This window comes from Aplidium turbinatum, chromosome 12, assembly GCF_918807975.1.
Source record: "Aplidium turbinatum chromosome 12, kaAplTurb1.1, whole genome shotgun sequence".
Lineage (NCBI taxonomy): Eukaryota > Metazoa > Chordata > Ascidiacea > Aplousobranchia > Polyclinidae > Aplidium > Aplidium turbinatum.
Window position 1 is genome coordinate 2,413,662 of NC_137483.1, and position 72,089 is coordinate 2,485,750.

A 72,089-nucleotide genomic window follows, 5' to 3' on the forward strand; every position below is an offset into this window, starting at 1 on the left:
AATCTCAACGAGTATCAACCAGTGCTCCATATCTAAATGTACAATTGTCAACAAGCAAATAAGTCGTCTACCTGGCGCACCAGCTCTTGCTAGATCCACACACTTTACGCAAAAACACAACTAACCCATACAGCAAATCAGCGGTGTTTTACATTGATTCAACGTCTGTAAAAGTTAATTCAACGTAAAGCACGACTGATTTACTGTTTGGGAAGTTCGGTGGCCGCTATGACTAAAGTAACCAGTGTAGGCAAATACCCAGAACCTGGGTTGGTAGAGCGAGCACAACCCAGGTTCGCCTTGTTTCAACGTGACTTTGAAAATGTGCATATGCGCGTCATGCATGTAGCAGGGATTGTGCATATGCGCGTCATGCATGTAGCAGGGAAATAAACAACGTTAAATGGCTTTTCAATCACATTTTCTGCTACTTAGTCATGGTTGGGACCTGATAGTGAGGTTACAATTTTCAAGGACCTGCACACTATTACAATCAACACTCCACAGGTACAGACAAAGTCAGCACAGGCGAGTGACTGGCAGAGACACAAGAACCCCAACCAATCACGCTGAAAAACAAAATTTGGCTATTTTTGTTTATCATGTTACGTCAAACTTGTAGCACCAAACCGATTATTGCCAGTGGACCTCTTCAGGTCATCAAACTCTAGTGACTCTACAGTGTTTCCTCACGAAAGGTATGATTTTCATTTCAAAGTAGGCGACATTTGTACTTGATTTGTTTTATAGCACATACATAAAACCGAAGACATCATTGTTACGTATAGTGACGCAGCGCGCGATGATGGTATTTTCTATGAGCCTTTACAATTGCAAAAATTATTTTCAAAATACACCGACAAGAGCTGCGTCGAATTGAGCTTTCATTAGTCAATGCATTTACGGCATGTGTAGCTGCTAGCAATTTTAACACCAACTACCTAATTTAAAAAAAAACTGAAAAATCAGGTTAAAAAAGGTAGAAGATGGATACATGCGTAGCTTGTAAGGTTTAATACAAACGACACGTGATATGTGCTCGTAAAAGTGAGTTTTTAAAAGTACGCGAATGTACTTGAACCAACAATCAGTTTGCTAGATTTTGATTTTCCATTCATGGGTCCAAGACACATCCCAATTTAGAATGGTGTTCGTGCTTTTGCGTTGCACTGTTTTGAAAGGTATCAGCACTTCATTTCTTTCTTCTCTTCAGAGTGGCTAGAGCAGTCTTCCTCAAGCTCCTTTCATCATCAGAAGAAGAGGACGAAGAACTGCTCTCAGAGGATGTTGATGCTCGGCGCCTTCTGCTCTTTTTAGTATCCTTCCGCTTCGGGGAAGGAGAGCTAGAGCTGGAACTGCTCTCTGCCTTTCTCCTTACTTCCCTTTTCCGTTTTTCTTTTTCCGGTTTTCGCTGCTCCGGAGAAGAGCGAGTGTGTGAACTGCTCTTGGACTTGTTCTTGAAACTGTCTCTCCTCTTCCTCTTGTTAGCGGGAGAATCTCTTGCTCTTCGTCTAGGAGGAGGTGGAGATTCATCACTCGATTCTGAACTATCTTCACTTTCTTTAGGTCGCGTTTTGCGCTTGGGCGGTGGCGGAGCTTCGTCACTGGAGCTAGAGCTGCTTTCACGCTGTCGCGGTTTTTGTTTCATGACGCGAGATTTCGGAGGCGATTGACCCGAAGAGTCACTATCGCTCCTTTCTTTTTTACGTTTTCTAACCATTTTCGGAGCAGGAGATGACTCTCCAGAGCTGGATGAACTCTCTGACTCTTGCTTTCGTACATTTTTTTTTGCCATAACAGCAGGAGCCAAGTGTTCACTCGAGCTAGAGCTGCTTCGTTTAGCCTTCTGCTTTTGTCGTTGCTTCGGGACTGGACGTGGCGGTGAGGGTTCGCTGGAACTGGAATCTGAATCATCATTTTGCATTTGTTTGTCTGGACGCTTTTTAGGTGAAGAAAAGCGCTCGCTAGAAGAACTGGATCTTTTATTGTGGATTTGCTTCTTATTTCTTGGAGATGGTGGTGGACTGGCAGAGCTGGAATCACTTTCAGAAGCAGAATACTGTCGATTGCGTGGACTACGAATCGTTGCGGCTCGTGATCGCCCACTTTCTCGGGCACTTGCAGCAGGAACTCTTGCTGAGCTTTTTTTATCAGCTTTTTGGGGAATTGGTTCTTCCTCATCTTCAACATCACTTTCTGATGAGCTCTGGTACCGTTTTTGATTTCGAGGCTCTGGTGACAGAGAACGCTTACGACGCTTAGCTTCCTTGGCAGATCGTTTAGCTTTCTTCATTTTTTTCTTCTTTTTGCTCTCTTTCTTGCGTTTCTTCTCTTCTTTTTTCTTAGAATGCTTCTTCTTTTTCTTTTCTTTGACGTAATCTTCCGAATCTTGATCTTTTTCCTCAATTTCACGGCGACGTCGTTCTTCATCTTTTCGACGACGATCTTCATCTCGACGACGTCTTTCTTCTTCTCGTTCTTGTCGCCGTTCTTCTTCTCTACGACGGCGCTCGTCTTCTCTTCGTCTTTCATCTTCCCTTCTTTTCAATCTTGCTTCTTCTCTTCTTTTTCTTTCTTCTCTTTCTCGCCTTTCATCTTGCTTGCGACGTTCGTCACGTCGACGTCTCTCTTCTTCACGTCTTCTATCTTCTTCATTTCGTTTTTCCTTGTCTCGTCTTTGACGTGAATGTCTTTCACTTGAGGAAACTTGGCGACGAGGTGAGCGAGTCTCAGGACTAGAGGATGCTCTTCTTGGTCCTCTAGCCCAAGGATCAGGAGGAAGACGGCTGGATTCTTTGGCATTTACAGAAGAATCCGAATCACTGGAGCTCCTATCACTACGCCGGCGCCTCTGCCTATTTCTTTCATGGGAAGATACACTTTCGCTTCTTCTACGTCCTCGAGATGAATAACTCTTTTTTGCCTCAGGTGAAGAACGTCGACGTCTTTCCTCTCGCCCTCTACTTGAAGGTGGTTCAGGTGATGAGGACTTGGATGACGATCGTTTTCGAGAGCGATAGTTTGATCGATTGCGAGTGGAAGAGTTGCTTGTGGCATTAATTGGAGAGTTTTCCTTTTCTTTAGAAGGTTCTTTTAGTTTCACTTCGTTCTTTTCTTCGGTGGCAGTTACGGTTGTATCATCCTTCTCCTTGTTGTTGTTTGAATTGAGAGTTTCATCTGGTGATTCCTCTTTATTCTGCTGAACATCCAATGTTGTGCCATTTTCTTTGACTGGTTCTTGGAAAGGTTGCTCTTGCTCAGGTACCTTTTCTGTTTGTACGTCAGATTTTGGAGCAGTTTTTGTAGTATTTTTAGCAAAAGCCTCTTTTAACAATTCTTTTGGGTCATACTTTTCAGAAGCTTGGTCTTTTGTTGTAGAAACTTTAGCAGTAACATGATCAGAAGACTTGGAAGAATCTTTTCGTTTTTCAGGTGTCCTGTCCCACCGGCCACGACGTCTTGGAGAGCGTGACCGGGAACGCCTGCTTCTGTGATGATGTCTGTCGCGAGAACGGCTTCGCGAACGACGACGATCTTTCTTGCGTCGTTCTTCTCTGTCTTTTGCCTGCCGAGCTTCATCGACAGACTGTTTGAGTGCTGCAAGTTTTTCAACATCCAACTTCCGCTGAAGCATTTCTTCTTGCTTCTGTTCTACAAAAATAGCAGGAATTCCAGCTGGATTCTCCTGTGCAGAAACGAGAAGTGGCCAAAGTTCACCAAGAAATTGCCGAGAGTTTTTTCCATTTAAAAAACCTGTCAAGTTTATTTGCAAAACTTTAGGATCAGGAAACTGCTCCTCAAGATTGTTGAAAATGAACTCTATCACAACATCATCTTCAAATCCCAATAACTCGGTGACACGTTTCGAAATCCAAGGCTTAATGGTGTCCATATTAACCTTTTTCATGTCTATTTTTGCATCCAAACCATCAGCAAATTTCATTGACTTCAGCAATTTCTTTTGCTTGTTAACAAACCGGTTGTCCTGATCCGCACTTGTACCTCTGAAAAAACCAGCATCCATTTTTGCTGTTGGCTCAAATCAGAGATAAAACATCAAATGATCACTAATTTAAACAACAGCTGTAAACGAAATAAGTTTCATTAGATAAACTAATATTTAACATCATTTAATTTTCACCAGTAATGCATCCAAACTTTTGCTGAAGTGTTCATCATAAAAAAACGCAATAAACTGGTTTCAAAAGACAATTTTTTTGTGTCTGCTGGTGCCAAAACTCTTTGTACAGCTATCCTAGCCCTTGTTCATTCTACTGCTGTGTACTGCGCACCAGTCTGGTGTTGTAGTTCTCACACCCACCACATTGATACCGCCATCAACGAAGCACTGCATACTGTGACTGGATGCCTGCGTTCCATTCCGACGGACTACCTACCCCTCCTAACAGGCATCCAACCCACTGAGCTACACTGTGAAGTGTGAAGGAGCCACGTTTTCTCTCGCTCGCCTCGCTCTGGACCCCGGAATGGCCCGTTTCGGCGAATCCAATTCGGAGAAATCTCATTTCGGAGGCAGCTTTGTTTGGAGAAACCCGATTTGGAAAATTTGTAGGGATTATTTAGGTAGGCGGTTTTTATGTTTACCTTTCCATACCAATGCAAAAGCTTAGTTAATTAACTTAACCTATAACACTGGTCAACAAAAACATTTTACAAGACAAACTAACACCCATTTTCAAGTAATTCTGGTGCCAAAGCAGGCCTCGAAATTCGTTTTTGTTGACAGCGGACAAACGTGTCCGGTGTGAGCAGCTATCTCGGCGGACAAATTAAGTCTCACGGCGGACACACCAGTTTTAGCGTCAATCGTCATGCTTAATCACTTTATCTTGATAATTCTTCGCCATTTGAAAGCTATAGCTACGGTTTAGAAGGCTTTTTAAAATTTTAGCGAAGTCACTGACTCTGAAAAGCTTTCATCAGAACAACGACGTGCTCTTGAAGAGTCAAAGCGCTGCGTAACTGCTGAATACGCCGCATAACTGATTAACTTCCACCGAAAGAGGTCGTGTGGCTTCTTGCGTCACAATGCTCTGGGCACGAGTCGGAGAACTTCTACACTAACGCTACTATTATCTTCCGTGAAAAGTTTCAATAGGCTTTTTTCTTTAGGTTAATAGGTTTATTTTTGCGTGTCATGTGAGCGAAAGTGAATTTTCCCTGGGCTCTTACTGAAATACCAAAACTAAACAAATTTTGCGGCATCTTGCTGTAATAGCCTACTCGTATAATCTAATTTTGAAACAAACCTTGCCTTATCAATATTACTCGGAGATCAAAGCCAGACATTGTGACGTGAGACTTGAACTAAGTTGCGCGTGATTAGTGTAAAAGTAGCGTACTCCCGTCCATTCTTAGCGAAGAATTCACCTTTCTTACGCTGATTCAATGTCACCAATGGTCGAAGCAACGTAAAAATCGAAAGTTTTCTTGCTTGAACGGAAGCTAAGAGATATATACAGTATTCACATTTTCTAAATGCGCGCTAGAATGCGCGGAAATTATATATTTGCAACGATTGTTTGTGCTATGTAATGACGATTTGTATCGCTATTTCTCGGCGGACAAATATGACCGATCTAGATGGTACTTCCCGCGGACATTACATGCTGTGACGACGGACATGACCGCCGTGTCCGCCGTGAATTTCGAGGCCTGCAAAATAAGTAATTCAATACTAATACGCAGCCAGTGCTATGCTTGGTCAAAATTAGTATTGTTTTTGGAAGCTTAAACTGTATGAGGTAGCTTTCAAGTTGCTTTATTGTTGTTATTGGCACAGCTGGCAAGAGCAACTGCAACAAGTACTCGACCAAGTAGCTCAAAACAAGTTGATTGAACAATGAACAGTCACCGAAACAATTTTTTTGATTCATATGCAGAGAGTAGGTACACATTGACCTTCTGATTCTATAAAGCTGTCCACCAGCCACAAGCTTGCCTGGGCTAATAAAGTTAATTTATTACGTTTTAAGGGAGCGATAGCCAGATTCACTACTGATGTGTTGACCGGGGTAATAACAGCTATGACTGGGCAATTTGAAAATGGAGATTTGCATGTCTTAAACCGCAACAACTTTACCACCTTCTCCTTTTGTAGGTTATGCTACTGTATTTTATTTCTACAACATCGTTTCTTCTGCATTCCAACAAAATATATGCACAGTGTACAACCGCAAAAAATGTATGGTTTAATGGGAATAATAAAATCTATGTATAATCTGTTGTCGCAAGCAAAACATTTACTTTATTTTGTGTTTGCTTCATTTCCTATGGCAAGACGATGTGATCCCCTGTCGATGTCGTAACCCCCGATGTTGTCCCCTCATATATCGGGACACAAAATCATTTACGCCTTGAAATAACTTGATTTTACAATAACATCTACATTGAAAATAACTGATTTACACAATGAATTGAAAAACGAAGCGCACAAGAATGAAACTGCAAAGCAGAGGAGAAAGGCACATCACATGGTGGTTAATTACGCGAGGCAAGAAACCGCATCACACAACAAAATGAAAAAACGTTTAGGAGATAGGAAGCACCTGCGGAAAACAACTGCGTATTGAGACGAGGATTGAATGATTTTATGAGCAAAGCATCGTATATTTTCGTATCAAACTCGGTGCATGGTGGATTTTGGTATCAAGTTATTTCAGTTTGGTACAACTTGTGGAATAGTTGATGAATAAACAAACAAAAAACAATCAATTTGGTAGGCTACCCAGGCTTCGAAACTGAAGGCGGCCATTGCCGCGATTAACCTACAAAAATCAACATTTTGTCCACCGGGTTTCGTCCTTCCGTCGGCCGCATTTGTCGCCATGAAGTTCCAAGAAAACTTTTACGCAAGCGGCCTTGTGAATAGAGTACTTTGCCACTTTCCACTTATAATCACAATGGATTAGAAAGCAGTCAAAGCACCCGATAAATCACAATACACATTGTCTATGCTTGAATTGTTAACTTTATTGATTGACCAAGCGGCTATGTCTGATGATAAGCACGATGCAAGTGACAATACACTTTATTGATGCGATAAATCATTATTGATGCATGTCGAAGTTCTGATGACCACCATGTGCTTGTGATTGGCCGCCGAACAGCTTGCTTCAGTCGGACATGTTTGGCCGCCGGAAAAAATTGTTTCAAGGCCTGCTACCATTTTTAAAAGTCTCTGATTTTATTCGATTACATTTTAAAAATAAAAATTAATTTCTAGGCTAGTTGTTTTTTTTTCAGATATTCGCTAAAAAAAGGAAAAGGTGGCAAAAATATCATTGTAACTTGAAAAATCTTGTTTCAAACAACCCTAATTTTTACCTACATTTAAATAGACCAAAAAATGAACATCTGGCAACACTACTTTCAAGGGGCGAAATCGACGTGGGATGACATCGGCATGGGACAACATCGCGGGGACGACATGTTCAGGGGACGACATCGGTGGCATCACTCACTACATATGGTAACATGTGCTTAACCTATTCTGTACCCTGAACACTTTGTCCCCTGAAAAGATCGAGAAAAAAATACATCAGAGCCGAAGTCGCTGATCAGAGTTGCCGCAAACATTTGGAAATTTCTCGATCTTTTCAGGAGACGCAATAGGTCGAAATAGGTCACGAGATAAGTCCAATTCTGCGACACGCGAAGCGATCTTTTTCGCTCTGTCTGTGCTTGCTGCTCACTCTCAAAAAAAGTTTCCCGCGCTTTCGAAATTAGGCAGCAAATTGTTTGCTCTCTAGGCCCACATTTTAAAAAGTAGTCCACACAAGCTTAGGGCCTGGATACACGTCAAGTTTGACAAGATGCCGTCTTTTTGACACCAAAATTGTAAAATTGGTTTAAGAATGTGTGAAGTTGCGACCATACGAAGATTACAAATCAGACTAGCCTAAAGCCAGCTGCAGTTTCGTTTTGTGGGTTAATAAGGTTGCATCCTAAGTAGGGATGCCCAAAGTAGAATTTTGAATTCTTAAGATTCGAATCCATCCAGAATCGAATCTAAAAACCGCTTTTTTATCGGGTAATTGGATTCGGAAATAATACGGAGAAAGGAAAAAAATTATAAAAAAAAGAAAAAAAATGTTTTGAAAAAATGATCTGCCATCCGCAAAACACCTGCAAGTCACGTGCGTCGTGCATGCCAATCCGTTTCTGCATGTGATTAACAGAGGCTCCTTACATGTGTGTGCACGCATGTGTTGTTTTGAGAGAACAAAGGCAGAAGAAGAAAACGATTGAACTTGAGAATGACAACTTGTTAAAATGATGGCTTTGTAAAGCTTCTTTTTCATGCTGTTGTAAGCATAAAGCTGAGCCGGTTTCCCGCACTGAAAGTTTTACCATCCTGGAAAGTCAGCCATTTTGTTTCTATGACATCATATTGCGTGAATAAATGACGGTCTGTTAATATTTTGTATTGCGGTTTATGCGGCTTGGGCGTGAAACAAATTTGGTATGCATAGAACGTAGCTTGAACTGACACACGTTAAGTAGTAGACTAAGTCTTAGTCTATAGTTAGTCGTCCGTCTTCTTGCAGTTGCAAATCTTAAAGGGGGCTGTCATGCCGACTAGACGACCCCCCTAGTTGCGCCCCTGGGTTTGAGTTAAGGTTAGGGCTAGAAATATTTTTATTTCTAACTGAATACTTCATCCCACGATTTTGGGGACAAAATAGGGGGCATCCTATAGGGGTGCAACCTAGTTTGTACCCTGAACAGTTCGTACCCTGAAAAGGTCAAGAGAAAAAATTCAAAAAAGACGAAGTCGCTGTTTGGAGTTTCCGCAAACAAACAAACTGAAAAGATCGATAGAAAAAATAGAACAAAGCCGAAGTCGCTGATTGCAGTTTCCGTTTTTCCAGTTTCCGCAAACATTTTAAAATTTCCGTAATGATCCTAAGAGTTTGCCAAAGCCACTAATCGCAGTTTCCGCAAACTTTTTAAAAGGGTTAGGAAAAGATCAAGAGAAAAAATTAAAAAAGCCGAAGTCGCTGATCGGAGTTTCCGCAAACAAACAAACCGTAAAGATCGAGAGAAAAAAATAGAACAAAGCCTAAGTCGCTGATCGCAGTTTCCATTTTTCTGCAGTTTCCGCAAACATTTTAAACTTTCCGGTAATGATCCTAAGAGTTTGACGAAGTCGCTGATTGCAGTTTCTGCAAACATTTTAAAAGGGTTAGGGGTTAAGGTAGAGATCGGAGTTTCTGGAAACATTTTAAAATTTCCGATAATGATCCTGAGAGTTTTTGTTTGTTTGCGGAAACTGCGATCAGCGACTTCGGCTTTGCGCTATTTTTTTCTCTCGATCTTTTCAGAGGGAAAATTTTTAAATGTTTGCAGAAACTGCAAGCAGCATCCAGCAACTTCGGTAAATTTAATTTTTTCTCTCGATCTTTTCAGGGTACGAACTGTTTAGGGTACGAACTAGGTTGCATCCATCCTATGGTAGCTATAGTATAGCTAGGCTACCGTATGTGTTCTTGTTCATTTGGCAATCAATTGCTTTACATTTCATTGATCTCTGATGTATGCTACTGTACGGTATCTTTTAAGTGAGGTTTTTTTTCAAAAACTATCATTTTGTGCCCTTTTTGAGTCATGTTTACTATTGTTTAGTGGTAAATATACAGTAGGTACGGTACCTACTATATCGGTAGTTAGGCCAGCCTAGGCAATATGCTGGTTACTGCTGCAAAAACAATAGCAGTTATAATTATACTTGCCAAAAATTTAGAGAGTTTCAGCTGGATTGTGAGTCTGAACATTTTGTAATGTTTGAGTTTTGTAAAAAGTTTTAAACTGTTCAGCTCTTGTGGCACTTATTTTTTGGCTGTGGCTATATTTACACAATATAGTGCAATAAAAGCCTCAATAGTGTTGTTACATAAGAAATTCTGCCTAAATTTGAGAAAAGTTTAAAGGTGTTGAAAACAAAAACTTGTACGGTATTTTGGAAATTTTTTTTTAGTCCTGGGCAAAGATCAAAACCCCAATTTTATTCCTAACTCTAACCTTTACTTTAACTCTTCCTAATTTTAATCCTAACTCTGGCAACACCTGATTGTAACCATGGCATTAAGTGTGGAAAAATAGCCACTTCCTTATTTTTTTTTGGCAGTGGCTATTTGACCGGCGCCGGTCTTTGAATCTGAAACACTATTTGACCGGTCATGACGTCACTCTATAGGCACTTCTTTCTTTTTCTCTTTCAAAGCAAAAGACGAGAAGAGTGCGTATATAACTTGTAAATTCGACAATCATCTTCAACTGATTGGATGGCGCGTGGGTTACGTCTCTGGTTGGTGTTCCAGAGGGAATGAGTTCGATACTTCGCGGAAGCGTTTTTTTTTTTAAATTTTTAACTAAATTTTGATCGAAAGTGACTCAATCGTTAGGCTGCTGCATTTTTGTAGTCAATTTTTATTTTCGGAAGCCTACAGCCCAATTTTTTATGTCTTTTCAACTATGAGTAATAAAGTCAGAGTTTTTTAATTTTCTTGAATTTGAGAATTTCTCTGAATAATTTTCCGTTCGTCATAAGAGGATGTGACCGTGTTTTCCGAACGACGCATTACATTTTTGCGATGTGACCGTGTTTGCCGAACGACGCATTACATTTTTGCGTCGTTCGGCAAACACGGTCACATCCTCTTATGACGAACGGAAAATTATCCAGAGAAATTCTCAAATTCAAGAAAATTAAAAAACTCTGACTTTATTACTCATAGTTGAAAAGACATAAAAATTGGGCTGTAGGCTTCCGAAAATAAAAATTGACTACAAAAATGCAGCAGCCTAACGATTGAGTCACTTCGGGTCAAAATTTAGTTAAAAATTTTAAAAAAAAAGCGCTTTCGCGAAGTATCGAACTCATTCCCTCTGGAACACCAACCAGAGGCGTAACCCACGCGCCATCCAATCAGTTGAAGATGATTGTCGAATTTACAAGTTATATACGCACTCTTCTCGTCTTTTGCTTTGAAAGAGAAAAAGAAAGAAGTGCCTATAGAGTGACGTCATGACCGGTCAAATAGTGTTTCAAATTCAAACACCGGCGCCGGTCAAATAGCCACTGCCTTTTTTTTTTGTCTCTCTCACAAACCTAAGTGGCTTTATATCTACACCAAGCCTTAAAGCAGCCGGCGGCCATGGCCGCTAAGTAGTGCTTGAATGACCACCTGTGCTACCTCCTCCGTCGGCCAAGTTTGGCCGCCGGTTTCTACTAGTCAATTATTTAATTTCGCAATAGAACAATCGTGGATTAAATGTCGAAAATGTGTAGTATCAAAGAGTGACGCAGAATTAGGTCAGCGCATCATAGTCACTACTGTTGTATTGAATATATCACGCTGCGATCACCAGCGCTGTAAGTCTTGTTCATTCATTTATATCACGCTGCGATCACCAGCGCTGTAAGTCTTGTTTGCAATTCCTGATGTTTATTTCAACGAAGTGTTAATCCGAAGTGGTTTACATCGGCTGGCAATATTGTCGTTTTTATATCGATTCAATGTTGTCGGACATTGAATCGTTGTTAAAAAAGAGAACTAGGTTAATTGACATCCGTGGGTAACACATGTGTCTTCATAGTTGAGAACGCTGTGGGTTAGTGACTTCACACCCTCAATGGTGACATCATAACGGAATAAATGGTCAGGTTTTATGAAAGGCGGTATGCAGTTGAAACAATTTACTGAGCTGCGAGCAGTTAAAACAATTTAGGGTCGTTAGATGGTCCCGCAGTACCGGATTACAATCCCGATAAAGCATTTAAAGCGTGGTACAACGAGTCGCCCAGACTTCAACAACGCTAAGTGATCATTTTAACATTGTTGCAAGTTTAATGCTATTTACTTGTGCTATCGTTATTGTATTTTGGCCTCCAAGCACGCAGATTTGGCCGCCGAGAAGGAGCTCTCGGTAGGCCACGAAGGCTGCCGGAAAAAACACGAGTTTTAAGGCCTGTACACACCTGCTTGCTTTTAAAAACATTGACAATGTAAGGGATGGTGCAAAAAACGTTACTTGGGATGATGGTAAGTTATATCAAAAAGCTTATAGCCTACCGATTTTTTCATTTAACTCAAAACGCCAGAAGCTTTAGTTTTAAGATATGGTACCATATGAAAATGCAAGCTCTGCCTCAACATAATGGAAACAGCAACGCTTTTACCTTTGTTACACCGTAAGCTTAACTATTTTTAGTTGTGACATACTTCTTTGATTATAATCTCTCGCCTTAATGAAAAAACAACCGAAACCGAACTGATTGAGCAGTTAAACACTGAAAAATAGTAACGTACACCTTTCACAATCCCAAACACCCTAAAGTCGCAAACTGCGGAAACCAGGGTTGCCAACCTGTCTTCACCAAAAAAAGCCAGACCTAGTCACAAAAAAAGCCTAAAAAAAGCCAGAAGAAAATAGCTGAAAAAGCCAGTATAAAATAGCTGAAACAACCAAGAAAAAGCCAATTAGTATTCATTAAACATACACATATAAAAAGTGCACAACCAAATAGTGTCCCACCGAACTTTGATTTCAGCGACAACGCAGAAACATAGTTAATGAAAAGACAAGCAACTAGAAAATTTTCTAGTTTCGGCTTCAAAACGGCATTCGGTCGGACACTGCAACCAAATATAAGTTAGAAATCACTGCTCCGATTGACGCGGACTGAATTTTTTTCTAAAAAAAACGGGAAAGGTAAAATTAAGCCAAGAAAAAGCCAAAATTATGTTGGCTTTTTATTAAGTTGACAAAAAATCGATGAAACATGAAAAAAAGCCAGAAAAAGCCTAATTTTTCTGGCTTTTTTTATTTAAAAAAAATAAGCCAAGGGAGTTGAAAAACAGCCAGATTCTCAAAATCTGGCTTCAAAAAAGCCAAATTGGCCACCCTGGCGGAAACTGAAAAACCTATACGCACCAGAAAATAACGGAAAACTCATGGACGAGTTGTGCGGATCAAAGTTATAATTTTCCGGGAAACAAGATGAACCAACTCATCATTGTTTTCATACAATTTTCGCACTTCTGATTAGTGTGATTTGTTTTTGAAATCGCAACAAAAACAATGTACACCAAACCTAACAAAAGTATGCAAAAAGATAAAAACGAAAAACTAAAAGCTCTAAAGTATATTTACAACATAACCTTGTACGGATACAAAATCATGAAGTAACTCCATCCGCCGCGATAGCGCAGTTTGTTCACGTCTGACACAACGAAGAAACAACACCATCAAACAGCGCTGGTTTGTCTCTTGAAATGCGCTCTTGCAGTGTTGAGCAAAGTGTGATTTTTGAAACTCCAACCCAAGGAAATCACACTAGATATCTCTGCTCCGATTCAACTTTATGAAACCAGACTCCACTCCAATTAGACTCCGAAAAATTTCATTATTTTAGACTCTGAATCCACTGAAGTCCAAACTAAAATTATGAGTCAGCATGATACTAACCTATGCGTATAACAAGCAATATAGCAAGGGCTTGCATATTAGCAATGGTTTTTTAATTGTCAACTTCAGTAGCACGAAAATATTTTCATTGGCACACCCATAGGCCAAACCTATAGCCTAGGGCCTAGGCTATATAGCTTAATCTATAGCCTATCGTTGGGTCAAAGAGCATGAGGACATTTTTTTTATTTTTTTTTTCTTATTCACACAGAAGTAGCCTGAGTTGGTTTCTCAGTTGTTTACCGTGTGACTTCATGAACGAAGAAGTTTCAAGATCAAGCGGCGCTGGTTCGACTCTTGGGGTGTAGGCCTACGCTTGAGCAACATAGTACGTTAAGGACTGCTCTCCATTGAGCGGCATCTAATGAATAGAATAATTCCCTGGCAACAACATTTTAGCAATCGGAAACTTTATTCTGCCAATTTCTGTAACCGGCTCTGAGTCAAGAGCCTCTACAAGAATGCGAAACTACCCGGAATAACCAATCAAGGCTTTATTTGTCAGTCCGAGGATGAAAATTCAAAACCAACCAAACCAACCACTAGCCTACTAAGAAGGCAATATGAAAAACTGCAAGGATTAAGTTCTCAAAAAAGATTTTAATTAATTAATTAACGAGTGCGGGACTTAACTTATTTATTAGCCTATTATGTCGTAGGCCTATCCAGGTTACGCCCTATGTGCAGTCTCTCTCATCACTCGGCTATGTCGCCGACTAAACTTAGGCCTATTTGATTTAACTAAAATGCAAAGGCACTGTCACTTGACACTCTGTCACTTGGTGACAAGGCGTGCGTCAGTGGCTCAAAGCCTTTACAAGTACCGTAGTACAAGTAGGCTAGCTCAAAGCCTCTATGTGATTCTGCCAGGATTGAGCTATCAATAAGTTTTCTGAGTCCGAGTATAAAAACCCCCACAATCACGACTCTGTTGAGAGAAAGGTGAAGCTTAATCTGACCAGTTTTTTTACATTTCTCTAAAATCTTCTAAATTGCATCCAGATTGCGGAAAAGGAAAAAAAGGAAGGTTCTTAACATCCGAAAGCTCACCCGGAATTAAGACAATTGAAAAAAAATTGACACCATTGTAAATGCCACTGCTCTCAAAGCTTTTACAAGGTAGGCTATACACATGGTAGGCCTATTTGTCCATTCCTTTTATGTTCCTCAATACGCATCTTCAAAACTTCAACGCAGTTTCAAGTATAGGCTAGGCTACAGGCAGTGTTGGGCGCGATAACTCATTTTTCAGTTAAGCGGTAACGATAATCGATAAACGAAAAATGCCTAAAGCGATAACGATAAACGATAAATCAAAAAAAAGTTAAGCGATAACGATAAACGATAAATTATCGCCGATAATGTCCGATAACGATAATTTTTTTTTCTTGATTAGCGCTGCCCCATCCCATGCAGCACGAACTGTTTTCATCAACATGACGAAAAATCGAACATAATATACTGTAAAGGGACAAAACTTTTTGTAAGTTATGCATGAATAGAATCGCAACAGCGGCAGTAGGTATCGAATCTTCAACCTCTTGATCCAGAATCAAACCACTGAGGTAACCGCCGTGCTTATAATCAAACCTTCAGATACCAGCTGGATGCTTTTATCAATTGAGTTACACTGCCGCTTACGAGCAGTAGGCAAAATAATTAAATCAAATGAAAATACCATAAAAAATTCCAAACTTTGTATTTTGCTTTCTGCAGGGCTGTTTACAGCAAAGTCAGCAATAATTGAAAAAATTCCAAAAAACGCCAAATGCTTGAAAATTTATCAGTAATCTTAAGCGTTATTGGTGGTAAAAATGTGCATACACTGTGAAATCCATCAAGCTTGTGAAATTTGATAACGGATTTGCCTAGCGTCTTATATATAGGACGGCTTTTTTCTCAAAAAGTACAAACACAATTAGGAAAAAAATAATTGTGATATGTTTTTTAGGTCATAATTATGCAATATTTAAATTTTCCGAAATTTTTTTTAAGTAGCCTAATACTTTCACTTTCGGCACAAATGGGTTAACTTTTTAAGTTAAATGGCACTTACGCATGTGGTTATTGTTTTTGGATTAAAGTTATATCGCCAAGCTAGAAAAAAATCGATCTTACAGTCTATAACCGATCTTGTGTTGTTATTGTGTGTGAATTTTGTCTTTTAAACTGAGTTTGTGACGTAACCGCACGTCTCAAGGCAAGTTCTTGCAATTTTAGTTAATCTACTCATCTAAAGATTTAATGCACTTAAAACAGTAAGTGTCATGTTTTGACGAGAGAGATTTTATTTTTTTACGACAATTACTAAAAACTAACACTTCCAACGAAAAAAAAAACACAAAAATAAAATAGTTGATCGTGAGGTGGCGCGAAAGACCATGTTTCCGATGTAAAAGCGGCCTCGTATTGCGACACTTTCACAAACCACTTGCCAATTTCTGTCGCTTCGCTTCAAAGGAATCGCCTGTGCGCTTACATTTTAATTGTAAAATTCACTCGCGATTGCCGATTGCAGCAAAACAACAAAAGACTTGTTGCATGCATTTCATTGCATTGCAATTTGCAACTCTAAAAATTATTGTGTTGTCAGGGCCGTCGCTGCAGGGGGTGTGCCCCCTCCCCTGACAACAACCTGTGCATACACACTTCAGGCACTGAAGAAGAACTGGTTTTAATTTTAGTTTCATTAACTAGGTGGCTAGTAAAAATATTACTTTTCATGGTCTTTCCACTTGTGCGTTGATCCGAAATAAAATTTATCGGCGATTAATTATCGGCGATAATCAAATATTGCCTTTGGCGATAACGATAAACGATAACTGAAAAAATGATTGAGCGATAACGATAAGCGATAAAAATTTATCGCCGATAATTATCGCCGATAAATTATCGCCGATAATGCCCATCACTGGCTACAGGTGTGGAAATTAGGAATTCAATCCCATTGAAAATGAGAAAAAACTCACCTAACTCATTTAAAATTTTTTATAAAAATTAACTAGGGAGCCTACTATCGTAGGCTATTATTAATGTTGATGGCTTCAGGCCTATATAGATCTCTTATTAGATGATGCATTTTGTTTTCATTCAAGCAACTATAGGCCTACCGTAAACTTACTGTATGTTTTAAATTATTTTGCCTCGTTTCTTTGACTGCTTCTTTTATGTTTAATTTGTTACCTTTTCTTTTGTTGAGGGTGGCTGCTCGACTAGAAGACCTTCCAGGTCACTGCGCAGCCATCCGTTGCAGTAGGCTATCCATACATTCTACGTTATCGTTTATTTTATCTGACTTTGTTGAACATGTGTAGCCTATTTACACTCGCAACAAAATACATGTCAATCAATCAATCCTTTAGCCCTGGGGATAAAGTAGAGCTATGGCTTGAAAATTTTATCAGCAACAGCATATAACTTTTATGTAAAGGGCTCTATCCCTTGTTGAGCACAACCCAAAAGTAAGTTAGCCTACTGCAACAATTGGCTGAAGATAGCCAATAGCCTACAGACTTTTTTGACACCATTTTGCACCTGAAGGGTGTAAAATAGATTTTTGTTATTAGCCTACAATATTATTATTAGGCCTAGGCTACTTGAACTGAAGTAACCTCTTCTAAAACTTAGGCTAATCTTTCCATATTTCCATATTTTATTGTAGGCTTGATATTCAAAGTATAGGGCTAGCACTAGACTTTTGTTGCTAATAAAATTGCATCACGTTGCTTTCTAGTAAAGTATTTCTTTCACCAATAAATTTACACTTGAATTGAAAAACGTCAATCAAGTGCAAATTATACTCCAGGAGTTGAAACACGAATGGCATCCAGGGGCGCCGAAAGCGGGGTGGCAGGGGGGCGGATGCCCCTCTGCCCTCAATTTTTCTGTAGATGGAGGGGCAGGCCGCAGGGGGCAACGGTTCCCTTTTAAGGTCATGTAAGCTACTACACATTTTGTAACATAACAATTTCTGCTATTCGCTTTTAGCTTAATTAAGCTATAGGCTGGGCCAAATCTTTCATTTTGACTTGAAAATAATATTCACGCATAAAATTCTGCAACATAGTAGGTTGCATCATTATAATATAGCATGATGCCCTTCTTTGTATACCGGACACTTGTATCGATCATTACTCGATAGTGAGCTGATAGATTTGCATTATCGTTATATCTTATCTTAAAACTTAAAAAAATTGTCCTTTCAGCAACAAAAGTGCCCTTTTTTCATAATCCTGCTCCCCCCCAGTCAAAAACCGTTCCGGCGCCCCTGATGGCGCCTAAAAAAAATTGGGACTCACGAATGTCCACGTAAGATGTGACATCTCTCCATACCCATAAGGGTGGCATATTGTGTTGCATTGTGGGTATCTTGGGGCAGAACCCTTTCTGGGCTTATAAAAGTTGACCAGTCGCCTATTTCCGGATATTTGCTTGCTTCTACAGGATTTGTAATCTTGTTGATAGATTTGACAGCAGGCTATGTTCTCAATTAGGCCTACTAGGACGTGCGGGAAAATCTCATTGCCAGCTATTCAGTCCAGCTCTCTGAGTCTAACTCCAATGATGACACTGAAACTCCAATGTTTATGTTGACTATGACTACATTAACGTGCCTACTCACTACAAACCATCTGAGGATGTTTGTGTGAAGCCTAGGCCTATATAGCGTTGGAAGATAAACCCAAAACATGGACAATTGTCTCTGGTTAAAAAGAATCACCGCTCTACCAAAATTGTAAACCTAAAACAATGTCGCAATCAGAAAATATTCATTTTTATTGTAAGCTACAACAATGCGCTTCACATGGATAAACACGAGATTATTCCGTTTCAATTAAATCGTCGATTATGACGTTTCAATTCTTTGTGTTGCCGTCATCATCGAGGCCGTCTTCTATTCTAGAATCAACATCTTTATTCACCTTCTCTGCGATGATGGTTTTATCGATGCTTGGGTCCATGAACCACTTTCCCGACACGTCGCCGAATTCGTCACACTTTATTAATTCTTCATCTTCAATCTGATTAGAATTGGTAAAACTTTGTAAGGAAGTAATAGATGTAGTCTATGCTATAGCCTAGGCTACCTAGTTTTACGTAGGGTAGGCTACTTGTAGAGGCTTTGAGCGACCGAGGCAAGCCGGTCATCGGGATTGAAAGAGTGAAGTTTATGTTCGTTGAAAATTTGTTTGTGGATTATTCCATCTACTATAGATGCTTATCATGAAAATGGGTGATCCGAGCTTATTGTTCCGAACAATCTATAAGCTTATACAACGTCAGACTAATAAAATAATGGCGTAACTCATTTTTTCTTGTTTTGAGATAATCGAAAAAAACTGTCTACACGGTTGTTTTTATCATATTTATTGTACAGTTAAACGAAAATAGCATGTCGACACAATACAATGAGCATGTATACTTTGATTTGTTTCATTTTGCATCCCATAATGTGCTGGGATGACTTAGGCCATTTTCCGAATGCACAGACATGACTTAGGCCATTTGATATTTTGAGTTTATCAATATGAATTTTTTAACGGTGACACAATAACAGTGATAATATGACTAGAATTAAGAGGAAAATCCCTAGTAGCAACTCCAATCTAACGATAAGAGTTATATTTCATGCTAGACTACATATTTCGCCCAAAAACAGTTCAGAGTTGGCAAGACAAGCTGAATAGGCTACATTATTATCAGTGATGAGGCAAATTATCAAAAAAGGAGTGGCACCCTGTTGGATAACATGTTTCATAGATTAGAGATCATTATATTTCCTCAATTTGATTGGAAGATGGTTTGAAAAAATAGAAATCGATGTAGTGTCACCTAAGTGTGGTTGTGACCGCTGTGGCAGATTCCCCCACTATGCAGCCTCACATAATGGGACCTTGTACAATACCTTTCCACTGTTTTCATGATTCAGGCCTCTAAGATCATGAACCGTGGGAGCTCCAAATTTCTTTCCAGGCCTGATACTCAACAAGCATTATCCATCGATTTTTATAAAATCACTGTGTTGCATCCTCTGTACATTGTTGGGATGCGGTCTGATCCTGGCATTCTGGATAATCTCTCATCGTAAAAATGTCGTTTACCAATTTTCGCTCGATAGTACTGTGCATGCTATCGCACTCCATTTGAGTGTGACCAGCCACGAGGTACTTCTGAGTAATAGCGATGCCATGCTTCCATTCAAGGGCACAGTAGGCACTAGAGACATTAAAGTTTCTATTTTAATATCCACATCCATCACTTCAAATAACTATCTCCTCCAGACCGGGGCTTCCAGAAATTACCCGTTCGAAATGACTAAACTGCAAGAAAGCGAATACTGCACTGCGTAAATCACCTTCTGTTTCATTTCAAATAGAGCAATAAGCATCTTTTGATTCAAGATTGAATAGTGTAAAATTGTATACCTGCAGCTTGGTTTTATAGTAGCCTACATACTTCTTGCCTTAGTTTTGGGACACAGAAGTACAGCCTGTAAATCCATTGTCCATACGGATTTTGCTGTGCTAGCGGATTCTTTGTCTTTCATCTTCTCATCTCTAGCTTCATTCTTTAAACTTGATCTGGTTATCGTATTGTTCCTTGGTAATATTCCCGTGTTTAAATGAAACACACACGTCGCACTGATCCCTACGTGGTATGAACAGAGCACCCGGCAGCCAGTTGCAACCAGTTCCCCTGAAGCTGCACGTTTTGATCTTATTGGACCGCAGTGGACATGGAGCTGGCCAAGAGTGTGTGCGTAGCCCTCGCGTAGTTACGACCACCTTAAACAACCATACAAGCGAATGGCCTTTGTCTCAATGTGGACTTGGACCAAACAAAGCCCAATGGCTATGATATCACTGGTAATGGGGGCAGGCTTGGTAGAGTTGGAAGCCTCCAGCCTGGTTTCACACATTGGCGGTAGATCTATGATGATCGTCTCCCAGTGCCTTTTGCCTACGTCTTTTTCCATCATAGACTTGGCCTCCAAAGCCACATACGACATAACCATCCAAAGCCAAATTCAATTTGAAGACAAACCAATACTCGGACACGATGGAGCCGACGATGAAGACGGATAAGTTCTCATTATGAAATACTTCACTAAAATAGGCTGTGCTCAATGATCATATTCCTAATGATTCAGCAAGCTCTTTGTATTGTCGATGAAATTGGATTATGGTAATTCCACGATACAAGAATTTCTTCTTTCTATACGTTGTGATTTTTCTGCAGTCATGGGCATGTACAGTAATGGACACTACATGTAGGCCTAATGGGAATCTACAGTAAGCAAGTCAATGGGAAATTTCGACAAAAAGTGATTTTCCTCTTTTTTATTTTAGCACATTTACCTACACTTAAAAGTCAAATCAAACGTATTTAAATCTATGTTTTCCTATATTCTCCTCCCATGTCAGTGAAACTCAAGAATGGTGGCGATGAACCAGCAACGAGCTTATAAAGTTGCTAAGTGTGATATTAATCTGAGAATTAATTAAGTATCCAACAATGGCTTTCTTCAAAAACCTGCCTTGGGTGCAAGAAGACTCTGAGAAACGGTGCATTGAGAAGATCTGACCTGTATCACAGTGTGAGGTGATAAGTCGCACTACCAGAGTGCTAGGAAAAGGAAGCTTCTCAAAGGAATAGAAAGAAAACAGATTGATTTAAGTATAGGGTAGTTACTTGGAAATGGCCAAGATTACGATACATGGAATAGAAAAAAACATAATTATTTTGTGCTAAATTAATCGTCTAGACTTGTGATGAAGTGGAAGCTCAATTTCTATACAATTTATATCGTCGTCTGCTGAATATCTGCTCTGTTGGTGGAAAGCTTTACTTTCAGCCAACGATTAAAGAGATTTGTAAAATGGCCTAAGTCATGCGTTTGAGTTAGGCCATTTGACATTTTTACAAAAATACCACTTTCTCGTTAACGTAGGCCTTAGAAAATTATGTGATAGATGCGCTATATTTTAGGGACCTAAAAAACACTAATATCTCAATTTCGTCAAAAAGTGAGTTACGCCATTATTTTATTAGTCTGACGACAAGCAATATCACTTTCTGAGCAGTTTTTTTCAAATAAGTTAGAATGTTACATAGATGAGATATAACTACAAATATGTTGCTCAAACGATTGGCAAGATCTGATTTCCCTTTTCTTTCCAAACAAACCAAATTTAGACATCGAGTCACCTGCTATTCGGGATGAATGACGTAAATATTTTATACTAACAATTAAAAAGATGTGAAACTTCAGTCCAAACTACGTATTATTCAATTACGCTTAGCCTACCCAGGGCGGTTGAGAAAATTATTTGGGCTTTTGCAGTGATGGATTTCCAGAAGATTAGCTTCCAGAACGTTAGTTTTTTACTTTCCAAATGCGCTAGGTGCCGTAGAAGAGATTCAAGAAATATGCCCTTATGAGACTTTGAAACAACACACTTGATGTAGCCTACGTAAAACGTTGCTAAAGCAAGTAGGCTATTATGGTCCATAGATGATAAGCGTTGTTCAATGCAAATATTCGTATTTTAGTGAAACAATACCACAAAAAAATACAAGTTACAGCCTACAATTTTTTAAGACATTTATCGAATTCAAAACCATAAAACCTCTGTCGACTTCGGGTCACAATTGCCGGGTTACCGGGTCCCTGGCGTAACCAGGATCCAACATACTTCCCTTGTGAAAACTTTCTCAGTGGAGGACCGACCATTCGTATAAAGAGTAAACTTGAAACAGTTACATAGTGTGTAGAGAAGCACGGTCAGATGTCAGTATGAGGTTCATTTGTGAAAATCCGCACTCACATTCGCTCGATGAAATTAGAAGGGATTTTAGTGACGTTATCAAATTTTGAAGACTCTGGGATCTTCTTTTTGTAGTTATATAGGCCTATTCACGAAGTCCTCTCACAGCTTCGCGTTCATCTAAGTGCACTCTCTTTACCACTTCAACGATTTCGTTTTCTCCTAGTGTCATTACTGTCTCCTCTGACCAAGTAGCCTAGTTGAATCAAGTATTTTGCAGCTGTTAATAAATGACAAGTCTGTTGAATTCAACAAACGATCTTGGATGGAATTTTCTAAGTGATGATAGAAGATGCAGGAACTGATTGGCGGGCTATTTCTGCGATTATTTACATGCAATTCCACACTTTTGAACTCTAAGTTTTCTTCAGCATCCTTTGGCAATGCAATGATGTCGTCCGGGTTAGTGTTTTAAATAATTTTGCAAGATTATTAATTTTGTTAGGCTATCTGCATCTCAAATAGTACATGCTGTGTTTTGCAGTTCGAGGCTTAGGCTACCGGTACTTCGGATAATTCTTGCGAGGATTCGTACATATCAAAGCCAAGTCCAACAAAAAATCCGTGGATGTTATCTTCGACAAGAGTCCTTGATATTTCGCACGTTCCCGAGAATCTCTTGTGTCGCTACTGGCTCCCTTTTTGGAATGTTCGACAAGTGCTGGAAAATCATTCCAGACGGCATTAACTGTGCGGAAACTCGAGACTACCCAACATGTGTCCAGTACCCTTCCGATTTTCAACAACTGCACTTTAACAGCCGCTGCACATTCACCCAATTCCCTGCTATTGTTAGGAGAAGCGTGGTAAAGGCTATAGCGCTTGTCCATAAAGATCGAAATCGATACGTATTACTGACTGATTTTACAACATCACGAACCGATAGTTCCAATCTATGGTTTGCACAATACCACACCACAATGTCTGGAAATTCATCACGAAGCAATTTTGCCACACCATTTTTGCGACCTAACATCACAGCCGCGCCATCACAAACAACACCAAGCAAACAAGAAGATAAAAATGTTGTCAACATGCCATATTATTTTAGGCAGCTTTTCAGGGAATCAAAGATGCCATTCGCCGTAAGACTAGCGAGCTCAACAAGATCTAAAAATACATTCACAGGTTCGCTTCCGTCAAGACTGGTACAAAGATATATTATCAGAGTGAATACCCGATTTAACGTGGTCGACTCATCAAGAATTATGGATATACTTTTACTGAACAGGGCAAAGCATAATAAGAGTATAAAATATTTGAGCTTCCGGAACGCCATTCCGGACAAGTCAACTTTTTGATCGAGCTTCCGGAGCGGCGCTCCGGACCGTTCCGGCTGAAATTCAGCCCTGGGTTTTTGTCCCTTACGAATAAGAGTCCAGGGCCTGAGGGCCTCAAACAAGAAATCAAGAAATAAATGGGACTTTCAAATATTACGCAATTCGTTTGCGTTATCACTTATCAGGCCATGCTAATTACACCTACTATCGGCACAGACCTATCTGTGGTTCGCAGAATGAAGTTTACCATTCATAGCCTGCAAGTAGGCTATTTCACTTGCCAAGTACATCATGTGGTGATATTACGTCACAAATCTGGAAAATATCACCAATGTGTGATGACATAAAGATAGATCCTCAGCCCTAGGGGATAAAGCGAAGACAAATAATCACTTAATCAACTCTTTGCACTCCTTTAGCTATCGTTTATTTTCTAAGCATATTATTCGATGTAGGCTATTGTTGCACAACCTACCTTGTGTAGCTTTGTAGCTCTGGCATGATGGTGATCTTGATATGGATTATTGTCCATCCTATTGTAGCAAGGAATAATAACCCATCTTTGTCTGTCAGAGTGGTTTTGAGCACTACAAAGATACCATGACTTTATTGGAGGCTGTGATGTCAAGAAAAAATGTCTATTCAGCTGACTAGGCTATAGGCTACTTGGAAATAACAGCCAGTGCTGTGTAGGCTAAATGTTTTTCATCACAAAAGAATTCATTTTTTTGATTCCTATTGTAGGCTATAGCCTAATTATATCGCACGTGGTCGATCTAACCATACCCGCCTACAGGAAGAAATAGTTAGAAGCCTATCTATGGACCTATGGTAGGCTAATACAGTAGCGAGCCAAGGCTACTTTTTTCAGTTCATTTGCCTGATCCAGGCCTACCGTAATGGCAACGCGCAAGTATTTGTCTATCTGCTTCGGTCCATTAGACGTCATAGAAGATTAGATGTTGTAATATGTTCACTACAAATTAGTCTAGTTGTTACGTTTTCATTTATTGCAAATGTCTTCGCCTTTGGTTTCGATAAAACTAGATTCGGATCCAGGTCGGGCGACAGTAGCCTACAGACAATAAAACTAGTAGCCTACCGACTGTGTTCCAATTGCAAAGCAATGGTTGATCGATTTGATCTTTATCCTCGGACTGGGAAAGCTTTTTTGAGAGTTAAGCCTTGTAGTTTCGCATTGTAGAGGCTTTGAACCACTGATGCAGGCCAGGTCTGAGTGGACTCGGTTGACAGTGGACTTTGCGATACCGTAGTTGTTGAGGTACCCGGACATTTTGCCGAAAGGACATTTTGCCGAAAGACATTTTGCCGAATGGACATTTTGCCGAAACTCCTTTTTGTGTTATATGTATCGATATTCTCCACAGTGTGTTTTAGTCTATCGTTCACAACCTTAGTCCTTTCGGCAATTTGTCCATCGGCAAAATGTCTTTCGGCAAAATGTCCTTTCGGCAAAATGTCTTTTCGGCAAAATGTCCGTGCACGGTTGTTGAAGTATTGTTGTTGCGGGGGGATTATTCAATCCGCTGGGTGTCACTGAAAGGAAAGCAGTCCTCAGAATGCATTGCTCAAGCGCACACCCCGAAAGTCGAACCAACGCCGCTTGATCTTGATTCGGTCTGTAACCACTGAACGCAATGCTCAGTGGCATGATAATGTGCCGTGATGCAAATGTCGTTTCAAGACTGTTACCTGGAATGCAAAACGTTACAGTGAAAGAATATTCCATCTCCTGGATTTAACTCGACCGTCACCTCTTCCAATATCTTTTGCGCCTGGAAGTAATAAACAAACCTATGACAGAATGAATTGTAGCCTACTTTTTGATTAGATCTTTTTTACATGTGCAATGGGCATACAGCCTTGTTTTGCTGTAGTACGTTTTGTTGCCTGTGTTTTGGTACACAGCCAAGTTGATGACTGTAGAGTTATTGCATAAGGGGTAGAGGACCCCTGGCTCGCGAGTCATGTATGGCTCTTTGTGATGGTATCTGGTTCATAGAAAGTTTTATGTCAACTTTTCATTACAATTTAAAGTTTCAAATACGCTCAGAATGCAACAAATTGCATGCATTTTTTCAAAATTTTTTTGAGAAGGTCCCCAGATCCCCTGCTGTTTTTGTTATTTTCAGTAAAAACATGGCCCAACTTTTACAACTCACACCCGCCACTACATGTTAGCTGTATTAAATGTTAAAGCATGATTATGTTTCTTACAAAAATACATTACCAAAAATGTAGCTTTCGTGGCTTTCTGACCTAAAACGGATCCCGACCCCTGTATCAGACTATGCACCACCCCAGAGATTGTGAATAATGTTGCGTTTTTGAAAGTATATTGGAAAAAATAAAATTTGAGCAATTTTTGTTCGCGCCCCCAAAATTTTTTATTCTACATCGATGCAACACAACAGACAACTGAAAGTAGCGAAGGGACGTTTGCAGGCTGGACTTCGCCAATCCAACATGACTGTAGCCAATGGGGGTCGATAAAACTCTAAGCTTAAATAACAACTATTTACTTAACATTAACAACTATAGCAACTATTATAAATACTTTAGATCCATATTATCAGTTTTTAAAACCCAATAACGAAAAATAATTACTTCCGCAAGTCGTTCAGGGTCAGCTCCGTTTTGTCCTCCAATCCTAACATGATCAATCCGACCCAGTTTGTGGGAACCTCGAAGAACCTGAACGACAAAGGCTTACCAGCTAACATTATCCGTCTTTTTTACATTGTTTCCACGTTTGAAAATGTTAAATCAATGCAAAATAGGTAGATTTGACTGGTTGGGCATTGACTTCATTTTCTACTAAACCTTTTAGATTTCTAGCATGGTCGGTCAAGCTGGATAAACGTTTTTAGGCTACGACTGGAACCAGACTTGGAGTTGTCAGGAACTCAGGGACATGCGTTCCTTGATGAAGTCATATGCATTGTGCAAGTCTTGCCAACCAATAACTCCATAGCCTATGTGTCGTCTTTAGCATGTTTTATTTCTGTATTCTACAGAATGCGACTCATTCATATTTTTCTCCTTCTGTCTTACAAATTCTACTTTTCTCTTCATAAAGTTTGTAAGGACTGAAAGTGGTCAGTTTTATCAAAAAATTATTCACCTTCTTTAGCCTGATGTTGTTTGAATAAAGATGGACGTAAGTTATTTAAAGCAACGGACCAGCAAAGATAACATCAGCTCTTCGGAACTATAATATAACCAACAAGAGACCGAGAAACTTGGAAACGTTTTGTGCAACAAGAGGCAGTGGAGGCAGTACATGCTTTGGTTTGGTTTCGTTTTGCTTTGAATCTTTATCCTCGGACTGACAAAGCCTTCTTGAAGGGTTATTTCTGATAGTTTCGCCTACTTGTAGAGGTTCTTGATGCGGGCCCGGTCACCGAGATTCACAGAGTGAAATTTCCGACGTGAACACTCTACAATTGCTGAAGTCTTATTGCTAAGGAATTATTTCATCTATTAGGTGCCGCTGAATGGAGAGCATGCCTAAGAATGGGTTGGTCAAGCACACACTCCTAGAGTCGAAACAGCGCCGCTTGATCTTGAAGCTCACGCGCTAACCAACTGAGCTATCGGGGAGGACAAGTAGGCCTACGACAATGAAAGACCACGTTCTTATTGTATTCTTAGTTTTTCAACGTTGATCAAACCTGCTGTTTTAAAAGCAAAGTACCAAAAACTACAACTCACCCTCAGACAGCCATTCTCCACGTCACACTGATGAATGGCAATCATTACTGAAAGAAGGTCTGGGAATATTATTGCGTTTTTGTACCAATACCTGCAACCATTCAAAGAAATAGGTTTTCATCAACGACACACGAAACTTTTTTATTCGCATGTTTAGCGAGCGATTTATAGAGGCCAACTACTTTACCGTAGGCTACAGCATGCAAGTTTTGAAATCAATTGGCCTACTGTAAACGTATTAATAACGACGAAGGGACTTTTTTGTATCGTAGTCTCTACGTTTGGTAGGTTATTATACTGTAGGCCTACTGCAAGTAGACAATAAGTTACCAAATTTCAATTTAAAGTTCTAAAATGTTGGCATGCGATATAAATGGTAAGCTAACGTAAGGTCTCAGTTAAATTCTCATTAACTTGGAGTGCCATTTCATACCCATAATCCTGATGCCATTGGAACTTTCCTCCTGTGTGCGGTTCCTTCATGTTGATTTTTGTGTGGTAGTGATATACTTCTCCTCCAAGGAGCTACAAAAGAATTTAAGTTGCAGTTGCATTTTAACGATTGCTTCAATAAGCTTTTATTAATTTATCTATTATTTTATTAACACTTAAACCTAAGTTTTTTTTAAGGGTTGATTCTCTTGCCAACTGAAATACAGATGTTTTGCCCAAATGGAAATTGTTACTGAAACAAACCTCTGCAGACTGGTTTATTCCAACTTAAATAAACACTCAACCAATCATAGGGGTTTCTTTGCAAACTAATGGGACGGCTGAACAAAATCAATCAAACTTTGTCGGGTTGTTATGGCAAAACCACTCATCAGAAGAAATGTTTATGAAATTAATGACGTGGGCTATAGCCTAGCACGTTTATACGCTTCATTCTTCAGCCGGGAAAGGTGGTCCGGAGGGTAGGACTCTTGTGGACCAGGGCCCAAGATGCTTTTTAAGGTTCGTAACTTTTCCAAGAGGGCAGAGATTTTGAAGAAACCGCAACATATTCTTTGGATGCATTTATCTTATCAAAGTCTTGCGCTGGTATCCAAGGATCTTATTGGTACCAGGCCCAAAGTAATCTATCCCCTTTGAACCCCTGGAACCCACCTCCTCCGTGGTGTCAACAATCCGACGACACCTTCCAATCAAGCCAGTGTAATCCCTCCCTGGATGATTCCAGACCACCATCCGGGAGTTCATCTTTTCACCATCGGGAAGATTAAAAGCGTGCTTGATAACTTGACCATTTTGAAGCCCGTTGTAGAGTTTATCAATTTCTGGTGTTGTAAAAAGGCCCCTGAAGCAAATGTTTGATATATTTTGCTGCGTTGCTTTTGTTTTAAAAGCTTTTATTGCTTAACATGTTTTATGAATTAAAATTTTTGTGTCTTGAATTGAACTACAGTAGAATTCGCCTATAACGGCTTCGTTTATAACGTCAATTCGCCTATTACGTCACATTTCGCTCGGTCCCGGCAGAATTCCTATCTTTTACGTACATTGTAGTTCGGCTACAACAGCATCGCCTATAACGTCAATTCGCATGTAACAGCACCCTTTATTAGTCCCCAGACGTATTTTGTTCCTTTATAACGTCACTTTAAGCCATCACCTTCACCACGAACGGTCAGTCTTTTAATCCAGTTAGCGCTGCTGCTTGCAAAATGTCTTCCCTTTATTTTGCTACGTTGTTCTCAGCAGGGACTTTAATTAACTGAATTAACTTTTTTCCCGCGTGAAAAACTATCACGTGTAAAAAGCAGCTCTACAGCAGCTGACCTTTAAACAACTCAAAGCAACAGTTGTAGGCTACGTGCAGTAGCCTACTGTATAAACTAATTAACTTTTTTTTTCCCCGCGTGAAAAACTATCACGTGTAAAAAGCAGCTCTACAGCAGCTGACCTTTAAACAACTCAAAGCAATAGTTGTACGTGCAGTACTGTATAAACTAATTAACTTTTTTTTTCCCGCGTGAAAAACTATCACGTGTAAAAAGCAGCTCTACAGCTGTGTCAAATCCGTGTCAAAACCGAAACAGCTCAAGATCAATGCCTTTTTTGCTAATAAACAATGAACTTCTTTACTACTGTATGTACCGAGCTGTAATGCGCAAATTTCCTGTATCTTTCGCTGTAGGTTTTTTTTTTTTAAACAATTTCTTTGTTTACTGTACTTTCTGCGTTCCTTTTGTCAGTTTGGTGGTAGGCTACACAGTAACCCTGATTGGATTATACACCTCTTTCGGCTATAACGTCACTTTTTGCAAATCCCCTAAAGGTGCCGTTATAGGCGAATTCTACTGTATTTGATGCAAACGTTGCTCAGACATAGACTAAAAAGTTTTCTAGAAAAATGAGAAAAACAAACACATAGGCCTAGACCAGGGGTGGGGAACCTGCGGCCCGCGGGCCGAATGCGGCCCGCGTGACTGTTCCATGTGGCCCGCGTCAAAATTTTTTTAATGTGTCAACAAAGAAATAATTTAATAATATAAATAATTGAATAATAATTTAATGCATCAATTTCATCAAAAGCAGAGGTTTTGAACAGCCGCTTGTTTTAAGCAATTACTGAAATTATCTGAATACTGATTACCACGACCTTGTCTATCACTGTGCAGTTCGTTGGCTGAGTCGTAACGACATGCTTACACGCTTTTACTTGTTGCGAAACGAAGTCGATCAGTTCATGAATAATCAGGGAAACCATGTCGTTGAACTCACTGATAGCCAATGGTTGTGTGACCTAGCGTTTATGGTTGACATTAGCAAGCACCTCTCCGAGCTCAACGTCAAGTTGCAGGGACCGAGTCAGCTTTTGAAATCCTTGTTTGCAAAAGTGAAATCATTTGAAGCTAAACTAAATCTGTGGAAAGTACAACTTGAAAACAATAGCACCGCACATTTCCCTACCTTGCAAGAGCAAAAGCCTTCTACAACAGCCAAATATGCCCATGTATGTGTCAATCTTATGGAGACATTTAATGCAAGATTTTTGGATATAAAGAGTAAAGAAATGGAGTTAGATATTTTTGCCTCTCCTTTCAATGTGGTTGCAACTGGTGTTCCTAGTAACTTGCAACATGAAATAGTAGAGCTCCAGAGTGACGGTACGTTGAAAGCGATGTAGGCTACCAAAACATTCCACTGCTCAACCTTTATCAACGCTACATAAATGCTGATGATTTTCCAGTCATGCGGAAACATGCTTTGAAATATGTGTCTCTGTTTGGAAGCACCTACCGTTGCGAGCATTTTTTTTTCCAAATTGAATCTAACAAAAAGTCGGCTTTGCTCCAGACTGACTGATAAAAATGTGATGCAGTTAAGAGTTGCAACATCTTCCGTGTCAGCAGACATCACACGACTCACCAAAAATAAAAACTTTCAGCCATCCCACTAGCTGTGAAAGTGAAATAAATCATCGTCTACTTCGCTGCATTTTTTATCTGTAAATAAAACTTCGAAATTTTTAGTGGCCCGCCTGTGTTATTTCTCATTTTATGTGGCCCGCAATACTAAAACGGTTCCCCACCCCTGGCCTAGACCGTAAAGTAGCCTATTACGGAAATGGAAGTCGATAAATGTTTCTTGAAAAATAGTAAATTTTCGGGACCTTTTGCTAATAGGCTACATATATTCATAAATGAAAAAACTTTTTGATGAATTCGACTGACCAAACCAGTAGGCTTAAAACACCATATTTTCTTACATAAATTGAATACTTCACAGTGTAGATTCAAACGATCTGTTATAGCCTGACGCTGCGGGTTCTTTTTGGCAATATCAAATTACACTAGCTTTTGAAACACAGTTCCTTAGTCATGTGCTATGATGAATTGTTGAATATGACGATATGATACTATGACGATAAATTGAATAGTTGAACACTCTACAATCTATTAATGTTGTTTTAGCCTAAGTAAAAAAAATGTTGTCTTTATTATTTGTAATGATCAAAGCGTTTGATGAAAACCCCTCACCGCACTAAAATGAAGCCATCCCTGTCAAAAGCATTTTTCATTGCATCCGTAACTTCTAGCTTTTGACCCGGAGTATATTTATACTCCGGAATTTCTCCTGAAAATCAATTGCAGTGTTAATTTAAGAAAAACAGTAAAAGCCTATCCACTCACAAAAGTTTAAAAAGTTCCGCATACGAATATTTAATCTAAAAACGATTTAAATCTTGATCTTCGAAGTCCAAGGAGAACTTTGGAAACTTAATCCTAGTAGTTTTGCAAAGGCCTAGGCTACTTGTAGAGGCTTGCACCATTGACGTAAATCCAGTCACCCAGGTTGAAAGGTTGTGTGTTTGTTTGTTCTTGCCATGAGAATGCTTATAAATTGTTCCATCAGCTAGGTGCTGCTAAAGTAGACAATGGATACATTTCCCAGAAACCATCCTTGGTTAATGTTACTGTTTCTTTTTTCACACAAGCGTTTATCGAACTGTTTGCGGAATGGACTTTTCAAGGTGGTACAAAGTCTTCTGGTACCACTAAAGGAGGCAATAAACAGATTGGCCTATATCTATCATTAATTTTAACTGGTCTTCTAGCCTAACCATACTGGACAACAATAAACCCCGTTCCCTCAAAGTTAGACCGGTTAGAAGTAGCCTATAACCTGCACATTAAAATTATTTAGTAGCCTACTTGAAGTAGGCTAGTCTAAAATTATTCACCCTGCATATTTTAATTACCTAAAATTCTCTTTGACATGCTTATTGCTGCAACTTGGGTTAAAATGTTTCGTGCCTTAGCTTGCAAGCAGCGATGCTTTGCCAACGTTACCATAGTTTGTTTGCTTTCTCAGCTTGCATCGAAGCCAAAACGTTTTGAGCACCAGGAAATTGCTTCCACAAAAGCAAACACAACCCACAAAGTACAAACATTGACACAAAGTTAGTCAGCTTCTGACAACTTGAATTTGATTTAACGTCTATAAAGTGTAGCTTACCCGTCTAAAAATTCTAAAGTATCCTCAGTTATTAACCTACTTAAAGTGGTTGATGGATATTGGTATGGTAGACTACACGGATATAAAAAAGGTAGAACCTCTATTTCTTCCAATTCCTCATATGAGAGTAATGGTAACATTGGTCCTTCACATGAACCCCAAGTCTCAATTAGGCTATGGCTCCACGCAGTTGGTAATGCACACCAACGGCCACACCCTGGTAACGGCATAATGCCGGCTAAACTAAATGAGGCGCATGTTAGAACATCTTTAACATGGTAGGGAAGTCAATCCCTTTAAGTGCATAAAGTCTAGAATAGCTGAAAAGGCAGAAGAACCATAAATAGTCAATGGCTTGGAAGGCATGATAGCAAAACGATGTGACCCGTTTAGGCACAAATTTTGACGGTTAGAGTACAGTGGCTGGTCACCTTGGAAAAGATTGGAGCCTTACCAAGTAGATATTCCATAGTAAACAATGCTAGCTATTAAAACGAAAATGAGTCATGGAAACTGATCAGGGCCCCCTGCCGTGAAGTCCCCTAAAAGCTACAAGGAAGGAGGAACCTCTTCTATGTGCACAGTTGCTCGTGATGATGGCTTATGCCCAAATCCGTCTGGAAGGCATAAGTCTGATGGTAGACTGCTGAATACTAAAAAAGGGGCACTCAAAATAGGAACATGGAATGTAAGAACCCTTTATAAAGCAGGTCGATAAGAAAATTTAAAACAAGACATGTCGGTCATGAACTTTGATTTAATTGGGATAAGTGAAACTAGATGGATAGGTGATGTTAAAATGACAGAAGATAGTTTTGTTTTTGTATATTCAGGAGGTGAACAGCGTACGGTGTCGGTAAGATGATGAAAAAGAAATAGCTAACTCAGTCATTGGATTTTGGCCAATTTCTAACAGAGTTATGATGATTAAATTGTCTGCAGCACCATTTAATGTAAACATATTACAAATCTATGCACCAACCCAAGAACATAGGCTACTGATGAAGAGATTGAGTTATTTTATGAGTCAATAAAGGATGTATTTAAGTAGGCTATACCAAAAGTGGAGAAGTTAATATAGTAATGGGTGATTTTAATGCAATAGTGGGTGATCAGCTTGAATTTCCCACAACTGGTCGTTATGGATTTGGCAATTTAAATGAACGTGGAAGAAGGTGGCTGGAATTTTGTAAACTTAATGATTTAGTAATAGCAAACACTCTTTTTCAACATCCTGCTAGGCAGTTGTATACATGGCAAAGTCCAGGTTATCAATTTCGGAATCAAATTGACTTTGTTGTGATTAACCAGAGGTTCAGAAACGCAGTAAAACAAGTTAAAACGTATCCAGGATGTGATCTAATGTCTGACCACAATCCAGTTGTTATGAAAATCCAAATAAAGTTAAAAAGAGTGTGTTACGGCCAATCTCTGTACAAATCAAACGTCATATAAAACCGTTCAAGTCTACTGAATATTACGTCATGGAAGTTGCTAGAAAATGTGCCAAAATTGCACCATCGTTCATAGACTTGTGTCAAACTTGTTTGGACTTGTTTGGGCCTGTTTAAACAGGAAATATTACATCAGCTTTAAACACCTGTTGGAATGACTTCATAATTGTCTTTCATTTATTGCGTCACAGTTACTTTCTACGTGAATTTGAGATATTGATATCTATTCTGGTCATTCGTAAAATGATTGTTTGAAAGTTGGCCGCACATTTAACTGTTGGCTTAGTGCTTGCTAGCTGGACAAAAGTTCCGTCTTTTATCCAAGTAATTTGTATTGTAGTGACAGTTTTTAGGTGTACGGCGTTGCACCAGCCATTTCGATAGCCTCGGGCTAATTTTACTGGAATACACTTTTGAATAGACGTTTCGAAAGTGTGTTTATTTTTCGGTCATTATATACAGACGAACGGATTAGGGAACTTTATGTTAAAATTTTCCCAAGAAGAGATTATGGTTTACCGCTGTGACCAGAGTGAAAAGAACAAATATGTCAGAACATAAGGACATGAACATGCTTAAAAATGAACAATATCGAGAGAAATTCAGTATTACAGTAAACAATAAATTTGAATTATTACAGCAAACAGAAATTCCTCAAGGAATTACACAAGAACTATTGATAGAAGTTGGAATGCAATTAAAGAAACCTTAAATGATGCAGCTACTAACATTCTACCATCAATTACCATCAAAGAGAAAAAAATATTAAACAGCCTTGGATTACGGAGAAGATACTTAACTTAATGCAACAGAGAAAGAAAAACAAATTTAATAATCACAAGAAATATAAAGCTTTAAATAAGGAAATATCCCAATTATGCAAAGATGCTAAACAAAGGTGGTGGGAAAATCAATGCAGTGAAATAGAACAACTAGAAACATCTCATAAGTCACTTGAATTACACAACAAAGTTAAACAGCTAACATGTTTGAAGAAAGCTGAACAAGCAAACAACTGCATCATGGATAGAGGAGAAAAATTATTATTTGAGGAAGAGGAAATAAAGAGTAGATGGGAAGAGTATGTAACAGAATTATATGATGATGATAGAACATGTAAGCCTGAAATTACCAACAATGAAGGTGAAGAAATATTGATATCTGAAGTTGAGAAAGCCATTCAAGATCTGAAATGTAATAAAGCTGCAGGAAAGGATAATATTTATCCAGAAATGCTAAAAGCACTCAATGGCGTAAGTGTCAAACGCATACACAAATTATGTAATGAAATTTATATGACTGGATTTATACCTGAAGAAATGAATGAAACTGTTTTTGTCAGACTACCAAAGAAATCCAAAGCAAAGAACTGCAGTGACTTTAGAACATTATGTTTGATCAGTCATGTAGGCCTACTAAAAATTTTGTTGAAAATAATTTTGTTAAGAAATCGTAAAACTATTGAGAATGAGGTTAGCATGACTCAAAGTGGATTTATGACTGGTAAAGGAACACGAGAGGGTATACTTAATTTCGGAACGATTTGTAAGAGTTACAATGCAGTAAATAAAGATGTATATGCATGCTTCATTGATTATGAGAAAGCATTTGATAGAGTTAACCAAGGTTTTGCAGCATGAGCTGCCACGATAGACATATGATACAACGGTAATTAAAGGTTGCGGGTGGTTCACTGTTCGACCCGATTTCGACACAAATGGGAGAAATTCCACTGGTTGATGAGACTCTCTGATAGGGGACTCTTGGGCTGATGACGTCACTGATTGATGAGGTTGTTGTTTAGCTACATTTCCGGGGTTCGACGGTCCATCACTGTTGTTCACAGCGTGTGACATCATTTCAGGCGATAATAGTGCTCACTCTGTTTGTGCTTGCTTGATCGATTGCTCGACAAACGGTTTGAGACGATGAATAGAGACCATGTCTGTTTTATCTCCACGTTGGATTAGGAAGTGATTAGAACGACGTTCAATCACTTGATATGGGCCATCATATCTTAGATCAGCGATTCTGCCTTCTCAAGAGACAAAAGATATGGCCAAATGGCAAGCAAGCTTAAACAAAAAGTTCCATTACAGGGTAAAAAAAAATTGTGCATGCACAGTAGTGCCATTGCAAACCAAAAGCAGCGGCCAAAAAATGCTAAACAAAGGTTCTTAAATCACATTAGCTCCTAGTAATATTAAAAAAAAATAACACACCAGACAGCTTGATTCTTCGATGTCAGGCACGTCATAACACTCGCCTTTTAACGCTTTCATCATTTTCTACGCTATATTTTCTACGCATGGGCTACATTGTTTTCGTTGTGATGATCAGAAATAAACACTAGCTGAAACTGAATTGAACTGACTCAGCTATTTTTGATTGTTTTGTCATATATTTATTTTTTCTGTGGTTGAAATGAATCTATTAAATCCGGTTGTGTTGCGTGGTTTATATATTTGTGGCACAACAGTTACTTCTTCATCTAAAATCTCAAAAGTTTCAACATCAAATTTTGGTCCTTATGTCCGCTAAAGGATCATCCTAATTACGGAATAGCATGGTTTGGTCAAGAGTTGCCAGGTAACCGAAAATTCTACAAAAAAATATAAATTGGCTTTGTTTCAATCAATCAATAAATGTTTTATTTGTCAGTAACAGGAACATAGGTACATGTTTGAAATATGCAAGCAATAATATACATACACAATGCAAAAGTTGCACAAGTTCCCATACCGACAGGGAGACAACGGTCGACTGACGACCATACGGTCTACTAGTCAATTGCCATTTGTTTCAAATACTGTCTCCGAGGTAAAGAAAGTCACGTAAACATTTATTTGATCCAATTTTTTTTTATTACATAAATGAAATACTTTTCCAAAAACTAAACATTTTCTGTCAATTGTCATGAAATCACTGATTTATTGAATGATGGATTGACTGAATGTCAGCCTCATGCTGTCCCAGATCCTTCCGGATTACCTGGCAACTTTTGTTTGGTAGCCAAAATTTGAAAGCAGGAAAATAAGAGGAAAAGACAAGAGCATTGCTTTAAGGAAGGACTGAAAAAAACGTTTGTCTGACGTTTAAGTTGTTAGGTGTGTAGGGTAGAGAGCGAGGAAACTTTTATTTCGTCTGTTGTGAGAATAGTAGGGTACAATTATAAGGAATATGAAGAAAAGAGGATACTTTACGAGGGTGAATAGGATACGTATTTCATTCACACTCATTTATCATGCATGTACAGGCCTTAAAACTCGTGTTTTTTTTCCGGCAGCCATCGTGTCCTACCGAGAGCTCCTTCTCGGCGGCCAAATCTGCGTGCTTGGAGGCCAAAATACAATAACGATAACACAAGTAAATAGCATTAAACTTGCAACAATGTTAAAATGATCACTTAGCGTTGTTGAAGTCTGGGCGACGTCCTGCAATAGAATCGTTGTACCACGCATTAAATGCTTTATCGGAATTGTAATCCGGTATTGCGGGACCATCTAACCACCCTAAATTGTTTTAACTGCTCGCAGCTCAGTAAATTGTTTCAACTGCATACCGCCTTTCATAAAACCTGACCATTTATTCTGTTTATGATGTCACCATTGAGGGTGTGAAGTCACTAACCCACAGCGTTCTCAACTATGAAGACACGTGTTTTACCCGCGGATGTCAACTAACCTAGTTCTCCTTTTTAACGATTCAATGTCCGACAACATTGAATCGATATAAAAATGACAATATTGCCAGCCGATGTAAATGAGCACTTCGTTAAAATAAACATTGAGAATTGCAAACAAGACTTACAGCGCTGGTGATCGCAGCTGGATATATTCAATACAACAGTAGTGACTATGATGCGCTGACCTAATTCTGCATCACTCTTTGATACTACATATTTTTGACATTTAATCCACGATCATTCTATTGCGAAATTAAATAATTGGCTAGAAGAAACCGGCGACCAAACTTGGCCGACGGAGGAGGTAGCACAGGCGATCATTCAAGCACTACTTAGCGGCCATGGCAGCTGGCTGCTTTAAGGCTTGCATGTATGTACATCGATTCAAAGATAAAGCCGGGATCTGCAAGTAGTGGGTTGCAACCCAAATTGGGTTATGAGACCATTCACTGTGGATCGCAAAACAGTTTAAACATACTCTAAATAGTAATACAACTTGTTTGGTAAAAACAAATATAATCTTGTACGGTATTCTGTGATGTGATACCGTAAGTTTCATTTCATTTCAATTTTGTGCAAGAAAAATTATACTTTCAGTGGTACGGTAGTACAGTAGTCCTTGCTTATTAAATCCATAGTTAATAGGTCAACCCGCTTATCAAGCCCAATTTGGTTCATTCCTGAATTAGTGAAGGTATAGGAGTGGCAGAGAATTGTCCCTGTTTAATAAGTTCAAAATCGTCAGGTAAACTACAGTAGGGTCTAATAAAAATTTCTTTGATTTGATGTTGGCATTGTAATCTTTTGTGTCACATTGTCGTAGTCCAGGAGCATCATGCAAGCTCTTTATTTTTTAACTCGGCCTGGTTTTATGCAGAGCGTTTTGCTTTCAGACCAAGGCATTGTAGTAGATGTTGCATTGTTTGCTCATTTCCACATTCACCACTTCTTCATAAGGATGCTACATCAACATTTTGCATTTACTGATGCCAGTTCTTTGACGGTTGAGGTATTGCTAGTAGCTGGGTTTTTTTTTGCTGAGACTTTTCGGTCATTTGTCTGAAATGATTTGAAAAATTTGGTTATTTTTTCTGATGAAAATATTTCCTTTCAAGTAGTTAATACGGGTGCAACCCAGTTCGTACCCTGAACAGTTTGTACCCTCAGTTCGTACCCTGAAAAAATCGAGAGAAAATATTTAAAAAAGCCAAAGTTGCTGATTGCAGTTTCCGTAGCCCAAACATTTTACAATTTTCCCCCTGAAAAGATCAAGAGAAAAAATAGCACACAGCCAAAGTCGCTGATCGCAATTTCCGTTTTTCCGCAAACATTTTAAAATTTCCGGTAATGATCCTAAAAGTTTGCCGAAGTTGCTGACCGCAGTTTCAGCAAATATTTTAAAACTTAAAAGGGTTAGGGTTTAGGGTTAGGAAAAGATTGAGAAGAAAAAATTAAAAATAGCCGAAGTCGCTGATCGGAGTTTCCGCAAACAAACAAACTGAAAAGATCGAGAGAAAAAAATGGAACAAAGCCGAAGTCGCTGATCGTAGCTTCCGCAAACATTTTAAAATTTCTGGTAATGATCTTAAGAGTTTGGCGAAGTCGTGATCGCAGTTTCCTCAAACATTTTAAAAGGGTTAGGGTTGATCGGAGTTTCCGCAAACATTTTAAAATTTCTGGGAAGGATCCTAAAAGTTTTTGTTTGTTTGCGGAAACTGCAATCAGCGACTTCGGCTTTTTTAAATTTTTTTTCTCGATCTTTTCAGGGTACGAACTGAGGGTACGAACTAGGTTGCATCCGTTAATACAAACCAAAATTTGCACTTCCTGACTAGCTACAACATTAAGTTTCGCTGAGAAACGTTGTCGTGTTTTATCTGAGAAGAGAATTGGCCATATATTTTTTCAGACATTTTGACCGAATTGACTATATTTTTTTCGGACATTTGGCTAAAAAATCAGTCGATCGATAAATGACCAAAAAAAAAACAAGGCTAGTAGTAACTGAATTTGATATAAATTACTCTGCTTGGCATTGAGACCTTTTTGTAGTATTTATTGCTCATGTAGATAACCTTACAATCATATATATAATATATATATACATCTTTATTTTGCACTGAACCAATTGTTATGGAGAAAAGTCTGCTCTGTCGGAGAAGTTTGTGAAATAGGTATATATCTAATCTTGTTTTGTATCTATTGATGTTATATTAGCATTTGATCTTTAATATAATTTGGTGAAAAAAACTTTAAAAACTTAAGTATGGATGGTGATATGTATGATGAGTTTGGCAACTATACTGGTCCAGAGCTTGATTCAGATGATGAGGAAGAAGATGAAGAAGAAAATGAATTGGCATCTTCACCTGGTCAAGATGATGAAATGAATGAAGGAATTGATGATAATGATGATGATGGTCATGTGCGTGGAATGGAAGTTGTACTTCATGAAGATAAGAAATATTATCCCACCCATGAGGAAGTGTATGGCCCTGAAGTTGAAACAATTGTTGAAGAAGAAGATGCTCAACCACTTACAGAACCAATCATTGCTCCTATCAAGAGAAAAAAGTTTGCTCTTGTTGAACAAAAATTCCCCAACACAGCTTATGACATGGAGTATTTAGCGGACATGATGGATAGTCCAGAATTGATCAGAAACATATTATTGGCTGGTCATTTACATCATGGTAAAACAAACTTTGTTGACTGTTTGATGGAGCAAACTCATTCAGATATTATGAAGAAAGAAGAGTGTGATCTTCGGTATACTGATACTTTGCTATCAGAGCAAGAACGTGGATTAAGTATAAAAGCTCAGCCTGTTACTTTAGTCTTGCCTGATACCAAAGGAAAAAGCTTTCTTCTTAACATTATGGACACACCTGGCCATGTTAACTTCTCCGACGAAGCCACTGCTGCAATGAGACTAAGCGATGGCATTGTGTTATTTGTGGATGCTTCAGAAGGTGTCTTGTTGAACACAGAACAACTGCTGAAGCATGCTTTGCAAGAGCGCTTGGCTGTGACAGTCTGCATTAACAAAATTGATAGATTAATTTTAGAGCTTAAACTTCCCCCAGTTGATGCATACTTTAAGCTGAAACACATCATTGATGAGATTAACGGACTATTGAGCACTTACAGTGATTCAGAGAACATTCCTATGGTCTCCCCTTTGCTTGGAAATATATGCTTTGCAAGTTCTCAGTATGCCTTCTGCTTCACCTTGACATCATTTGCACAGCTGTATGTGAAACAGTTTGGTGATGATTTAGATCCTCGTGCTTTTGCAAGGAGATTGTGGGGAGATGTTTACTTCAATCAAAAAACCAGAAAATTCAACAAGAAACCTCCTCAAACCAATGCCCAGAGAAGTTTTGTTGAATTTGTGCTTGAACCTCTCTATAAAATATTTGCTCAAGTTACTGGTGATGCTGACTCAACACTGCCTCGTGCGTTGGATGATTTGGGTGTGTATTTAACAAAAGAAGAAATGAAGCTAAACATTCGGCCTTTGCTGCGGCTTGTTTGTTCAAGATTTATGGGAAGTTTTTCTGGTTTTGTGAGCATGTGTGTTGAGCATATACCTTCAGCCAAAAAAGCAGCTAGCACAAAAGTATCCCACACATATACCGGACCTTTGGATAGTTCTGAGCTATCTCAAGCCATGCAGAACTGTGATCCAGATGGCCCACTAATGGTTCACACATGCAAAATGTATTCTACTGAAGATGGTGTCAGTTTTCGAGTGTTTGGCAGAGTAATCAGTGGCACTGTCCATGCAGGTAACAAAAGCTTCAGTAAATTTTAGCTTAGTATAAATGTTATATTTTTCGTTATGACCTTTTTTGTACTATAATAATATGGTGTGCACTGCTAATTCATTATTACAGGTATTTTTCTTTCTTCCTCTCTCATTTTGCTATGTATTATAATACACTAATGTATTGTCTTGACATTTTGAGAAAAAATAAACTACTGTAGTGATCTTTACAATGTTATATGTCTTCACAAAAATCAATATCTATTTGATTGATTGATTGAATCTTTATCCTCAGACTGGGAAAGCTTTGAGAGCTTAATCCTGGCAGTTACTCTAGACTTAGAGGCTAGAAGTTTAGAAAGAAACAAAATAAACACTATAATATATAAACTATACATAAACACCAGAAATTAGCAAGCTTGTATGTCATCTTTGATTTTCTTGCTTTTGTTTTTCCAGGTGATGTTGTAAAAGTCTTGGGAGAAAACTATACTTTGGAAGATGAAGAAGATTCTCGGGTACTAACTATGGGGAGGTTATGGATCTCCGAAGCAAGATACACTGTCGAAGTGAACAGAGTTCCAGCAGGAAACTGGGTCCTCATGGAAGGCGTTGATGAGCCCATTGTCAAGACAAGCACAATCACTCAAGCTAGAGGAAACGAAGAGGCTCACATTTTCAGGTATTTGCGGCAGAAAGTGCAGTTGTCTTAACGGCATATTATATATATATATATATATGTTTCTTATTTTTGTTTGACCTACTGGAGCCGAGTGCCTTCTTTTACCATTCAGATTGGCAATGTGTCTTTGGACCAGACAGACCATAAAAACAGCCACTATTTGTTTGTATAATTCAAGAAACAGAAACATGTACAGTGCGATATACATAATGATAAATTACTTGAATACATATATATATATGATTTTTTTTTGGCATTTTTAGCTGTTGAACTTTTGTATTAACATCTATTCAGGTAATTTGCATGATGAAGCATCCGTAATTTTATGATAATTGATCTTGTAAAGTTTCTTCATCGAAAATAACTTGGCATCATGTCATGTGAACTGAAGAAGATTGCTATCTCACTTATGCCAAGCTCTTTGTTACCGCAATGTAGCTTGTAGTCTTCTTGTATATATCAGTTTTAAGGCAATCCAAGCAAACAATTAACAGTTGTCCTGAATCTTATAAGTCTTGCAATGCATTATCACTAAATGTCTCGTCACATTGCTTGAAAGAGTAATATAATTTTTAGCATTTCATTACAGTTGTTAACCGTTGTTTAATATTCATAACAATAAATTTGACAAGTTCTTTATCAATTTTAAGGCCACTGAAGTTCAACACAAGTTCTGTTGTGAAAATCGCCGTTGAACCTGTCAACCCATCGGAGTTGCCAAAGATGTTGGACGGATTGCGAAAAGTAAATAAAAGTTATCCTCTCCTGACCACCAAAGTGGAAGAGTCAGGAGAACACGTGATCCTTGGAACCGGAGAGCTATATCTGGACTGTGTGATGCACGATCTGAGGAGGATGTATGCTGAGATCGACATCAAAGTGGCGGATCCGGTAGTCGCGTTTTGTGAAACAGTGGTCGACACTTCATCACTCAAATGCTTTGCTGAGACTCCCAACAGGAAGAACAAACTAACAATGATTGCAGAACCGCTCGAGAAAGGACTTGCTGAGGACATCGAGCGAGAAGTGGTACAGATCGGCTGGAACCGCAAGAGGCTCGGAGAGTTTTTTCAAACCAAGTACGATTGGGATTTACTTGCTGCTCGTTCCATCTGGGCTTTTGGGCCTGACAACTCTGGGCCAAACATTTTAGTAGATGACACCCTGCCTTCAGAAGTCGACAAAAGTCTACTTGGATCAGTCAAGGACAGCATTGTGCAAGGTTTCCAATGGGGCACAAGAGAGGGTCCGTTATGTGATGAACCGATCCGAAATGCTAAATTCAAGATCCTAGATGCTGTAATTGCGCAAGAACCTCTTCATAGAGGGGGTGGCCAGATAATTCCAACATCTCGAAGAGTAGCTTACTCTGCTTTCCTTATGGCAACTCCTCGTCTGATGGAGCCATACATGTTTGTCGAGGTGGTGGCCCCGGCCGATTGTGTGTCGGCCGTTTACACGGTCTTGGCGAGGAGAAGAGGTCACGTAACTCAAGACGCGCCCATCCCTGGATCGCCGCTCTACACCATCAAGGCGTTTGTCCCGGCAATAGACTCTTTTGGATTTGAAACCGATCTCCGGACCCACACCCAAGGCCAGGCTTTCAACTTATCTGTCTTCCATCACTGGCAGATTGTTCCAGGCGACCCCTTGGACAAGAGCGTCATTATCCGACCCCTGGAACCCCAACCGGCCACCCACCTTGCTCGAGAGTTTATGGTAAAGACAAGACGCAGGAAAGGATTGAGTGAAGATGTTTCCATCAGCAAATTCTTCGACGACCCTATGCTGTTGGAGCTGGCCAGACAAGATGTTATGTTCAACTATCCCATATGAACAAAGAACTTCTTTTAACATCCGCGTTTCCCTCGGTAATCCTCTGCCCTATTCTCTCTGCCTGTTGTAGGAACTGGTTGAAAACGTGACCACAACCGTTGTGAGGACTTCAGTAAATCATAAACTCATCGATTCGTAGTCCATGTTTAAATTTGCGCTGTATTTTGCTTGAATAGAGTTTTCTTGCAACGTTTTTGTATGACATAGACACGATCAAGCCGCAAGATTCATCCGATTGTTTAGTGTCCACAATATTTAGCTGCCGCGGTTGTACGCAACGCTGTGACTGCTGGTTTGTTTCCATTAAAACATTACAAATTTTGGCCGCAAATGTTCTCAAACGAAACCACTTATATAGTGCTTTTACGACATTTATGTCTTTAGACATTTCATGGTTTTGAATTTGGAAACATTAGCAACATTCAAACTGCTGATCTTATTGTCGAACTTCCCAGCTCACAAACCGATGTTTTACGTTGATTGAACGTCTGCAAACGTTGAATCAATGTAAACACGTGCTCGCCACCATCAACAATTAGTTTAATAGTAATGACACCTTAGTTATTTTTCAATCGATCATTAATTCGTCCCATCCTTCCCGACAGTAGTCGTTTTTGTCACTACAGTATAACTGCTTGCAAAGTAACTTTTATGAACACTTTGCTTTGGTTATTTGAATCAACTTTGCTACATTTCGGGTCATGATCTTGACTGGGTTAGGGCCGACTTGTCATTTTGATCACTGTTCCGGAAAGAGCATTGTTGTAAACTTCACAATATAAGAATCCCTGCTCTCCTTGGAGCAATGCGCTATTTCGACGTTTGACAACATTAAACAATCGTATGCTCGTTTTGACCTCTGACTGTTTCTTCGTGAGCCAAAGCGCACCCTAGTTAGTCCGAAATCAGTTTCGTCTGCATACGTTATGGCCATAAAGAAACGACTGGTTTGCTCGTCAGGTTAGATTGGGGTGTGCAGAGCGTTGCATTTATGTTTTGAAGCACAAAATGACCTCCACAAGAATGCGAAACTACCAGGATGAACCCCTCAAGGCTTTGTCAGTCCGAGGATAAAGATTCAAACCCCTCCATCCAGTAGTGTAAATAGAGGGATCCACCGTGTAGTTTACTTAATTAGGACCCTGGCTAGGAATGATTTTAGAATCCCGGAAACTTCCAAAAACCTCTCGCATATTTTTTAGGCTGAGCGCATTTGCAGCAAATCCAGTTGGTGTTGACTTGATGTGATTGCGGCGTCTTGATTTTGTCTCCCAAAAACCTCATTAGTAGGCTGCCGAGCTCAAATTATCTTCACAACGACTCTGCCCATACGGTAATTGCATTAACCGTAAACTACCGTCTCAACTGGCACGTTCCACATTACTGACGACCCACCATGATTTTATTGAACAAAAAAAGTATCCGGCGCACCACATGGACACTATTGCATCATAAAGCGAAGCCACTTCGGACAAATGCATCGACGTTCAAGCACGATGCTTGGGAGTGCAGTAAGAACGTTGACAAAGTCCAGGAGCTACGTTTAGACATATAGCCAGGACATTCGCTTTATACATCAACTCGTTCTCTCAACGGTCCTGGATAGTGATTATTACAGGTGGACGGTTTTAAAAAAGAGAAAAAAAGAAACTAATAAAGCGAACTAGAAAGGTTGTGAAAATCCGTGTAGACAAAAGCAAAAATGTTCATTGAAATGGCGGAAATTCAACCAATCTTGTTCTTGGAACTTCTATCGCAAGTGAGCTCTGCGTTCAGCCTGAATTGAGATATTTGTGCCATATCGCTCAGCGTTAACTCTTCCAAGATAGGAGCGTAACCAGCACAAAATTTCGGGGGGAGAACAAATAACTATTTTTGCCCGGTGACACGTCAGCAAAAGCGAATCATCCAGAGGGGTTCTGGGGGACCTCCTCTAGAAATTTAAAAAAATGTCTTAAAAAGCGCATTTTGAGAGTAAGCTACTTTCAGCCTAAATCATTAGTAAACCTTCAGTAACAGAGTGTGAAATGTTTATTTAAAACATTTCCAGGTGGCCAATTGCCCCCTTCTGACAACGCTCCTTTGTTTTCACAAAAAAAATCTTTTTAAACTCAAACAGCTCAAGAATCAAAATTTAGCAAGAAAATTTGCGCTAAAACGAATCTTTCGGACAGCTCAGTTACGACTTCAAGTCTCGAAATTGTAATTCAGGTCGTGAAACTTCAGCTGAGAACAAAAGTTTTAGTTCGATTAAAATGTAACAACACCAAGCAGTCGCAGTCAGTTAAGGAAACGTTGATTGTCTTAATGATAAGTAATTGTATGGTTCTTCAGTTTGGTCATGAAGTTTCTGATGAGGATGGTGCTCAATGGGATGTTAAACATGGTCTTGTGCACTATTTCCTCTTCTCCTAGCAGAACCGCTGTGAACACTTGATCATAACGCTGGCCCTGGAGACAAAAAGTTTCTGGATAAAATATTAATAAACTGCGAAACAAACTTAGTGTCTAATAATTAGAGTGTCCGCCTTTGATTAGCTGGACGGAGCTTCAATACCTCGTTGGACGTTTGATCAAATTGAAGACTGTTTTAAACTGTGATTGACAAAGTGAAGTTTCCATTTGTAGTTAGAGTATTGCTTCTTGTGTCAAGACACAACAAATGTAAACTTGCAAAAAATGTATGTGATAAACGCAAACTCGGATAAAAATCAGTCGAGTTCGAATCCTTTTTGGAAACACAGTCATTTATGACCTACAATTTGTATAGCCGAGTGTTGGTGAAAATCCTGGGACGGCATTCTGAGGACGCCGGTTCGACACCGCTCAAAAAGATGTGGCTGTTGCAGGACACTTAAAGACGTGCCTGAAGATGGTCACAAAGATTGGCTTCCTTGTACTACCATCCACTTAATCTAAATCGTTAACTACCAGGAGTAATCCTCGATAGGAGAAAAAAGCTACAACATAAATTAACCAGCGTTTTAAAACAACTTAGCCTTTTAAAAGCTTATGAACTTGGGTGTTGTTATACGCACCGGAATAAAATAAGTTATATTGGCGACGGCGCTCACGTTCAGAAGCCTCCCGTTGTAATGACTTAAGGGAAAACGTAGCCAAGATATTGCTTTCATCCGTTGAAGAAAACTACGTAGCTCGTCATGTTTCAACTGATCACAGGCAAACAACTTTTTAAGGGCAGCCTTGAGCACATGGCGTCGACCCACGTAGGTTGGACAATCTAAAAATTAATTAACAGCCAATTGGAAATAGGCTATTTGATTTTGTGGTCGTTAAACAGCTTTATCACAAATATTATTTTACTTAATTGCATTAGGCTATATTTAGAACTAATGTGAATTTATGAAATCAAAATTTATTAGAAATACGTCATACAAAAGACTAACAATCACTCCGGACGACGACAGAACCAGCATTAGTTGTGAGAGGGTTGGGATGGTCTCTGGGGTCGACAAAGCAAACCAGAGTAAAAAATGAAATCATCAGAGAACGAATGTAAGTTGGAGAGCTAAAAGAAGCTGAGAGATACCCGCTTTAAATGGTTGGGCCATGCCGTGAGGAGAGACGAAGGTTCTGTCGAAAACAGCTTAAGATAATTGTTGGCTGAAGTTGGTGAAAGAAAGCGAAGAGAGTTGAAAAGAAAACGGAGAGAGTGTGTGGCAGACGATATGGAAATAGTGGGAGTGAAGGAAGAAAATGTTGCTGAAAAAGTGATGTAGACAACTGCAATCTGCACCGGCCACCCCACTTAAAGTCAGAAGAAAACGAAGTTACAAGAGGGTAAGTTTACTACATATTTATACTTCCGCAGTGATACTATATTATAAATAGGATTACTACCACACAATCACAATCAGAGTGTTATTGTTTACCAGAGAAATTTAATCCCGAGGAACCTACCTCTCTGTATAACATTCGTGCATGTTCCTTCTCTGAAGGATTGCTCCATTGCAGTGGTGATGAAAGCGCTCACATTGTGACAGTTATGTGGGTTTCCGCCTCTCAACCATATTTCTTGTCTGGTGAAGTATGCAGTGAAACAAAAAGACACAACGAAAAAATAAGGGATCACTTTTCAGGGAATGATAGTTGCCCGAAGAGGTGGAAAATTTTTTTTGTTTCTTATATCAACAGTAACGGTACACTATGAGATAAACGCCATAAAAAGAGTGAAAAAGTAAAAAGCTAACAGTCTTCGAGTTATATTTTGCATAGCAGAGTAAAAAAATTTCACATGAAAAAAATAACAAGGTAGCTTAGAATTTGGTTGTATTGCCAGGACCGTTGAAAAGATATTTTGGACCCGGTACCAGTGATTTTCGGGCACCAAATCAAGACATTTGCAAAAAAAATACACTACATCCAAAGAATATGTCGTAGTTTCTTCAAATTCCCGGGCCCTTGGAAAGGTTCCTGGGCCCTATCCTGAACCCAATTCCAAAAGTACCTCTGGACCTCCTATCAACACTACTGGGTGTTGTTGTTTGCGTTTGGGTTGTTCGAAACAGTAATATTTTCAAAATATTTTAATTCGAAATGTGCTGTTTTGAAGAACAATTTCTTCGCTTTGTTTTAATTTGCTTCAAGATGAGTTTATAAAGAATTGAATTTTAAACCGACTTTTAAAAGTTAGAATGCAGTTTCAAATGTTTCTAAATGTGCGTTAAACGAACAAATCGTTCATCCCGAAGTAAAACAGAAAGCTCATTGAAATAATTGCAACCCAACAAAATCGCATTATGAACAAATAATGAAGCGAGTCTTACATTTGTCTTCGCTTTCTTTTCTTCGAGTGCTCTCTTGCCAATGAAGAAAGGGATCTTGTAGGCCATTCATCGCAATCACTGCGTTACAATACATTTTGTAGTTACTGGCTAACTTCATAAAGTTCTAAAATTGATTGTTTTTTTTGTTAGATTTAATTCATCTCAGTTGGCTTAATGTAAAACTTTGTTTCTGATTAAAAAAGTTTGTAAAATTTTTGAAGTAGCCTAATGATTTATCAGCAGAAACTCAATTTTATCGTGGTTGCCTACGAACAGACTTTTGGGGTCAAGAGTCCATTTTTAGCCCCCCATATAGGCTAAGAGATGCTTTTCCTGGTTACAGCATAGACCCAGTGCCAGATTTATCATTAGACTAGAAAGGCTGAAGCCAAGGGGCTCAAGACTTAGGGGCCTCAAAATTTAAGATGTACCAAGCATATTTAATAACGTTTAAACATGGCCTATATATTTGGAGAAACTTTCACCTGATAATAACGTAAAATTTTCTGGAAACCAGTTCTAATAAAGTAAACTAAATATTCATAAACAGGTCATAATGCAAATTAAATTTCTGGTATGTTTCTTATGGAAAGGAAATATGACACAGGTTAAAGGTTACACTTTCAACTGTTATTTTGAAAATGGCTTAATGTTAATAGTCATCCAAAAAATTATCTGCTAAGTAGGCTACGAACGATGTTAGTTTATTATTCTCTTTGACTAATATTTCCTATTTTACAGTAGTCTAATATTTCACAACATGTTTACAATCAAATTGCAAAATTTGGTTATTTTCAAATGGTTAATTTCAACACTTGTGTGCAGAGGCGTAGTCAGGAGGGAAATTGCCCCTTTCTGCAAAAAAATATTTTTATATTATGCAGCCACTAACACACTTTCAAGCTATAGGCTATTGGCAAGTAGATATTGATATACTGTCAGTTACATTTGTTTTGTGTCAAATGATAAAATTATCGTTTCCTTAGGGTGGCAATTGAATACCTGAATATGAGAATGGCCCAAGTCCAAGTGATACTATTTCGAGAAAATCAAAAAAACTTCACAATTTTTTTTTTGTTGAAGATATCAAAGCCTGGTTAATGAGGGTAGTTACTCATGGGAATAGACAACAAAAAAGCTGTATTGTGTGTTGCTGTGCGTTATAGTTTATGCGGTGCGGATCGTCAAACTCACTAGATTTGGACCCTTCTTATATTCAGGACCTCACAAATTTGTAATGCACTGGGCTTTGCTTGGATATATTGATAGATAGCACCTTGCCCACTGGCGTTGTAACCCCCCTGCAATACCTGCAGTCGCAGGGGGGCCCACACCTAAAGAGCCCCATGTTTAAGGGCCCCCTCTTAAGGTTGAAGACCTTTTTTGTTTTGATAAACAACTTGTTTGGGACAAAAAACGGAGCGTTTCTTAGCTAAAGATGCAGTGACAAAAGCCACGCAGAGGGGGGGGGAGGCGCTCTCGCTAGGTACGCCACTGACCTTGCCCCATTGTCATATCAAAATACATTCATCATGAAAGAAATCTGAGACTTTTGTTATGTACAGTAAAAGCAGTTTTTCAGTTCATTGCGTAAGATAAAAGCAGTTTGTGTAAAAAGTAACTCTTTAGTTTTCATAGTCTGAGTTTTGTGCATCAAAGAATGCATCTTCCGTTGTAACGAGTTGGTCTATCATGTCTCTTGTTTCTTGGCGCAAGTATTTTTTCAGTTTGATAACATCTTGCTTCTTCGCAGCCTAAATCGGTACTTAGCTAGTATAGCACTGACTAGCTTCTAAGGTAGGAAGAGCGTTAGGCTTAAGGATCCGAAATTTAGTTCGAACGAGTCCCATCATATTCTTTGAAACGTCAATTTATGAAAGAATGTCCTAAGAATAAGAATGTATATGGCCTAAGAATGTAAGATATAAAAAAGTTATTATGAAAGAATGGCCGAAGTCCTGGACTAGGGCCATTCTGCTAATCATAAAAATTTATTTGCCTTCGATAACACGTTTCAAAGCGTGAATTTGGATCTTTCATTTGCTCATAAGGTAGCGCTAGGCGTTAGTATTACGATGGTGGGTATAACTCATTTTGTTAAAAATGTGGACTTGGGCCCTTCTGATTTTCAAGTATTCAATTGGCTAATAGACCGTATGGTCGTTTCGTTGTCTCTCTGTCAGTATGGGAACTTCACTTTTGCAGTGTATATCAAACTTGCATATTTTGAACATGTAGGCCTACTGTTTCTGACAAATAATAATTCATTGATTGAGCGCCATGTCTCGCAATGCTGCAAATAAACAGAACAAAACAAAACAGTTGTTTTTGTTTCACGTAACTTAAATAAACTTTTTCCCTCTGTTGCAGCATCATTTGATCGAGCTTCACTATTAATTTGGGCTGAAAGTGTTCTCACAATGCGCAATTTTTTAAACATTTTTTCAGAATTTTCTGAGTGAGGTCTCCTAGACTTCCCACGCTGCCGGGCTCACTGACATGTGTAATAATAGTCTACCAAAGGTTCAAGACCAACCAACCAAACCTTACTTGTCCCCCTCCCTGAAATTATGTGCTGGCGACGTCCCCGCTTGTGTGCATATTTCTCCATAACTAATAATTCACTATAGAATCAGTGGTTGTTTGAAATATTCGTCTCTGGGGCTGTTAGGGTGGAGGTTAGGGGCCTTAAATGGACAATAGTCTAAGGCCTTTCTTTTTCCAAATCCGGCCCTGCATAAGCCTACTGGAGAATTCAGTTTTTTTTCTTATAATCGAAGACAATTAGCGTCCGCAGGCCTATTTGATGGACGGATCATTCTGTCTTCCGTCAATGACTTGTTCGAACGAAAAAGATAGTAGGCTACTAGCTACAATAAACGATATACCTACGACTACGTCCATGAACGGGAAAAGGTGGCAAAACCTTTCGAAGGTTTTAGATATCGCGGAATAGATGTTCATATAGTACAGATTTGTATGTAGCTAGCACGGCCACAAAACCCCAAAATAAACCGCAAAAAGCAAAGGTTGGTGTTGATCATATGTTGGTCAATTGCGGTGAATTGAACTTTACAAAGTACAGTTTGTTGTCGACATCCGAAGTTGAAGCGTTTTAAAAACATATAGTATTATGTATTTGCAATTTTTCAGATAACCTCATAACGTCCAAAGAATTATGTCACAGCTTGTATTGTCCAAAATACTGTGAGGCTTACCTGTTATCATCTAGACAGGGATGGATTTTGGTTCTCACTATCGAATCTGAATCTTCAGTGAAAAGTTTTGTGGTGGAGTCTGTTGTAGTTGTCACAGAAGGTGTAACTGGTTTTCTACCACATGTCCTGTTGGGATTCAAATATATAAAATTAATACAATATCAAAAACGGAATGACTTTTCCACTTTACAATGGCAGGTGTTAAGAGCAACAACATTGTTTAAAAGGCGACATATGTAATTTGTAGGGCACATATAGAAACATGGAGATCTGGGAAAATAAGCTGTCTAGGGCATGATATTAAAAAACAAGCAAAGGTCGAAAAATATTTCTGTGACATAAGCTATTTAAACATTCCGAATGAATAGTCCAGAAACACAACAGTCAAGCCAATGAATACGAAAAACCTTGGGTGTTCATCAGGATAATTATCGTTTCTAGCACTAGTTGCAACGTTCATCTGATGAAAGTGAAAGTAAACACAGGGAAAACAAGTTGATTTATTTTGTTTTCTGACGTTTCGAGCACCATGATAACGCGCATCCTCAGAGCGAATAACATGCAAAATAAATCTACAAAGTTATATAGCCTACTGCAGTGCGGTTGTAGGGAAGAGAAAAAATGCAACACACATTACTTTGAAGGTTGGCCAAAAGATGTATGGGCGGTTACTTTCCACGTTAGATAACGTAAAATTTTTTACATTAAATGTTAAGTCAAAGCAGTTGAGACCTAAACCAACGACTTTATACGGATGTCAAATGGCGGACACGTTTGGAAGACCATGAGTGTCAACGTCTGTGTAAGTCCAGGAACGCATATCACCAATGAAAGGTGTTATAGAATAATCTGTGAATGGGTTAACAGCCTCTTATGCTGAAAAAGTCTTCTATGAATTTCAGTCTCGTATATTTCACAGACTAAATCTAGCCTATAGTGGGATTGGCGCAATCTTTCAACCCGTCCTTGCCGGTAATCAGAGTGTAATAATAGGATAAGTTTGTTCAGAACAATAGCCGCGGACAGACCTTCTGCATGTGCTGATTGGTTTTATGTGGCCCGAGTGATCGCTTCTAAGAATTATTTTTGGTCTTTCCAGGCGAGTACACGTTTGAGTGCAAAGACAGGCAGTGAGTATAAATTGATCTATTTCAGTAGCATTGACAGTTGTTTAAATCTAAATTGGCGTAAAATTTCAGGCTGTGGCTCAATAGCGTTGCCAGATAAGGAATTCTGCCCTAATTTGAGAAAAGTTTAAAGCTGTTGAAAACCAAAACTTGTATTTTGGAAATTTTTTACTAGTGGGCAAAGATCAAAACCTTAACCTTAATCCTTCCTAACTTTAATCCTAACTCTAGCAACACCTGATTGTAACCATAGCAACAAGTGGGTAAAAATAGCCACTTCGAAAAATTTACTCAAGTAGTAGTAGTATGTAGAACAGGTTTATGATTTGTTTAGTTGAGGCAATGGTCTGTAAGGACATAAAGCAGCAACGAAATATTCTCTGAAAGCTTTCAGTTTTTTAATTGATAATAATAATGTTATGGTTTCATTTATTGTCGCTCTACAACAGCTAGGTCTTCATCTTCAAATCAGATTTAGATTGACGTCATTTGTATCAGATTTACGTCACCACATTATTACGTCACCGGCTTATCTTCACTGTGTTATGCATAATGTTTATAGTTTTATTTTATTATCGCTCTACAACTGCTAAGGTCTTTTAGCGACAGGGCTCATGTTTAATTTTATATCAAGTTTACGATGTCACGACATTATTATCCAATTCATCCTCACTGCGTTATGCAAGAAAGAAAACAATCGGTACCGTTTTTAAAGTGTTCGGTTTGACCCGACCTGGAATCGACCTCAAGTCAACAGAGCCGAAGGCAAAACTCGTTGGACACAGAAGTATATTTTTTTTATTGATGAAATTAAATTCGAGCTGGCATTGAGCGGCATGGATCCAATTTGAAAATGGAACCTGATCATATTCTTTCTTAATTGTTTTGTCCACCAGCACCAAAGATACTACCGCACGTTCGTGTTACTGAGTTATCGTAAAATAAATGACGTTGTATCAATGTAAAAATCACTGATTTTGCTGTCTGGGAATAGTCAATTGACAGTTTCACACATAAGTAGAACAAATTGATAGACGAATTTTATAACAACTCCCCCATTTTGAAACTGATAAATCGCATTCAGGTTCCATAAACAACCACTTCAACTTGAAAGAAAACGCGGGCAACACAACTTGTTGGTTACACAAGTTTTAAATTGCATACTAAATATAGTCCCGCCGCAAAATACATCAATCAATGGTAAACCTCAATATAGATCCAAGGCTGGGACTTCAATCAGCAAACTAGTTCTTTTCACATAGATACAACGTCTACAGACTCGACAGGCTGGATAAGGGAACTAAATCTTGCGAAAGTGAAGGGCGTAGAGCCCCTGACAGCAAAATCCTTCATTTTTACAATGATTCCACGTCAGACGTTAAACATTGAAAGATTACGCTAAGCTCACAATAGGCTGGTGTGAAACATGCGAGATTGAAATTCATAGAAGACTTTTTCATCATAAGAGGCCGTTAACCAATTTATAGATAATTCCATAACATCTATCTTTCATTGGTGATATATGTTCCACGGTCAACAATGTCAGACGTTGAATAAATGCAAAAATGACGAAATTTGATGTCTGGGACGCAAAATGCCACTCAGTGTTGATTTGTTGATTGTTTTCCCAGACAGCAAAATCCATCATTTTGCAGACGTTGAATCAATGTAAAAATGATGGATTTTGCTGTCTGGCTGTGATATTGCGTAACTATACATCACTTGACAGCAGAAATAATCACTTGTGGAAAAGTCAACAATGGTTTTAGGTGCAACAACATGGAAAATCATTGCCGCCGACCCTCACAGCACGAATCACAGTATCCAGGGCAAGTGTTTGCAACCTTTGCAACTTTTTTCACAGAGATTCTAACAGCTTTCAAAATAAACAAGACTTATACAGCAAGATATTTTGGCTTATTTCTAGAAATTTTAACATGCAGCTTTTAGTGACCACTTGTTTTCACTTTTGTATCAGATTTACCATGTAGCCGCATTACTTCACTGAGTTATCCAAGAAAGAACAAAACCGCAATAACTTTTCCTCCGCCATTGAGTTGCCTCATTGGTGAAGAAGACGTCGCTGAATTCATAACCATACAGCCATTAAATAAGTCTTGTTTTACGTAGATTCTTTAGACGTTGAATCAATGTAAAAAATCATTTACTTGATGGCTGGATTGTGACTTGACAAACCTTACCTTTCGGTTATATTGCAAGGCCGTAGCGGTTCTGGGTGGAGGCTGTTTAATGCAGCAGCAACCTAAACGTAAGCAATCGTTAGACATACTTTCTAAAGAGCAGAATCTCTCTTTTTGCGTCGTTGCAATGTCAGCCGATGGTAAGTGTAAGGACAAATTTGGGTTGCTCAAATTTAGATTATTTTATTATTGATCAGCCCACAAAAGCGTTGGCGGTGTCTAAGGCACAGAGTTCATTATGAGATGGTGAACTGAATGCTTTTGTTGGGATGACAGCAATATCTACAGAGTGAACAGAGTCACCGCGCACCATCGCACAACAACTAAGTAAAGTAGGCCATTAAGTTATAAAGTAAATAAAAATATAAAAAGCAATTCGGCGCTAACGAGAAGAAATACAGCAAAACGCATTAATAGAAGGCTGCAATTATTATAACAAAATGAAAAAGACAAAACAAGCCAGTGGTATTTGGATCAGTGAAATGTTTACAAAAACGGTTATATATGCCACCACACATTTATGAAATTGAAACTAAAAATTTGACTTCATTTCACACTTCTAATATGATTGGAGAGCGGAAGATCGAACTTTTATTGTAGCGTTCCACACGTAAAGTTTTATATTTTAAATTACCACTGCAAGATTTCTGGTTCCCTTTGTCTGGAGCGAAGTTGCTTTACGGATGAGTCGGTTCAACTTTTGACAAGTGAGATCAACCGCTTGAGGACGCTGTGGAGAGAAGCAAGGGAATTATGAGCGAGTGAGAAAAGGAAATTTAGCAAGAACATCATAACCAAAACAATGCGAATGAACCCGGACAGCAAATCTAGGAAATTGCTTGCCAAGTGAGATTTTTAGATTGTGATATAAATGATTTTTTCAAATCGAACATGAAGGGAAGTTTGTTGTCGAAACGTTTTCTTTGCATTTTTTTTTTAATCTTTGTCAGAGAAAATTTTTGGCTCAATTCATCGTTCACGTAATGAAATTTTACTTTATCTCAAGAGCGCTTGTGCCATTGTGCCTGCCCGTAAGCTCACTCAAGATCAAGTGCCCGACTCAAGATCAAGCGGCGTTGGTTCGACTCTCGGGGTGTGCGCTTGAGCAATGCATTCAAAGGACTGCTTTCCATTCAGCGGCACATAATGAATGGAACAATTTCTCCGCAACAACACTTCAACAACAATCGGAAGCTTTACTCTCTCAATCTCGGTAACCGCCTAGGCGCCCATGCGTCAATGGTTCAAAGCCTCTACAAGTATGCGAAACTGCTAGGATTAAGCTCTCGAAGAAGCTTTCCCATTCGGAGGAAAAAGATTCAATCAAACAAGCAACATCCATTCACAAACCAAAAGAGAGTGATATATTTTATGATCATTAATATTATGACGTCATAATTACAGCATCATTGCAATCAATCCATTGTCGCAACGCGTTCATCTGCATATTTTCGACGCTGGACAGGTGCAGGTATGGAAAATATTCAGAGGGTTCAGTTTGCACGAGAAGGTTACCCAATTCCTGTTTTACCCTGAAAAAAAAAATAAAGGCTATCTCATCCATTTCACACAAGAATTTTTCATACCAAAGCAATCTGTTACTCAGAATCTGTTTAAGCTTATCCCAGCCAATTGATGTCTTTTTTACATTGATCTAACGTCTGCAAACGTTGAACCAATCTAAAAACGGACTGATAAATGACGTTAGTGCCACGCCCCGTTAGCTCAGTAGTTACGTGCCCGGCTCAAGATCACGGGGCGCTGGTTCGACTCTCGGAATGTGCGCTTGAGCAACGCATTTCAGGACTGCTCTTCATTCAGCAACAACTAGTGTATGGAATAATTCCCCGGCAACACTTCAACAATCGGAAAACTTCACTCTGCCAATTTCGGTGACCGGCCCTGCGTCAAAAGCCTCTACAAGTATGCGAAACTACCAGGAATAACCAATCAAGGCTTTGTCAGTCCGAGGATAAAGATTCAAAACCAACCAAGGCTTATTGTTCAAACAGAGCAAAGACAAATGAATGAAATTAGGACAAAGACAATTTAAATAATGTCCCAAATAATAATAATAGCATCCACACAGCCACATTCCTCAATCTGTATTGAAAACGATGTTCCGAACGCTGTACAATAAGCAAAACGCCATTGGCAAGTTACCCTGAATGGATTGTGAAATAAAACGTTTTAGACAGGTCTTAAAATATTCTAACCTTGCTTGGAAAGTCGCATTATTCTCGCACAGTTGCATCACCGCTTGCCTGGATCCCAAAACCAAATCCTCACGGCATCGCTCCCACAAGGTAGCGCGTGTCAAGCTGCATTCTCTTTGCAACAAAGCCTCCGCATCAGCAACGAAGTCACAATATGCAGCTTTGGTTTCGGTTGCTGAAAATTTTATAAAGCTTCTAATTACTGAGTCGACCATGTTTAACTTTTTGTCCAAATTTTTTTTTCAAAATTTCCCAATTTTCAAAATCACCCTACGGAGATGCTTGGACCTTGTTGATCAGCAATATGTAGACATCATCCCATGAGTGACGTTGGACCATATTACATAATTTTATTTTGCATCCCAGCGATCTACTTGGACCGCAAAAAGTTAAACGAATGGAACAGCACATTGATTACAAATATTGTAGAAATCAGTGCGAACCCCTAGATTTCATCACTATGAATATATTCTGAACATCAAAGTGTATGATTGCTTGACCATTCTGTTATATTCTCACTTGCGCCACATTGAATCACTCGTTGTTTGGCAGTAAGGATCGAACGGAAACTTTTCAGCCTGCTTAATTCCTTTCGGTAGTTCTTCCCAATCACTTTTAGAACTTCCTGTTCAACTTGAAAAGAATTGTTATAATTAAGTGTCGATACCGAGCAATTATATACCGATGCGGCGAGGAAAATTTCGAATGAAATCGGAAAACTGAAGATGCGGCGAAAATTTAAGGTCTATGAATGTTTTTGTTTTGTTTTATTATCTTTATCCTGCATTGCGGGAAAGCGGACTTGAGCGCTATGCATCGGTGTACGCCTTCCGACGTACACCTGACCCACGCTGCAGCCGACTGCAATGTCTGTTTCCGAATGTACTTTCGACATCAATTATTTAAAAAAATTGCGGTTTCCCAATTTATCCACTTCAGCTATTTTATTATATCATATAACTTGGCACAATAAGTGGTATTAATACGACAAAAGATGCCCAATGCCAAGCGCAATGCGAACTAGAGCTAATTCAAGTAAATTGATTCACTGCATTATCAAATTAACCTTTACAACCTGTTTCTCTCTTTGTGGGATCTATGTGTTATAATTATATTTTGTAATATAACATATAAAATACTATATAGCCGTATGTACTGTACATCATGTACTATACTGCGTACATCATACAATCGTATAAATGAAATGAGAGCGCAGCACAAGACTTCTGAAACACGAATCTGGAATCTTGTCAAACTTAAGCCGACTTGGAGTTTTTGTATTCTGTTTTAGAGCGTCATGTTTTAAAGCACTCCTTTTTTTCAAATCTTTTTTGGTTGTCTATTTTGAATGTATTTCGTTTATTAAACACTGTTGAAAATTAAGTAAAATATATTCTAATCAACATTATGAAGAATCCTTGTCCGTATGGCTAAAGGGAAGTTAATCATGCTCTGCTCAGAACTATTATAATATTAATAATGCAATAATAATAGGGTAATAATGTACTCAGTTGCGCCTCTATACGGCTGCACTGACACTGTCTGCTTTGTAAAGCGCTCAGGACCAACGCATTCTGCGATAAATACAGCGCTATATAAAAATAAGCATTACTGTATTATTATTATTATTACTCAGAATCCAGATTAACTTTTATTTGAAACAACACGCTTTTACTTTTTTACCGTGTGATAGATATTAGTTTGCAAGATAGAACAAAATACGTTCTGGGATCGCAATATAAACGTATAGACACCAATAACTAATATTGTTTAGTCAGATCAAAAATAGACCTCATTTTCCACCAATTTCTATCCAGAAAATTTGCAAGTCTTTCCAACTCGACTAGAATCAGTCTTGCTAATTTGCATTTATCGAATACTGGTGTTTGCACAACGATCTAATCTCTTAGCATCATTTATTTAAAAATCAATTACGCAATAGTAATAATAACAACATCTTCATCTTATTCAAATCGAATCTTTAAATTTAAAAAAACAACTTTTAATATAACTTTGGTGAAAAAATTACTTCTTCAAGCCACAAACACAAGACACAAAGCAACAATAGCCTAAGTTACATTTATCAGGATATAAAAAAAAACGTTTTACTTTGAGCTTTTGCCACAGTGGCCTGGAATGTTTGGTTTCCTACGGCCAGAATGGCCCAGATTGAGATGACCATGATCAGGGACCAAGGGAAGTGACTCATCTCTTCGTTTGCAGCAACAAATCTTCAATTATTCCACTACAATTTCACGTTAAGCAATATCTATAAAAAATATAATCGTTTATTAAAGTTAGAAATTAGTCGTTTAGCAGGACTAGAATTATTGGAAACGAACACTTTTCAAAACAAAATTTTTGTTTTGACAATGTTTAAATTTTATAGAAGTTCGTTTAATGTCGTCAAGTTGAAATTCTGTTCATGCTTGCATCTTGTCTTGCCGTTATTGTAGTTGCCTAGGCTACCTCGTTTTCTCGTTTTAGTGCCTTTGCCCTTTATGGATATTTTACCAATTCTGATATTTGATTTTTCAGTGTGGCCGAGTAATTTCAAGACTTTTAGCTTGGTTATATTTGCCATGGGATGTACGAAACTTCCTTTTCGTAAAGCAAGTTTTTATTTTAAATTATATAATTTGTTTTCAACATTTTTATTGTTGAATCACCATCGGTCGTTTGGAAGCAAGTGGAATTAGTGTTGATATTTAGCGTCTCAACACCGAATTCTTGAGCTGCTCAGTTCAGCTTGCTCAACTTAGACGTGACTTTGCACAAGCAGCCTTCGTGCAAACGCAAAGCTTTCTGTAGGATGATGAAACCGCTCGTCATATAAAGAAGTTAAACTTCTTCTTCGTGTATTCAAAGGTTGGATTTTCCTTCAATATTTAAGAAAATAACACGTCAATTTTGCGGCGATTAAAAATTTATCACTGTTTGAATGAAATCAATCAAAGTGCAACCACACTGTTGATTGTAGACTGTTTTCATAAGGAGTAGGCGGAAAGCTTCCACGAAGACCTTGAGAGTTTCTGTGCACCTGGTACACTGCTGATTAACTCCATTGCAGATATTTTAAGCACTCTTAAAGCAGTTTCACTCTCACGCTTTCAGAGGAACTTGGTAATGAGGTTTCTGATCTACGAAACCTCATTTAAAAAATTTGCTTTTATGTTGAGTGGCACTGAAAAAGCATTTGCTCGAATTGATTTGCAAGTCGTGCTGCAAATATATTGCCAGCTGATAGGTAGTTAAATGCAAAGAGAAGCAGAACATAGAGATGTGTGGGCGGTAGCACTGGAAGGGGTTACTTTGGGTCCCGGGATAACGTTAGACGCCCGTAACGTTTCCAAGAGTCGTTTTGACACTTCTACCTTTTTCTAGATCTTTGCTATGTTTGGCATATATTGTTTGTTTTTTTCGTAGTGATGGACAGAAATAAAAACAAAAATGAAACTGAACTGAAGAGGCTCGAAGATTTAAAGAAACCAGTGGATCTTCTTTGACCTGACTTAAACTCACCGCTTCGCGGCGGTGAAAACAATTGAAATCATTTTCAAACGATTAGTATGACCCAACTGGGAATCGAACTCAAACCACCAGAAACGACGAAGAGAAAAACTTCCAGTAGGTGGACAGTGGTGACAGAAAATGCAGCAGACTACGGAGGGCAATGAAAGGTTTAAGGGAGAAGCCGTTAGGGCGATCGCTCCCCCTAAAACACAGAAGAGTAATTTTATTCACGATGTATTTACAAGGTCGGATTGATACAGACCTACTCATCATTGCGTTTCGTTAAAATCGCCCCTCCTATGACTTTTGCTAAATCAACCCCTGTCGTAAGCGCTACTTTTGCAATGTTACTTTTATGCATCAAATATTGATTTGAAGATGTTGTGGAAACGTCGAAATAACGTGAATTGCTTATCGAAAATTGAATAAACAAGTTCAAAGTCGGTGATTTTTAAACTTAAAACTTAGATAACTGCATTGACCTCCATTCTAGGAAATATCAAAATCTGAAGTCCTGTGTTTTCAGAATTGTTTTCATAGCTTTAGAGTTCGTTCGCTTTTTATTGGGTTGCTCGGTTATAAAACGAACTCGTATCTTAAGAGGAAGTGAAAACAAATGGAATGCACTTCCAATTAATGCTCGACGAATTTACGCTTTCATGAAAATTCTTTACAATTTCATGGAACAAGAAGTTATTGGTTTTTGTCCTATACAGGGTTGCCATATTGGCGTTTTTCCTGCCAAATTCCACAAATTTGGCGTTTTTTGAAAGCGTTTGGCAGGAGAAAATTACGTTTGGCAGTTTGGCATTTTTTTGGCAGTTTTTACTTTAGTGTTTTTTTGGCATCTTTTGGCGTTTTTTTGTAATTATTACCTGTACAACTCACCACTAAAGTTTTTCAAATACTTTTATCAATGAAAGTCCATCAAAAAAGTTTAATTTATGGTCTGGAAACTCTGAATTCCTAATTTAATCAAATGTAAGCTCCAGAGGCCACCGGCGGCTGGCCAGTCACCAACCAAAGTTGGAGTTGGACTGGACAGCTGGAGGGATGCGTTTTGACATTTATTTTCTTGCCAATGGACTAGTAAGTGTTAACAGGTTATGGTTAATGATATGATGTCACACCGTTTGAGTTGAAAGCATAGCGTAGGCCAGAGACCTTGTAGAAATTTGAACCGGAACCGGAACCTGAATTGGTACCGGAAGTTCCTTAGTTAGTAAGTGACAATCAAGACCTGATGCCAGATATAAAACACGTTTGTAATGGGTCGCAAAAATTATCTGTATTTTGTGTTTTCTACACCAATCGTCCAAGAAGTTGAGGGCGTCAATGCAGATGCCATGTATTTGTGCTAATAACTGTAGCCTCTTGACATGTAAAGTTATCAGGTGTAGGTGTATTTCCTTCATGCCATTAACATTGTGAAAATCCTTAAACCTTAAAAGTTTTTGTGATATTTACCAATGGTGTTTCTTGGCATTGTCCTCTTTTCACCTGTTGAAGTTTAACACTGAGTTTTTTGTTTTTCAGACTTTGGCTAGATTGGTTATAAAGCATGCATTAAATGAATGGCCTACTGTAAAAAGTAGATTGTGGGACAGAATGTTTGTGTCGCCAAGCAAGGAAAACAAACTTGAACTAACATACCACTACCAGTGATTCTGATAATGAGGAATGCTATTGCATGCAGGCTAAACTTGTAAAACCTGCTAGAAAAGCAGCCCTCCCCCATAGATTCCCCCCAGGCCAATTGGTCTTTATCACCTTCTTCTAATTGCGCTTCGTTGATACTTGATAGCTCCAACTATGTGGCTGCCTCCTACAACCTTTGAAAGTTTGTTTTAATTTAGCTTGATACATGCAGTTTGTGTTTCATTATTCATACTAAGTGGTCTATCAAGTTAAATTAAGACAATATACCATCAGAGCTACATTTTGCACCATATATAATGGTGTATGGCCTTGCTGGTTAACAGGACAAGCCGCACTAACAGTTTGGCAGTTTTTTTTTGGCAGTTTTTTTGAAACCCTGAAAAGTTTGGCAGTTTTTTGGCGGTTTTTACAAAACATTTGGCAGGCAAAGCTATTTTGGATCTGGCAACCCTGGTCCTATATGCGGCGGCAACGAATTTGTTGTGAGGTGTGTAAAAACATTTGCTGAAGTCCGTTCGATCTTTGTTATTCTGGTTGCACAAAAAGCTGACAAGCAATCCAATTGCTACGATCATTTAAACATTTTAAAGCTAATCACGTAGCAAAAACCCGTTATTTTGCATTAGTTCAACGTCTGCATGCGTGTACTAGAAAGGTAAAAAAAATAGCATATTTTAGTATTTGGGTAACCTCAATCGAGCCCGACAAACCAAGAAGCCACATCAAGAAAGAAGTATATTGAGTTCTTTTGATTTTTGCTTCCAGCATGGAAACCCTTCAATCATGTTAGTAAATTTGTTTTTAAAGCAACTTGTTGCAAATTACAGTTTGCACACGACATCAGTCTTTTCTCTGGATTGCGCAACATAATTTTTCTGAAAATATATTTCTAAAGATAGTTCTCCATCTTTATATTTCAGCTAACAAATTTAATTGCAACGCAGCACAACGATTTCTCTGTCGAAGAAGATTTATGCTCTTGTAGTCATTCCTCTTGTTTGGCCAATCAAAGTGGGTTGTGTTAAAAGCAGACAACTCGTGTGAATGAACGCCCTATTTTTGTGAGGCCCTATTTTTGTGAGGCCCTATTTTACAGAAAGGCGGAAAATATTAGAAGTTATATAGTGTTTTAAAAAATGTCTTTTCTCTTCGAACGTCTTCATGGCTACCTGGAGAGCTTGATTTGTCACATTATTGAGACTTTTCCAGATTTTGTCAACTTTTGGTACCTGTCTGAATGATTTTTTTTTAAATACTATTTTAACGTGTTTGTTACTGTCTTTTCTATGTGACAATTCAGGTTTTGACATCACAGGCTTTAAAAAAACAAAGACAATTTATGCGTTTGTATCGTTTAGTTTGTAGCAAAAGACAATTTGATTCAAAAAATTTCAGTCAGACTGTTAACCGCTTGCTAACAGTGTGATTGACTGTTTTTTTAAACTTGATTTTGATTTATAAATCTTTATTCCTAGACCAGGGTGGTCCAAGACTGCGAACATGAAGGGCCACATTAGGGTCTAAGAAAAACTTCACGGGCCGCATAGTGAGAAATGATAACACGTTGCTGAAAGTAGAAACGTTGTTAAATAAAAACTTAACTAGGTTGCGATTTTGAACTTTTTTTCTATAGATTTCAATCTGTTTTAGCTATATTCTTACTGTTTGCAGGCTATGAACATTAACAAATCTTGTCGCTGACAAAATACAGTTGCAATGAAAGAACTGAGTTTGCTGTTCTGATCGACCTAATGTTTTGCTGCACGCCTAACTCACTTTTTAATCTCTGCTTGCGACTCAAAAAGTGATTTTCAGCTAGTAAAAAAGATACGATACATAACACGTCAACAAATTAGCAAACCAAAACAATTTATTGTTTTTTGCTTTTGCATATAGTGTCGATCTCTGGTTTAAATTCAGTGGTCGACAGACAGACGTAAGCAGGCATCCAGGGTTTCATCAGCCATTCTGTTCCGTGTGTCGCTTTTTAATCGCTTCATAACAGAGAAAGTGCCTGGAGCAGTGGCGTAGCCAAGGGGGGAGTTTTGGGGGTTACAACCCCCCCCCCTTTGGCACGCGTGTGACGTCACGATATTGAGAATGATGATTTCAGTCTAAAAAAAAATGCTTAATTTTAAACAAAATTGCATTAAAAGAGCAAGTTTTGCCAATACCAAACATCTTAGCCAGGAATTAGCAACAAGAAAACATAGAGACTTAGCTTTATTTCCGAAAAATGCCCAAGAAAACATGATCTTATCCTTTTGCAATGCCACTAGACACCACCATTTTACAGGAATATTCGTAACTACATTTTTGTTGAAAATGCTCTCAGAATGCACCAAATTCAAAGTAATTTTTCAAAATTTTCTGGGGGAGGCCCCCCAGACCCCCCGCCGTTGGGTCGTCAAAACCCCCCCCTTTCAAAATTCCTGGCTACGCTACTGGCCTGGAGAAAGTGCTAGCAACAAAAACAAAATATCGACGCACGTTTGTGTCGTCACAAACCGACATTGTTCCCTCATAGTTACCTATTGACCCGATTATGCGCGACTTATTTAGGGTTGTGGCGAATGTAATGTATTTATAAAACGTAGGTGCATGCGGGCCGCACAAAAGCTTCACGCGGGCCGCATGCGGCCCGCGTGCCAGGGTTTGGACCACCCTGTCCTAGACTATCAAAGCCTTTGATCCCTCCGGGAATGTCCCTCGCAAGACTTGCGTGGGTCCGGCTTAACCGCCTACGAACCGGCGTCGGTCGCTTTCGTTCAGACATGTGCAGATGTGGCCGAGTGGTTAGCGCGTTGGGCTCGCAGTCGAGAGCCTGCATGTTCGACTCCAGCCACCCGCACTTGCTGTTGTTTCTCTGGGCAAGAAATTTTACGATAATTGCCTCTACCCAGTGATCGATTTCGAGTAATGAGTAGTACCAAATTTAAGTCATAAGTAGAGTAGACAACCGGAAGCAGACATTGCCGTCGGCTGCAGCGTGGGTCAGGTGTACGTCGGAAGGCGTACACCGATGCATAGCGCTCAAATCCGCTTTCCAGCAATGCAGGATAAAGATAGGCCTGGCTCCCTCACCGGGATGCGAGTGTGGTGCCAAAGACCGGACAGTAGACTATTTCGTCCATGACTGTCCAATCCATCTACCACCACATGGAACGCTTGGACTGAAGGCCCGGGATGACGAGACTGTCGAGTGGCTGATGACCTCATGCCCAAACATATAGTCCAGAAGAAAGCTCATACGACGAAGAAGAAGAAAGCCTTTGATAAGTTATTCTTGGCAGTTTCGCATAATTGTAGACTTGTAGAGGCATGGAAGCACTGACGCATGGTTACCGAGATTGACAGAGTGAAGTATCCATAGTTGCTTGAAATGATGTTGTCTGTGAGCTATTTCATCCACCAGGTGTCACTGAATGGAGAGCAGTCCTTGAAATGCATTGTTCAAGCACACACCCCGAGAGTCGAACCAGCGCCGCTTGATCTGGAGTAGGGAGCTTAACGACTGAGCTAATTCACTTTTTCTCAATTTTTACTGCTTCCCCAAAGCCACAAAGTCAGCAAAAAGTAAAATATCTTGGAAAATTTCACTCATATATTCAGGGCCGGATTTAGCTGATGGGGGGCCCGGGGCACTTTTAGATCGGGGGGCCCCCGTGCAAAAAAATTTTTCGCGCCTACGGCGCGTAAAAACCATCTCTACGTCTCCAGTAGCATCAGTCCAGTACTGCACAGTATTTTGCAGAAACTTTAAAGGTCAAAAGGAATAAAATAACACAAAATCACATTTTTTTCCACATAGGGGGGCCCTTCAAAAGTCGGGGGGCCCGGGGCAACTGCCCCCTCTGCCCCCCCCTAAATCCGGGCCTGCATATATTAGCAGTGCCGCTGGTCAAAATCTTCAAATTGTAACTAATCAGTCCTCCCCTCCAGGTAGCCATGGGCGTATGTAGTCCGCAAGAATTGTAAATGATTAAAAGATGGATATTCCCACTAATTATAATTTGTGGAAATTGAGAAAGATGAAGGAATTGGAAACGATTGGGACACTTAATGCGAAAGATGAAAGTCCATCAAAAGTTAATCTTCTCCTGCTCGTTGCTCAGAAAGTTCGTTGCTTCGATATGTTTGACCTGCACGGCTAGTAGCGAAAAAGGGTACGTTTCTTTTGTAACAACACTATAAAAAATAAATTTTATTTCATGAAATAAAATGAAAGATTCAAAATGAACAAAATAATTTCTTCACAAAGGAACTTAATTTTGAAGCAAAACAAGAAATTCATCAAAACGAAGTAAAAATTTATGTTGCGTATGTTTTCGACATATTTCTGTCGTTTGTGCTTGTAAGCTTGAACATGACGCAATTTCTAAAAATATACTTCTGAGAACATGACGCAATTTCACTGTTTTGAAGCAGGCGGACGATGTTACCATGATTTTTTAGTTCAAGGAATTCCATGTTTTGTTTAGTTTTAAGCGAATCACAAAATCGAAAAAAGAAATGAAAACGAAACAAAACCAACTTCAAAATACTGCATCATATATTGTTTCAGTTGCATCATCTTTATGTATCATCTTATATCTGATGCAGTATTTTGAAGTAATGCAAAAATCGTCATAAATCAAGTCTGGTCTTAAACTTTTGGCCACAACTATATGTACATTGTGACGTCACAGCGAACAGCATCACAGCTTGATGCGCAACGAGACCTCGCAAACGGGTATCAAACAAAAGCGGCCTTAGCGAGACGAGGGCAACAAAATTTGGATTTTTTTTATTGCTAAAACGCATGTTGTACACAATAACATCACGCTGAAACAAAAAACTCGCAAAGTTAATTTGGGTTTCCCCGCCCTTTAAAAACCAACACAAAACGCTTCGAAATATTCTGTAGTGCAGGTATCTCTGTTTCAAACAGCCCAGTTTCTGCTGCAGAAAAATGTAAGTCTTACGCTATGGTCTCAATCTCAAATTGCTCTGAAGGCCAAATAAATACTTGCAAATTAACCCGAGGGCTGCAATAAACACAAAAAATTCAATGAACAAAATTACACGGTAAGAATGAAACAAATAATAGGAACAACAGAAAGAGTGTCCTGCTATCAGTGGCCGAGTGGTTTCGCCTTCGGCTCTGGTGCTGGTAGATCTGAGATCGATTCCAGGTCGCGTTAAATCGAAGACTTTAAAAAAGGTTCCAATTATGCTCTTTCCTGCATAACGCAGTGAGAATAAGTCGGGTAATAATGTGACGCCATCGTAAGTAAACCTGATATAGAATTAAAAATCAGCCATGTCGCTAATCAACCTTAGCTGTTGTAGAGCAATAATAAATAAAACCATAACATAATTATTATAACAACAGAAAGATGGAAAACACTGAACAAACGCAAAAACAGACAAAAGAAAAAGAACGCAAACGTAACTATTAGGACAAGCAGAGCAAAATCTTGCAACCGACTTTCAAAAAGCGCGGGAAATAAAATTAAATCATTGAAGAACTAACTGCCCCAAATACCAGCGTTACCGCAATAACGACACAATAATTGATCAATAGGCAATGTGATTGTGATGTAACAATACGAGTTTCTCGCTAGCAATAAAATGGCACTGCAGTAGTGCTTGAAGGTTAAGTTTGTTCGATGAGCTCATAATAAGTTCGATGGGCATGTTCAGATTTTTTGAAACATTTTACAATGAATTTTATCTTTTCAAATTTACAAAAATTTATGTACTATAATTGTTAATTATTTAAAAGTTTATAAATCGCACCGTGGGCCGCACCAAAACGTCCTCCCGGGCAGCATGCGGTTCGACCATATTGCTTTATTTTACATCATTACATGCGCCTGGAACGAAAAAAATAGTACCGGCTACAATAAGCGATATGCCAACATGTCAATAAGCTGAAAAAGGTTGAAAAACCGCTGTAGAGATTGAAACGTGCATGAATAGGTGTGTGGGTAGTGAGGTGAGTGTTTGCAGGCAGCGCAGCGCAAAACCTAATTTTCATTCCATTGACTGCAAGCACCTTCATTTATCAAATCAAGCTCATGCTTTCATCTAGCAAACGCAAAAGTTGATCAAAAACAACCGCTAGATGTGCGCTAATACATAACTAAATGTTAAAAAGTTACTACTTTCTAAAACTCTACAGTCTGTTTCACCCCAAAGGGGGATTATCAGAAAGTTCTTATTCAAATAAAAATATATATTCTATTTGAATAAGGACGTTCTGATGATCTCCCTTTAGGTTGAAACATGCTGTAGAGGTTTTAGAGAACAATAAATCCATTGAACGTAATTCGCTCTGCTTGGCTTTTTGCTTGGCACCGCTTTTTGTAGCATTAATAGTAGCCTATATTGTTTAAATCAGTGGTTATTAACCTTTACTAACCTGCCGAACCCTTACTCCAATCTGCAAGGTTTCGTTGAACCCCAAATTTTCGTCGAATCACAAAAACAAGAATCTACCACATTTAGTAATAAGATTTCTGCTGTTGTTTTCCTGAGACCAATAGTGAGATTCGAGGCTTTGTCTCCGGAACAGCAATTCTCATGTCACTTTCGTATGCAAGCCGGTTTCGTTTTTCTGTTTTAACATTCACAAGAACAGAAAACGCAAGCTCGCATAAATAAATGGTCACGAATGGCTTGAGAACTTCAAGGGCAACTTTTGTAATAAAAGGATAACTTTCAATTTGTTGGCATCAAAACGTTTGAAGATTTGTTGTATTGAAGTTTCTTTTTTGCACCTCGCTTTCTTGAAGCTCGATAATGTCCACCAAGTATGGACTGTTTATATCTGCCGTTGCAGTACAATAAGCAAATGGTTGACGATGAACATAAAAAACAACAAAATAAACGAATGAACATAATACGAATGAACATAATAAACAACATATTATGCTTGGCGCATGAAATGAATACTGTTAGAAGTGTGCTGTCTTCGTGTTTACTTTTATCATTCTTTGTTATTAAATATGTTACATTAAAAAGGGTTACATTTAAAAAGGTGTGGCAATCATGAGCCTTTCTTGTTTCTCTCATAAATATCTGTGTCTTAATACAGTGAAGAAAAAAATGTAGGCCTACCGGTCCGATATTGACTGATGGCTGACTACTGAACACTACTGCCAGTCAATAAAAAGCCTTAAGCAAACCTGCCTACACAAAAGTAAAAATACAGCAAAGTAAGCGTAGGCTAAAACATTTTCTTCGATTTCCTTACAAAAAAGAATTTCCTGAAAAATTGAAAATAGAACTAACATGCAAAAAGCAAACGTGAGGAAATTCATGTTTTCAGAAAATCAAGTTTTACTTACCGATCGTTTTTACAATGTTACGTAATAATATTTGCATTCTGTGTTACAAGCAGATGGCACCATTACATCACGCGTCAAACACACAGATGTTTATTAACCATCACGTAAGCCGTAATTAAGCTTTGGCTGGACAATATTTTCCAAAATTATTCGCTGATATACCATTCAGTATAGGACGTGTGTTAATGTTTCAGAGGACCTTCGCGTCGAACCCCTGAAATAGCTTCGTCAAACCCCAGGGGTTCGATCAAACCCTGGTTAAGAACCACTGGTTTAAACGTTAAAAAGTGTGTACTGTCTGTAAATTTTGATAACGGATGTTAAAATCAATCTGAGTGACAAAAACAAGTGAAAAAATAAGAGGAGTAGCTGATTCATAAACTACACGTCCCTTTCCTTGCTTCCATGTTGTCTGTTGTGCTACATCTGTAACCACAGTGTACTATATGTTGTTGCAATGAACACGAAATCAACATGGTTAATGCTAATACAAAACCAGAGCAGAAGACCACAACAAACGTGTGCGATTTCAACCATGATCTTAAGAACAGACTCGTTTATCGCCAAAATCATACTACCATCGGCCTGACACTACCATCGGCCTGACACTACCAAGACAGGCATGGGTACGCCTCAACCGTCTCTGTACGGGCGTCGGGCTTTTCCGCTCAACCATGCACCAATGGGAAATGGCCTATTCTCCTGTGAATGTGGTGCGGAAGAACAGATTGCAGACCACATCATCAATGACTGTTCCATCTGCAAGCCACCTAACAAAGTGGAAAGTCTGCGTGTCATGGATGATGAAATCAAAGACTCGCTGCTCTCTATTAGCCTTCCAGTGTAGTCCGGGAACATCGTGAATCTGGGGTGGTAAAAGGATAAACCCTCGGACCTAGAGGCTCAGATGACGACGACGATCATACTCTCGCTAGATAGAGCACTAGAGCAGTTAACGTTAAAACTGAGATAAAACTAAGCACTAAGCAGTTCAGGTTTGTTGAAAGTAATATTTTAAGTCGTATGGTTATGCCACACTCTGCAGTTTTAATTCTTCAACTAAAAAGCTTTTAATTGGACTCTACGGTTAGTTACAATTTCAGTCATAAACGCATCGCTTGCATCGAAGATCTACTCAATGAGCAACAAACCTCTCTGATCTTCGCGACAGCCGTTCAACGTTTGTTTGGTGAAAGCGACGAACAAAGCATCTCCGGTGTTAATCAGGAAATATCACTGATGGAGCATTTGGATTTAACTGCCCTCAACAGAAAAAGTGCCATTTACGATCATATACTTGATTGTCAAACTTGTTCAAACAATAAACCATCCCTGGAGTCTTTTAGAATTGTACGTAAATGCTTCATCGAATTTGATACTAAAATCCATGAGGCTTTATCCATAAAATCGTGCAATCCTCGGCCCTCGCCTCAATAGGCAGCTGTTTTCCGCAGGCGCCTCCTATCTGCTAAATGTTTTCACGTAATTTTGCATCATTGATTTGTGTTTTTCCTTGGGCAATTACGCGTCATGTGATTTTGCCTCTCCTCTGTTTCATTCTTATGCGTTTCTTTTGTTGATTTTCGTGTATGTAGATCAGCTCTGTTATTTCAATTTATGAAGAACATCAGTCAGTTGGTTTCCTGAAAAGGGCTAACATAAGTATGGCCGAAAACGTTTGTAATTTTTAGTTTATTTTTATGTTATTATGTTAAATGCCGTCTGGTTGTTAGGTTTTATTTGTCGATGGTTAATCAGGAAGGTTATGAATGTAAAGATTAAGTATAATCAGGCTTCGTTTCTTTAACACTGATATCCAACCAACCAGGCCCGTTGAGAGAATAATTTGGGCTCAGTAGCCTATGAACGAGATCCTCAGGCCACAAATCAAGGCCCTTCGTAGTAAAAAGCCTTATATCCATATAATACAAAGTGGCTTCTTCAAGTTCCCGGCTCCTAAAAAATCTCGAGTGCAAAAGTACCCCCTGGAACCCCCCTATCAGCGCTACTATCGGGACGGGAGCGAATGAGTTATAACCATTCGTATGGTTGTCGAAATTTTCTACTCAACCGAGCGTCAATAAGCGTGGTCACTGAGAAACAGATTGCAGACCATTCCATCAACAGTTGTACTGTCCTCTGCCTATCAAGTGGAGTAGAAGGTCTGCCTGTAATGGATGATGAAACCAAACATCGGCTGCTCTCTAATAGTCTCTCGGACGAGAAACATCGCCAGTCTGGGGTAGTGAAAGGATGTACCTTCGATAGTTTCCAAGGACACATACAACGGTTACGATAAACTTCAAGGT

At 38.9% G+C, this 72,089-nt stretch overlaps 4 protein-coding genes across 5 annotated transcripts in view; 1 reads left to right on the plus strand and 3 right to left on the minus strand.

Annotated features, from left to right (window-relative positions):
- The window catches only part of LOC145781018 (uncharacterized), a 4,367-nt gene extending 288 nt beyond the window's left edge, over positions 1–4,079 (minus strand). The window contains exon 1 of the mRNA XM_082592726.1: positions 1–4,079. This exon is cut by the window's left edge and continues 288 nt beyond it. Coding sequence (XP_082448852.1) covers positions 1,193–4,024 — 2,832 coding nt within the window. The 5' untranslated portion in view covers positions 4,025–4,079 and the 3' untranslated portion in view covers positions 1–1,192.
- Positions 4,080–18,260: 14,181 nt separating this feature from the next.
- LOC145781184 (L-proline trans-4-hydroxylase-like) lies at positions 18,261–32,167 on the minus strand. Of its 2 annotated transcripts, none has more exons than XM_082592958.1 (9): positions 32,043–32,167; positions 31,321–31,417; positions 28,445–28,634; positions 27,771–27,862; positions 27,338–27,428; positions 26,231–26,317; positions 25,316–25,398; positions 24,078–24,189; positions 18,261–18,515 (listed from the first exon to the last, which is right to left on the minus strand). In XM_082592958.1, the coding sequence occupies exons 1-9, from the start codon at positions 32,134–32,136 to the stop codon at positions 18,351–18,353; spliced, it is 1,011 nt and encodes a 336-aa protein (XP_082449084.1). In that variant the 5' UTR covers positions 32,137–32,167; the 3' UTR covers positions 18,261–18,350. The 2 variants fall into 2 exon arrangements, with proteins under 2 accessions (XP_082449084.1, XP_082449086.1); XM_082592960.1 differs by lacking the exon at positions 32,043–32,167 and adding an exon at positions 31,611–31,696.
- A 7,492-nt stretch (positions 32,168–39,659) lies between these two features.
- LOC145780899 (116 kDa U5 small nuclear ribonucleoprotein component-like) lies at positions 39,660–44,575 on the plus strand. The gene is made up of 3 exons (XM_082592557.1): positions 39,660–41,229; positions 41,667–41,889; positions 42,540–44,575. The coding sequence occupies exons 1-3, from the start codon at positions 39,705–39,707 to the stop codon at positions 43,723–43,725; spliced, it is 2,934 nt and encodes a 977-aa protein (XP_082448683.1). The 5' UTR covers positions 39,660–39,704; the 3' UTR covers positions 43,726–44,575.
- A 534-nt stretch (positions 44,576–45,109) lies between these two features.
- LOC145781260 (uncharacterized) lies at positions 45,110–59,539 on the minus strand. Its single transcript, XM_082593036.1, has 11 exons — positions 59,384–59,539; positions 57,794–57,907; positions 57,275–57,449; positions 56,461–56,590; positions 55,693–55,788; positions 55,059–55,120; positions 51,731–51,856; positions 48,513–48,590; positions 47,647–47,765; positions 46,764–46,966; positions 45,110–46,176 (listed from the first exon to the last, which is right to left on the minus strand). Exons 1-11 carry the CDS (start codon positions 59,481–59,483, stop codon positions 46,030–46,032), a joined length of 1,350 nt encoding a protein of 449 aa, XP_082449162.1. The 5' UTR covers positions 59,484–59,539; the 3' UTR covers positions 45,110–46,029.
- Between the last annotated feature and the right edge of the window lie 12,550 nt (positions 59,540–72,089).

Bases quoted from the DNA above. Each gene is read 5' to 3' on its own strand.
- LOC145781184 (XM_082592958.1), bottom strand. From the start codon at position 32,136: ATGGTAACGTTGGCAAAGCATCGCTGCTTGCAAGCTAAGGCACGAAAC. The intron at 27,429-27,770 runs GTATGAAATGGC...GAATGGTTGCAG, and splicing joins CAATGGCATCAGGATTATGG to GTATTGGTACAAAAACGCAA. The intron at 26,318-27,337 runs GTGAGTTGTAGT...TTTGTCGTTCAG, and splicing joins TGGAGAATGGCTGTCTGAGG to GTTCTTCGAGGTTCCCACAA.
- LOC145781260 (XM_082593036.1), bottom strand. From the start codon at position 59,483: ATGAGTCACTTCCCTTGGTCCCTGATCATGGTCATCTCAATCTGGGCC. The intron at 57,450-57,793 runs GTGAGAATATAA...TAAAATTTTCAG, and splicing joins AGTGATTCAATGTGGCGCAA to CAACCGAAACCAAAGCTGCA. The intron at 46,967-47,646 runs GTAGGTTCCTCG...ATTAATTTTTAG, and splicing joins CACGAATGTTATACAGAGAG to ATTGTCCAACCTACGTGGGT.
- LOC145780899 (XM_082592557.1), top strand. From the start codon at position 39,705: ATGGATGGTGATATGTATGATGAGTTTGGCAACTATACTGGTCCAGAG. The intron at 41,230-41,666 runs GTAACAAAAGCT...TTGTTTTTCCAG, and splicing joins CAGTGGCACTGTCCATGCAG to GTGATGTTGTAAAAGTCTTG. The intron at 41,890-42,539 runs GTATTTGCGGCA...ATCAATTTTAAG, and splicing joins GAAGAGGCTCACATTTTCAG to GCCACTGAAGTTCAACACAA.